The sequence below is a fragment of the Cebidichthys violaceus genome, unplaced genomic scaffold, assembly GCF_023349555.1.
Source record: "Cebidichthys violaceus isolate CVI_PGR_0920_01 unplaced genomic scaffold, fCebVio1.0.p SCAF_232, whole genome shotgun sequence".
Taxonomy (NCBI): domain Eukaryota; kingdom Metazoa; phylum Chordata; class Actinopteri; order Perciformes; family Stichaeidae; genus Cebidichthys; species Cebidichthys violaceus.
The window spans coordinates 11,915-82,998 of NW_027176409.1; the positions used below are offsets into that span (position 1 = coordinate 11,915).

Sequence of the window (71,084 nt, forward strand, 5' to 3'; positions counted from 1 at the left end):
GGTTGCACGATAGTAAGTACGAAAGACAGAAGAGGAATTAGCTGGGGACTAATCGGCTACAGCCCAAAAAGCTGGATCAGGTATTAGAAAATACACGAGTCTCTGCACCTTATATCATTCATCAGCTCAAAAGATGGTATCGGTACATATGCTTAGTTGCAAAGGCTGGAGATGATACAGATGCCTCCACTGCATTATACCATCAGACCCCTCGAGGCATTAGTGAAACACACCTGGCAAAGTGCTTTGCCGAGGCAGGTCTCCCGTAGCTGGCTGCTTACCTCTTGTCTCACATCACAGGGCTCAAAAGGTCCACCAGGCTCCCCGGGGCAGCGCTTGTAGTCCGTGTAGAAGGCAGCTTCCTCTTCATCCGCAGACACTCGCTCCTGGCTGGTAAACAGAGAGCCACACAGGAGCCAGAGAAGATGAACAACAAACTGACAGCAGAAATGTGCATGGGTACTTTTTTTTCCTTCATGCAATTTGGGGCAACTTCACTGGAGTTGGAGGTTTGGTTCTTTGTAATAATTTACACAATGGTGATGTCTGAGGAAAACTAGATTTTTAAATATCCCACAACCCTTTTATAGATGCAGCTAAAGAGTTCTGATATGCAATTTTCCTGCAAAATATTACTTTGGAAAGCGAGGTTAAAACTTGAGATTGTTGATGGAACAGAGAACATTTCCCCACACTAAACAGGCATGAATGGATAACTAACAGGGTCTTCCAGGTACAAACCCAGGGGCCCAAGGCCTACACCTGCCTCGTCCTGTCGTGGAAGTCTCAGATACCCCCGTGTCTGGGTTCATAGCATTATCCAGAGGCGCTCTGTGGATTTCACCGATCTGTATTCTCTGAATCTAGCCAGTTCACTACAGCTGCATGAACCAAAAATAAAGAATTTTGCTTTGATTTAACCGCAATAAATGGATAAAAAAGAAAGGCAAAATAACCACCAAAATGATGCCGTAAAAAGTCTGAATTCATGTTTTGTTAGTTCTCTCCGCAAGACGACAAGCAAATTACTTTTAAAATGCTTGTTTCCTGAATGGAGTTTGGATCGGTTAGCGCTAGGCTATGCTAACAGTGTAACAGCTCCATCGACACTGAAAATCCAAAATAAGTGTTTAGGGGTTTAGTTGCTCTTTGACCTTTTTAGACTATTTTCATCTAGTTCATATAAACAAACCTGACTCATCTCACAGGTCACGAAGTGAGTAAGCGAAGAAGAAGAACGTCCAAAAAAGTGAGTTTATTTATTTGAATCTAGAATCTAGGAGACTAACTGCAGCGAGCGTTCACTGCTGTCAGCAGAGCCGGCTGCACATATTAGTGTGATTATTAATGAGTCCTGAAGAGCTTTGCCCAGTCAGCACTTTCTACACATCCCCAAAAAAAAAAGAATGCGTGTGCAATTTACTCTGAGCTTTTTATCCACTCATTCATATTTACTCTGATACAAACACCTATATGTAATAACTCTTGTGCTGCTCATACACAGCAGAGCGGTCAGTCAAGTTATTGATGAAGCAGTTAGTTGATGGATTTAACATCGAATAGCTGCAAAAAGAGAAATTCATTGCGATTAAATTAGACTTATAACGGTAATTAATCACGACTTTTCACCACTTATTTACATTTTTTAATCAAAGTTGAGGTGGATCTGCATAACCGGGTTGTGGTTCTTTGTGCTTCAGTTCTTTCATGAGTAGTTTGACTTTCAGATGTTATTTCAATACTCACATCTTTGCAGGGAGTGTTGTGACCTGCAGTTCTGTGATCGGTTGGTTCTAAATAACGGCACTGAATCTGTCTGCCAGCTCTCCACCCACCCACACACACACGCCCACACACACACACACACACACACACACACACACACACACACCTGTAATGAGGTCTCTTGTGACAGTGCAGAGGTCTCTGCTCTGTCAGAAACGACATTTACTTTAAGGCAGAAATCAAAACAGATCAATAGCTGTGACCAAAGAAAGGAGTGAAATTAGCTTTTACCGTTATGAAATGAATTCAGGAGCGTATGAGCTGCTAACACTGTTCATAAAGGTGTCATCTTTACACTGTGGCCGATATTGAGGGTTCCCTTATTGATATACATTAATTGGGTTGGCATGGACACCTGAAATATTTTATTTTTTTCAAGATATTACGCCATATCGCAGAATATGTGCCAATTCGCATACATTTCAGAAGAGAAATCCCAACTTTAAATAAAGTCTGATTACGAATTCTTGTTTTATTTTTTTTTCATATTAGAGTCAAAGGATTTTTACAGAGGGAATTTTAGATTGCTCTTTGTATCACTGTAAATCAACAAATTTCTTCTATCAGGCTATGAGTGGTGTGTGGACAAAGCCCTCTGTAGAAAGCTTCAGCACTCAGAGAGGAATGAAGGTGTGAAGTTTGGTGGATGTCAGAACTACTGAAGTGGAGATTTCTGGATCAGAGTGTGAGAAAAACTCCATTGATAGAAAAGGTCCTTTAAAGAGACGTTTAGTTAAAGTCCAGACATTTAGAAGAGTCTACAGATTATAACTAATGTATATCACCATTTAACTTCCCCAGTTAATTATTGCATTAAGTTTTCAGAAATGTTTTGTTTGAATATGTAAATGAGGCATTATCTAATGGTAGCTTTTAGGAGAAATCAGTAAGAAAAGTAGTAAGAAAGAAAGTAGTAGTAAAGTAGTAAAATAAACAACTAAATATGTATTTTGCATGTTTTCTTTCCACTAGTCTGGAAGAAGACTTGATATGGAAGCAAAAGAATCTCAGAATTATGATAAAAACAATGTTTCTGCCTGTAGTGTCTCGCCTTAAAGTGCTTTTGATGGCTTCCATAATCCTAAACGGACACACCCCTTCATACCCGTCTGATCTCCTTAAACCTTGTATTCCATCTTGATCTCTCTGCTCTCAGACTGCAGGGATTCTGTCAATCCCCAGAGTTGAAATGAAGTCTGCTTCATCTGGAATGAAACTCCAATGCTGACATCAGACACTTTGACTCTGTTGAGGCCTTGGAATCCAAACTTTTCGCCTCTTACTTTCAGTGAGTTGCTTATTCTTTGGTTACTTCCAGCCTTGTAGCTGTTAGCATCATCCTTCCGGCGCGTCAGTCTCAATGAATCATGAAGCCGAGTGCTTTGTCCTGCTGTCAGGACTACTGGAAGCTTTCTAAAAACCACTGCCTCTGTCTAGAACTGTTTCTTTCTGTCCCACAAGATCTCGAGCATCCAATCTGTGTGCACCATCACTCTGTCTTCTCTGTGCTGGACCATTGCCCATCCAAGGATCTCTCTCTCTCTCTCTCTCTCTCTCTCAGATGTTTTTTTGGATCTGGGTCTTCGTCATCCAGGAGACTCGGCCTCTCCTCTCGTCTCCCTCTGTGACTCCTTTAACTTTATAAAATTGAAGTCTCATGTAACATGCTCTGAAATCCCAGAAGTCATCCAATTTGCACTCCTCTATTTAATGATAGTCTCCTTCATTTGGAGCAACAGCATCAAGTGCAGCTATAAAAGGCTCTTTAAAAAAAAAGAGTCCAAGCCTGTTCAACATCATCACTACACCAGTTCTTCTCACAGAGCCTCTGTTCAAACCTCTCAGCTCTGTAATATCAACATAACTTCCAATAAGGACCTGGCTGTTAACAGACACTCTAGTAGCTTCAAGGATTATTTGTTGCAATCTAAGTTTTGCAATGCAATACACTTATTACAAGACGTCTCGAGAAGATGCCAATGAAGATGGGTTTAGTCTTGAGAAGCAGCACTTCAATCCATGCCGATTCCAATCCTTCCACCTGGAAGTCGACGTGCAGATTGAATAATAGATCACTCCTCATAAACAAACGTAACACAACTCCTTTTGTTGCTGGTGAGCTCAATTCCATCCATTCATCTTGAATCGAACTGTCAAGCCTCGTCTCAGACGGATAACTACAAGGTGCTCGATCTCCTCAAGTTCCTCACATGGGCGTGAATGAAGTGAAGTCCTCTCCTGTGCAATAGATCATTGAGAGCTTATTCCCTACTGAAGAAGACGTTGCCGCCTGGATCCAACACGTCTGAGAGACACATTTCCTTCAAGCAAGTACCGCAAGGAGTGACGCTGAGTGAATGCCGGCCTCGCTGCTGGATCAGTAAGACTTTTGGTGTGATGTTTCCACATTAATAACCGTGAACAAAGTCACCACAGAGATCACAAGGAAGTGCTTTAGCGTTAGCCCTTCACCACCTTCTTCACATTTGGGGCAGTGATTACTTGGGTTGACATCAATCCCGTATTTCACCAGCAAGTTGTTTGGGAAGGTACGCTGGTGAATGCCTCCCGAAAAACAGCAGGCAGATAGGTACGACGACGAACTTTCCAGTTGTCTATGAATCTAGTCACCGTGCCAGAGAAGCTGGTCTGAAGAAGCACGGTGGATCAGTACTTCATTGTCCAGAGACTGTTGGACGAAGACACACTCACTTGGACGTTGACCAGGGCTGATTGAATCAAATCTAAATCTGATTAATTCCAAAAAAATATCACATACACTTACAGTGCTGCACCTGCCGCCCTCTCGGAGGCATGAGCTCTGTGTGCTGAGGACACAGCAGGCGCTTCTCCACCCACATTTCCATCTAAGAGCAAGCAATTGAATTATTAACTGTGCCGTGCTACTGTAGATTACCTTGAACCATTTGCATTGGCTAATTCAAAATTCGCAGCGATGCAGATCGCTGTGCGCTTTCTCCGTGAAGCAACTGACTGCGAAACAGAGCTGTGGAATGACAATTTAAGTTTGGGAGTTTAAAGAACGAAGAGAGAGGAAGGTGGAGAACATGGACGAGGATCATTGGAGGCTGTTGGGATGTGGATGGATAGAAACAGGTAAATGTCGCAGGGAGAGAAAAAAGTTGGTGACGGTTAAGGATGAAGAAGGTGACAAGAGGAATAAAATCTTACTGCATTTGATCCTTGTGTATATTTCAACGGCTTTCGCTAGAGAAAACACCCGGGGACTATCAGTAGCATTAGGGGTCGTTCACACATCAGCCAGCTCTGACTGGGGGGATCCCGAGGCGCTCCCAGGCCAGTTTGGAGATATAGTCCCTCCACCTGGTCCTGAGCCTCCCTCGGGGTCTCCTCCCAGCCGGTCGTGCCTAAAACACCTCCCTAGGGAGGCGCCCAGGTGGCATTCTTACCAGATGCCCGAACCACCTCAACTGGCTCCTTTCCACGCAAAGGAGCGGCGGCTCTACTCCGAGTCCCTCACGGATGACCGAACTTCTCACTCATTTGAGTCTATATATGAACCTCATGTTGGTGCAAGAGGAAAGATGAGTAGGATTCTTCCTCTGGGAACTGTAAATGAACTGTAAATGTTTTATGGTAATCCATCAAATAGTTGTTGAGCTATTTGAGTCTGGAGCATTGTTTTTATGAGGGAGGCAGTTGATTTAGCAGATGTTAAGGGAAACAGCAAGAAGAGACAAAACACGTTGAGGGATGCAGGAACAGAAGAGATAGAAAGTGAAGATCCAGACAGAGATTCAGAGCCCGGATGCAGAGTCACATCTTGGCTGGTGTGTTGCGCTCCTCTTAGCCCCTCTTTGTCTCTGGATGCTCCAACAGAACTGGACGAGAGGAGACAGACAGCAGGAGTGTGTGTGTGTGTGTGTGTGTGTGTGTGTGTGTGTGTGTGTGTGTGTGTGTGTGTGTCGGTAACAGCTGAATCAGGGAGAAATGGGGCCAAAAGTGGGAGCCGCCCTCACCTAATGAAGCACCCTAAATACAACTGACAACTTCCCTTTCTCCCTTTCTCCCTCCTTTATCTACGACTCTCTCTTTCTCTGCCAAAGTCTGTAGAAACAACACACACACACACACACACACACACACACACACGCGCACTTACAAAATTCTATATTCAGTAGCTGTCTTTACAGTATCAGCTTTACTGGAGATAATACTATTCCATGGCAACATGCCAGACCGATGCCTCCCTTCACGCTCAAGCACACTGGCAAATACTAATGACTGGAGACCGGCCGCGCTGCATTTGATTAAACTCTTACACAACAATGACACCTGCTGGCCAACAGAGACCTGATAGACACAAGAAGAAGAAGAACCTTTGTGTGCTCAGCAGCAGACAGTTTGGTTTTACACACATGGTGAAGAGACCACACGTGAAGTTAAGACTGCATCAATGTAGAGAAAAAGAACAAATCAAATGTGAGAGCACATTAAGTCTTTACGAGATGTTATACTCGGAGGATGTACTAGATACACTAGTGCTGTGAAAAATAATATATTATATCTTTATTTTTTAACGGGATTATTTTGTGCTCTGCCAACTCTGATTCACCCCGTGGTTTTATCTCATCTTGTTTACTACGGCAGCTCCTGACTAATTAATCCTGAATCTCATTACGTAATTCAAAATCATTTAGAATGCAGGATTTTAAATGGATGCAAATGAAGAAACCGTGTCGCTCCAGTTTTGTTTTTTTTAACTCTTTTAAGACTGAAAGTGAGATAATCTATCAAAACGACGGGCAATCTGGACCACACATAGAGGACTTCATCTGAACCTCAATGGATGGATTACTGAACGGGCCTACCGGGCACAGGCCCGGCCTTAAGCTACAACACATTAACGCAAAGAGGCAGGTAGCAAACAGGAAGAGATGCAAAACAGCTCCAAAGAGACTCACTTTAAAAAGGGGGAAAAAACAACCTCAAAAAGACACAAGCCAACTACAAAGAGACAAAAAACAACTACAAAGAAACTCAAATCAACTACAAAAAGACAAAAGACAACTACAAAGAGACACAAGACAACTACAAAGAAACTCAAATCAACTACAAAAAGACAAAAGACAACTACAAAGAGACACAAAACAACCATAAAGAGACACAAAAACACAGAGCTGCGTAAGAAGTAAAAGAAACAACACAACAACAAAAGGAGGCTACACAACAATAAAGACTGAGTCTCTATGTGTTAGCGAGACGGTGGGGCCTTTTGCACTTCTGTGCCCAGTGTCTCATGTCCGCCTTTATACACAGCAGACATAAACCCAGCCAGAGTTCATAAGGTCAATGGCAATGTCTATGTTGGCTGTCAACCTGTCAGCCCTCAGAGCTCTGAGCAGCATGAAATATTTAAGGTCCAACAAGACATGTCTTTAGGCTTATAAAGACTACAAGGTTGCTGCAAAGTGTCTTATAGAGAAGGATAAGGTATAGAAAAAAAGATCACATGAAGTGTGCTAATGGATTTATTAGATTTCAAGCATCACCAACTGATTGAAAGAAGAAAATCAAAGGTGTAATAGATGTGATCTGATCTGTCATTTAGTATTCTTCCTGTGTTGACCTCTGCAGAGTTTAGTTCAATTAGATCTTCCCTCAGAATGTTTGTGCTCCAGGCAGGAGAAGCTGCTAAAACAGGATTTCGACTATGACGGAGTAAAATCCAAACTAATACAATTCATTCTCAGGTTGCAGCTCTCTGGGTCTGGATGACTGGATTTCACAATGAGTGTAGAGAACGTGAGTGAATAAAGGCCGGTGAAATCCTTCTGTTAGTTCCTGTCCTTGACTGTATGACTGTGACTCCGACGGGCTTTTGTGCTGAGCGGCTCATTTCACCAGCCTTTATCCCTTTCATTGGTCATTCCCCCCAAATCAGCAAGTTTAGCTTTATCGACTGATGCAAAGCATCGGCTTAACATTAAAGGATATATTTCTCAGACGTTGCCTTTATCGCTATTATCCGACATAAAACCCATCTGAAAAGAGTTTTTGTTCCTTCTTTTGAAGAGTGAAGGAGTTCTTTGAATTGTCACTGAAGCCTTCATGCTCGTTGAGTTACCCATCGGGATTCCATCGATTTTCAAGGAAGGAGGCCCATGAAGGTCCATGAAACACTTTATCTGTAAAACCTGTTTCTTTCACTTGGTTTCCAAGGGTAAAATGAGAAACATATACTCAACATAGCAGGTTAGAGGCAGGATTTGCTTACTGTTCGTAAACACACCATTGGAAGTTGGCCCCTCCTAACCCCCGCGACCACAGCCCAGTGCATCACCTGCAACATACAATATATCAGCCAAAGTGAAAGCTTAACTGTCGTTTTGGAACAGGCGTCTTTCCAATCTTGGATGCATACTTCAGCCCAGCAAAATATGAAGAAAATATGAAAGCACAGGTAGTGAGCAGGGTCACTTGTGGGCCAATACATCAATACAGGCTTCTTGATATAATATCCTTAATATATACAATATCATAATGTATTTGTGGGTTTATTTTGTATTATTAAATAGGTAACTAAAAATATCAAATAAATGTAGTGGAGTTTAAAGTACAAAGTTTGCCTCTGAAATGTAACGTAGTACAAAAATACAGTAGCAGAAAATGGAAATAAGTAAATAGAAATATTTCAAAACTGTATTAAGTTCAGTATAGTAGTAGTATAGCATGCTTTTTCCAATATGTCTTGTCTTCCTTTAAAGTGTGTTTCTTCTTCTCATATATTTTTATCCGTGGATTCATCATCTGACCTCATATCTACAACGTATACTTTCTTATCCATGTTTTACAGTTACATGGTGTCCAATGCTCTCTATTTTCTAACTCACTCTCCATCTCGTTGTCTCCCTCCTCCAGCACATGTTTTGAATCAATCCACCATTCCCTCTGCCTATTTTGTTTTGTTTTCTGCCAGCCTTTCTCTCCGTCTGTCTCTCAGTCTGTTTGTTCTCCCTCTCTGTGCAGTAGATCACAGTTGGCTTGCACCACTTCCATTCCTGTTGCTCTCCTCCGGCAGATTGCCGTGTTTGTCGTACGAAACCCTTATTGCGCGCTGTTTCTTGAGAGCCAGAAATCAGTGCATTGGCTGAATTGAACCTCGATAAGATGGAGTCAAGTGAAGTGCGGTGTAAGACACTGAAAAGACAATGGCTGACATCGGAGCTTGGAGGAATCCACTGGAACTGAGAAGTCCAAGACAGGATTTGGGCAGCGGCTAACTTGTAGTTCCCACAGTGAGGCACAGAACACCAGTAATGCATCTTGGACTGTTCCCATGTGTGCTGTGTATGTATGGAACTAGTTATAGCTAACGTTATTTCACAATCCAACTAGCTAGTACTCAAAATAGCAATCCTGTCATGGACGTATCTATTCCATAGACAGCACTTGCATCTAACTATAATGTCTGTGTGTCCTGTGCATGGCTCAAGTTATCGGATTAACTTCACACTTGGTGGGTGTATTACTGGGAATCCACGGGAGTGCAGTAGAAAATTTGGTGCAATTTGGAGACGTTGAATATGAATAAACTTTGAATAAACAAGCGACAGCGGAGGCTGGGGCTACGTTTCACTTTTACTGCTGCATGCTCGATATCCGTTATGTTACAACCAAACGCTTCTTCACTTTCATGGGGTCAACGAGCGATGAGCAAAACCAGTCTTTATTCTTAACATTAAACAGATTCAGAAAGTGATATCGTACTCCATTCATATCGCCACTGGCAGGCAGCAACTGTCTACTATGATGGCAGACAGTTTCCCGGTATGTGAGGAGGTTACCGCCTTAATTAGTGATCTAACTGGTCTAGTGCCTTTATTAGGAAGTGGAAAGTGCCCAGGTAACAAAAATTGGATTTCTGTGCCTGTGCTCTTAAGTACGTTCATCGCAAACAAATCTCAAAAGACTTTACTGAGTCAAATGACCTATGATTTATGTGTAACAGAGAAGTGAACATCATCAACATGAAGCGCGGTTGACAACAGCTAAAGTGTGATGTCCCCGGAGCTACGTGACGATGGCTCAGAGCACACCGATCAATGCCAAGCTGAGAGACTTGGTCAGTGTGAGTGATTGTTTGCACCCCTCGACCGCCACAGGGGACAGAAAACGAATGCGTTCTCCAAAATACCCTGTGTGGAGATAAGAATGCTTAATATGGTTACATAGGTACACTTGTCTAGATGAGGGTTAGGTCTTTAGGTTGACACAATGAAAGAAGAAAGCATAAAAACAGGCAGACTACTCAACACAGTAGAAACACATTCAATAAGAGGTCGAGGCAGTAACAGGAATGGAGAAAATAGGAAACATGTTGATCAATGCAGTCTCTCCAGATTGCTGCAGTCCATTGGGAAGGACCAAAGAAGCCCGACTGAACATGAATATTGGATGAACAAAGACGCCGTGGGACGAGACTTCTTTCTGAATTTTAACAAACAGCAGCAGAGCGGATGCTGTGACAATGTCCCACTTTGATTGTGAGGAGGAATCGGGCTGTACCTGTCTCAAGACTAAGGGTCTAATTCCACATCTTCTTCTTCTTCCTGCCTTCTGCTGCCTGTTGGTTTTCTTTTAGGATATGTAGGTAACAAAATAAGTATGGCACATGTGTCCCCATTGTGGGTTTGATACTGTTGTAATAAAAGAAAGCAAACACTGCTAAGTCAAATATAATGAGACACCAATCAATCACTAACTTTAAATTTGGATATGATCATGATCTTGGTTTGGATTTAGTTTGTTTCCTGTTTTATTTTGAAGTTCCCTGCCTCTTGTGCCCCGTGTTTGTTTGACTTCCTGTCTTTGTGGTCTTCCCTCCTGTTTTTCTTTGATTTTTCAGTTACTACAGTTGTACTCCATAAGCTTCCATTGGTGACGTTCCACCGGTAAAATGTAACTCTACTGACATAAACTTGGGTATCCCTGTCATATGGAATGTGGAAACCTTTGTACTCCACAACCTCATTCAAAAGCATGAGCGTTCAGGCTGGCACTGAACGGTGCAAGTTGCTTTATAACTAATTGGATTCCTTCTTGTACAAAGAGCCACCAGTTGAGCAGGAAACACACTGCCTAGACTAATTAAAGGAGTTGGCCTCCTATCAGAACAAGCTCATGTCAAAATAAAGATAAGCTCTTTTGGTCATGCGCTAAAAGCTATTTAATGGGTTTTATTTCCCATTAACTTGCCACAATTACTGACATTTAACGGTGAGTAAACTAGACACATGGTGTCACTTCTGTTTTCTGTACTTATTCAGTGATGTGGAATGGTGGAGTTCTTCTTAACTGTAGGATCTCTATCTGCCATTCCTCAGTATCTTTATTAATGTACAATTCATTATTTCACTGTCTTTAGAGGATATTAATGTCTTTGTATGGGACAGTATTGTTTAAAAGTGCAACGCAAATGATATGGTGTTAACAAATATACTTGCAGCACTTCTGGTTTAGACGAAAGGAACTTCCTCTTTGTTTTGTGTTCTTATAATAAAGACTTCTTGCTACATGATGATTATGTACGTATGGCTTGAAAAGTAGCACTAACATAAGATCCCTTATAAATAGTGATTTGATTTTGTAACTATGCACCATTTCCTCTAAAATCCCATCTGAAATTAGACAAATTGTCTCATGAATGTGATTTGTAGTTGGGTCGTGAATGAGATTTTGAAGGGCTTTAATTTTGAAATGCTACATCAGAATGTCCTGGTTCTCTCTGAGTGACACCTTGAGGTGGTCTGCTATCAACAAATAGCTGATAACAAAATTCTTATGTATACATTTTTTATAACTTTTTTTAAATACATATAAGTAAAGTTATAACTTATTACACTCCCTAACTTGCCCAACACTCTGACTAAATGAAATTATTGAAAACTATTGAATGAAATAGGAAACATTTAAATGTAACATTTAAGTTTTCAGTAATAAAAACATTGCATGTGATGAAGGATTAACTCTCTTATCTAGAAAACAAACTCACAATGGGTCAGGTACACAACTGAGAAGTGTCTGTCATTGTCAGGCATTGCTTCTGCTTCACTTTACTCCTCCAACTGATCTGAACTCAGCTGCCAGCACATTAATGGGCAACAGAAGAAGAAACACTGGCTTCCTATACATTTTGAGATAGATTTAAAAATGTCATTGCAAACTTTTAAAAGTGGGACTGTCCCCAGAATACATCATAGATCTGTTATTACACCCTACGAGAGGTGTAATAACAGCACGTCTGAGGCATGAACTCAGTTTAAAACACACTATTTACATGAAGACTGTCTGACAGCATAGAAAATGGTTCAAGTGAGCAGCAGTAGTCGATCACTCACCGGCCCACAGCAGAAGAAGGAGAAGTTTTAATATAGCTCTATGAAAATGCTAAATGTGTGTGTTGTTGTAGTAGTAGTAGTAGTAGTAGTAGTAGTAGCAGTAGTAGTAGTCGTAGTAGTAGTAGTAGTTGTAGTAGTTTTAATAGTGTTTGTTTAAAACTTAATTATTTCTGTTAATGTCCCTTTTTATGTGTGTAGTTTGATTAATTTACAGTAAACTATTATTGTGTGTGCGTCTGTGAGCATAGAGAGCTGTGAGAACAGCCCCGCCCACACACACACACACACACACACACACACACACACACACACACACACACACACACACACACACACAGAGTTCTGAGAGTCAGATTGAGGCTCTTTCAGCTTTAATTGATCTCTAACGATGCTGCTGTGATATCATCACTAAAGACTATGTGTTTATGTTTTTTAGATGTCTTTGTTAAACGTGGTCGCTGGCTATAATGTGTTTTCTGTCTTCAGCGCTCAGAGTATTTTCATATGTAACTATGTCCACTGAAGATTAGACACCAGCTTTTTATATCACTTACTTAGTAAAATATTTCCTCGTGCCGTTGGCTTATCGAAACAGAGGAGCTCAGGTGAGGCAACAATCGTCTGTCAATTCACACAGTTTTTATGGTTTGATAGTACGTCATATTTTAATAAACGACTCTTTAGCACACGACTCTTGTCTCTGTCTCATTGTTACTTTACACAAGGATCTTTGTTTTCATTTGAAAATCAGTGATCATCCAACAGAAACTTTAAGTATTCTGTATATTTAGCTTGTATATTACTGGATATTGTTCTTACCTATATCTCCAGGTCATGAGTCAGATATTGATCTGTATTGATATGTTTGATCACCCCAACATTAATAATGTTAAACTTTTTTTATTAATTTATTGTAAGATAAAAAAACAGAACAAGAAGATGACGAGAGCAGTGAGTACAGGCCAGTATAAACATTTAGTCAGCCAATGAGAGAACAGAGTGATGTTCATTTCCTGAAAAATAGCATGAATATAATAATAGGAATAATCATGTATGCTTTTTATTTTATACTATTAATAACATAACATATTTTTGTTTTTGTTGACAATGATCCTAATAAGCTACAGTCATAATAATAATAATTATAAAGTCAGGGGGAGCTCCAGAACAGGTCAGCAGGATCAGTCCAGCAGGGTTCAATTTTGACATTAAACGTTATTTATTCATGTATTCTATTCATTTAGACTCTTGTGTCTCCCTCTCTCTCTCTCTCTCTCTCTCTCTCTCTCTCTCTCTCTCTCTCTCTCTCTCTCTCTCTCTCTCTCTCTCTCTCTCTGTGTGTGTGTGTGTGTGTGTGTGTGTGTGTGTGTGTGTGTGTGTGTGTGTGTGTGTGTGTGTGTGTGTGTGTGTGTGTGTGTTGGTGTGGGCGTGGCTTCTCCATTCACTCTCCTGATTGCTGTGAAGCTGTTTCACCTGCTCTGAGCCGCACACCTGCAGAACATCAACTCATCAGCTCTGCAGCATTTCTAGCCCGGCTCCTCACACATCCAGGACCAGGTCTTAGTCTCAGCTGCCCTGGTAGTGACTCGCTTCAGGCCTCTGTAGTGGTTGTGTTTTCTGAGAACTGATCCTTGTGTTGTTGTGGAGCCTGACATTAAGCGTTCTTGTCCCCTGTGCCTCAGGATCCTAAATGAAACCTTCTCACCTTCTCTTAACCTCTTGACAGTGTCCAGCGTTTGGGTCAGCCTAACTCCACTGTGACATGCTGACGTAAAAGAATCCAGTATTTCACCAGAAAAAAAGTACTCGGTCAACAAAAGACAAACAGATACTGCAACTGAATATGAATCTATGTTTTCTAAAACCAACTACTACTACTACTACTACTACTACTACTGCTTATTAACTAGTGCTAGTTGTACTTTGATACTGCAATGTGTGTGTGAGACAGAGAGAGAGACTTTCCTCTTGGCAAATGTGCTGTAGATATGATCAAACATATCAATACAGATCAATACCTGACTCATGACCTGGAGATATAGGTAAGAACAATATCCAGTAATATACAAGCTAAATATACAGAATACTTAAAGTTTCTGTTGGATGATCACCGATTTTCAAATGAAAACAAAGATCCTTGTGTAAAGTAACAATGAGACAGAGACAAGAGTCGTGTGCTAAAGAGTCGTTTATTAAAATATGACGTACTATCAAACCATAAAAACTGTGTGAATTGACAGACGATTGTTGCCTCACCTGAGCTCCTCTGTTTCGATAAGCCAACGGCACGAGGAAATATTTTACTAAGTAAGTGATATAAAAAGCTGGTGTCTAATCTTCAGTGGACATAGTTACATATGAAAATACTCTGAGCGCTGAAGACAGAAAACACATTATAGCCAGCGACCACGTTTAACAAAGACATCTAAAAAACATAAACACATAGTCTTTAGTGATGATATCACAGCAGCATCGTTAGAGATCAATTAAAGCTGAAAGAGCCTCAATCTGACTCTCAGAACTCTGTGTGTGTGTGTGTATGTGTGTGTGTGTATGTGTGTGTGTGTGTGTGTGTGTGTGTGTGTGTGTGTGTGTGTAAGAGGGGGGGGGGGGCTGTTCTCACAGCTCTCTATGCTCACAGACACACAAATGAATAGTTTACTGTAAATTCAGTAAAACTTAATTTAAATTTCTAATGTAATAAATAATGGTAATTAACAGAAATAATTCAGTATTACACAAACACCACTACTACTACTACTACTAATAATATTAATAATAATAATAATAATAATAATAGTACTTCTACCCACACACACATAAAATAAAATGAATAAAAATAGTTTTTAGTAAGATTTTAATTTGTAGTATGATACAAATGGAAATTAAAAGAAATAATTCAGTTTTAAACAAACACTATTAAAACTATTACGACTACATATTCTTCTACTACTACTACTACTACACACACACACACACACACACACACACACACACACACACACACACACACACACACACACACACACACTGAACATATTCATAGAGCTATATTAAAGGTAAACAGTCACATTTTCCTCTCATTCAACATGTCGACTTAAAGCCAACTTGAACTCGTTTCTTCATTATGAACTTAAAGATATCTGAGTTCTTCTACGTGAATACACAATGAAGTCAGCTTCATGTTGGTCTCATCTTTCTTCTCTTTCTAGATCAGAGTCTTTTTCCTCCATACTCGATAGTGATCACACGTTTGCATAGCGTAGACCTTCGTAGCCAATGGGGTTGTGTTGATAAGCCTTCATGAGGTGATTGGTGGCTGGAAGGCCAACAGCACAGAGTGAACACATTTAAAAGGCTCCAGTGTTACACCAGGAGGGCAGTCATTGAAAGAGATGGGTGGCATGACGCGTCTTCTCCTTCTTCTGCTGTGGGCCGGTGAGTGATCGACTACTGCTGCTCACTTGAACCATTCTCTATGCTGTCAGACAGTCTTCATGGAAATAATGTGTTTTAAACTGAGTTCATGCCTCAGACGTGCTGTTATTACACTGTAATAACAGATCTATGGTGCATTCTGGGGACAGTCCCACTTTTAAAAGTTTATAATAACATTTTTAAATCTATTTCAATAGGAAGCCAGTGTTACATCTTACTCATCAGTCTAAAAGAAACGCTGTGAGTTCAGCATCAAACCTCGTGTTTAACTCTCCAATGTTTACTCTAGTTTAGTTGAGTTTGAAATCACTTCTATTGTTTGCCACCAAACATTTCTTTGTCAAAGCGGATGGTTTGGACGGTGATGAACGTCACTTGTCCAAAGCTCAGTCATGTTTTTTAGTGCTATGCCTTTAATAACCGGGAGGCTGCACCTTCAACGTGACGACTTCTTCTTCTCTCTGCTCTACTTCTTCGTCCTCTCATGTTGGACTGAAGACATGTTTAAAACTCAATTTCTGGCCACATCTTACACATCACACCTTTAAGGACACTGCATATCCAACAGTGTGCCGCTGCTCATAGCAACAGCCTGTGGATGTGGTAGTAGGCCTTCTTCTAGTCCACATGTAGACTAGATGGGTGGACTCCCATCACCTCTCAATGGTGAACAGTTGGTCCACTGTTCCACTCTACCAGGATGGAGTCAGCATCGCTCCTCCTGAATCTGAGGTTCAACAATCGGCCTTCTTTCTAACAAGCTGCTGGAAGCTTTCACAAGGAGGCCGATACCCAGACTGATTTCTAAACAAAATCAATTAAGCGGCACTTTAGTGAGTTACTTGCTGCCTTCATTCAGCTTGACACTGTGTCAGAGAGATTGTGATGAAGCTTTTTCACGAAATACATATGAACCTTGTGACTGCTGGAATATGTTTGTAATGCTTGCTCTGAGCAGATTGCATTAAACTAGATCCCCTCAGCTCAGCCCTCCGTTTCCAAGTGTGTCTGATAACTTCAGTGACGTTCAGGTAGAGAGAGTTATCTTTAAGATTGTGTTGTTCAGCAATACTCGGCTCTTCTTCACAATCAAATTATTGATTTTAAAAACCAATAAATTCAGAACAAAATTAAAATGTATTTTTTAATTGTAACTACATTTTGTTTCTAGAGCAAAGTCACTATATAAAGTCATTAATATTTCACTGGAGACAAATCTAACATGTCTATAAAATAAACACATTTCTGAGTGAAGTTCATGAAGAATGAAGAACACAGACCAGATCAGATCGTATCATCCATTCCTGTTGTCCTCTGTCCTCCTCTGTCCTCCTGTCTCAGCAGAGAAGTTAACCAGGTCATGCTCGTTGAACATGCACACACACTGTGTGTGTGTGTGTGTGTGTGTGTGTGTGTGTGTGTGTGTGTGTGTGAAAACATTCAAAAGTACTGATGGAAAGCAGCAGTAACGTCAGGACTTATCAATACTCTGATCTTTCACATTGTAGCACTGGTTCCTGTTCAATACCAGTTTCAGTAACCACCCCTACCTTCAGATGATGTGAAGTTTGTCCGTTCTGGGCTGCTGTAGAAACAACATGGCTGACTCTGTGAAGAGGACCGGCTCCTAGAGAACGGCTTAATGGCTTTTTTCTAAGCTATCAAAAACATAACGGTTCTTAGTTTCAGCTCGTTATACACTAACGGAAAATAGTTATGCATAATATATTCCATTTTCTGCCAGTAATCCCCCTAAATGTTACACCCTGTTTAATACATAGTTCCTTCATATTTAACTGTTGTTGTCTACTGAGTACCAACAACCACTGTTCTAGCTCACAGTGATGGAGGACTTTGTGTTTCAGGTGTCACAGTGGGCAGGGTGGTGGATCTGCAGAAGAGAATCATCGGAGGTCGAGATTGTACCAATACGGAGCGTGGGTACCATGTGTTTTTAAAAATTAACGGTGAGCCCTTCTGTAGCGGCTCTCTGATCAGTAAGGACTGGATTCTGACTGCAGCTCACTGCTGGGAACCAGAAGAGTGAGAAAATGACAACTTTACTTTAAAACTCGTCACCACATGTTTCTCCTTCATAAAGTCAATCTGAAAGCAGCAGTCAGTAGTGATCTGATTGAAAACTATAGCATTCACTTTGTGGAGAAAGCATTGATCATGTTCATGTTCAGAAACTAATATTACACTACGATGCATCTATAGTAGTTCACTGATGTTTCTCTGTATCTTTTACTTATTTGTAGGAATATAAAAGCAGTTTTTGGTAGAGACCCAAATTCAAAAAATGAAGTGGCGATCAGTGACCATAAGATCTTTGAGGACAAAGATGCTCAGGGCAAGAACAGGTCCCATGACATCATGCTGCTGAAGCTAACTAAACCCGCTACGATTAAACATGTACCACTTCCTGACTGTAAACATCAACCCAAAAAGTGAGTAGTGATCTTTGCTCCTTTAATCTGTCTGACAGTTCAACTCAAAAAGATGAATTGCTCTGATATCTTTACAGAGAGGAGCTAAACCACAGAGTTTTGTTTTCATCTACCCTGGAAATAGAATAAGAAATGCTTCTAGAACGTGAACAAAAGAATCAACATGGGCAGGACTGTGGCAAGAGAGAGTGTTGTTAAAGAAGAACATCTAAATGTAAAGTTGTTTGTTTCTGGAATTAGAAAACTGCTATAAAAAAGTTTTTGTTCTTCTTCTTGTATTTCAGAGATGATGAAGTTCAGATTGCAGGTTATAAGTCATCTGCTCTTCCTGGTCATTATAATGGTGAGATGTATCTTGTTTATTTTACAATTTATGTTGTTAAACAATAATCTATTTTTTTAATTACAGTTAGTGTCGTTATTTAGATTGTGTGTTTGGTAACACTGCTGACTATATTTACATTCAACACATTTATTTTGTCTCAGAAGTGTGTTGCTTTTTTATTATAGTCATATATTTACGTAATAAAACATGAATCTGCATCTTCAGTTAGAGCTCACTTTTTCTATTTCCATCTAGACGACAGCCTTATAGATTTCTCAAAGCCTCTCCAATGTGCAAAGTCCAAGGTTGTCGACTGTGGTGTGTTCTGTCCGCCGAAGAACAGCACATATGTGTATCCACACCTACTCTGTTTCCAAGACGCTACAGTGGATATCTCTTCAGTGAGTTGGCATGACTTCTAACTATCTTTTCTTCTAGTCATTACAATCTTTTACTAATTCATTATAAATGAGTATTTCAGTAATTGATACAAAAATCTGTTACTCTAAATATATATGTTTCTCTCACAGGGTGACTCTGGTGGAGGACTGGTGTACCATGGCATGATTTATGGTGTCAATGTATTATCTGCAAACGCTACCTGTCGTGGATCAGCTAAATCGATGGACGTCTGTGAAAAAAGTTACCTGACTTGGATCAAAACCACTGCTGGTATCCCCTGACCCAGACATGGATGAGTACGCTGTGCTCTACTGTGAAATGTTCTGTCATTTAACAGACATTTCTCAAGCATTAAGAAAACTGTTGAGTTACTCTGAATTTGTAATTGATACATATTTACTATTGATTAAATGTTAGTGAAGCCCTTTAAGACAAACAATAACTGTTATTCTATGACTTTATTCTTCACATGGTAGTGTCTGAGTTATAACTCTTAGTTTACACTTTGTTGGTGTCAAACCCTTATGATAAAAAATAATAATCAAAATATATAAAAACACATCTGTAGATGTTAACATGTGTTATTTTACAGTCATTGTATTGAAAAACAACAAAGTGCCAAATGTGATAGTCTGCTATTCTTTCAACAACACTGATAACTATGATAATCCATATGACTCTTCTTGTACAATGTTGTCACTTATAATAAAATGAAGATGACTCACAATCGTTTGTTGTTCTTTTTGTTTTCAGTGTCTCAGAAAAAATACACAAACAGATTTCTGTGACGTTTAAAGCTCCACTAATCAATATCTCTAAAGCTACAATAAGATGTATTTTGGCCATGTGGGGCCAGTGTGTTCTTATAATAACAGTGATTATAGCTGCTCTACTTACTACCTTATTATTGGTGGGGAAAGGGCAGGAAAAGAAGGGATGCTTTTGTTTTTATTAATCAGTTTTAGATTTTATTTTTGTATTAATTTCTGGTAAATCAGGGGAGGGTCTTTTACTCTTTCTTGCCAGAGTTTTATATTTAACTTGAAGCCCTCCATGTGAAATGTTAGTTGTGAAGAAGCATCAAACTGTTAGATCAAAGTGATCTTTTTATGTGCCATGGATCATAAAGGTTTTGAATTGTGTCATATCCAGAAGACAACAATAACGTCCCTGTTTGACACAGGCCAAGGTTAAACCATCTTGTGGCCGTAAGCTTGTTCAGTTTAAAACAAGCGTAAAGACATTAAAGCACAAGTGAGATCACCTCCACTGTGCTGCTGTTTAAGAACAGTCATTGAAACATTAAAAAGCAGTGTAAGAAATAAAATACAGTAAAATGCAGAAATGCAGGAAATGGATTCATATCCTTGAATGTGGTTCAGTTAAAGGCAGCAGCAAACAGAGACGTCTTCAGTCTGGATGTAGAGGAGCTGAGGGTCTCAGCAGACCTGCAGTCTGAAGGTGTCTGTCTCGCTCTCACTGAACAGGATGTTCCCTTACTAACCCGATAGTTAGGTCAACCTTTCTCCTCTGCTGTCTGTCATTTGATCAGGTCAGAGTGAGTTCAATCAAAGTTCACTTATTCCATTAGCTTTAACATAACAGTCAACATTACAAGCGCGTATGATTATATTTTGATAAATGATAGGATATCACACATTAAAGCAATTTAATAATTGAACCGTCCTGAATGTCCTGGTTTTCTCTGAGTGACACCTTGAGGTGGTCTGCTATCAACCTGAGGTAAAATGATTTTGTAACTATGCACCATTTCCTCTAAAATCTCATCTGAAATTAGACAAATTGTCTCATGAATGAGATTTTGAATAGCTTTAATTTTGAAATGCTACATCAGAATGTCCTGGTTCTCTCTGAGTGACACCTTGGGGTGGTCTGCTATTAAAACTATTAAAATAATCGACAGATTCATATTTTGGGAAAAAATATTTTAAAAAATTGTCTAATCAACCTGCAGTACCTCCGCGGACCCCCTAGGGGCCGTGGACCCCTTGTTGAAGACCTCTGCTTTAGTATGTCTGTAAGTACAGTGTGCCAAAAACTGTCATTAAAAAAGTTAGATTATATTACGGTTTAAAATGTCATAATATAGTATGTCATACCAATGTTTTATATCATAAAAGTCATGGTATTGTATGTCGAACAAAATTGCAGTATATTATGCCAAAAAAGGTCATGAAATAGTCATAGTATAGTATGTTGAAAAAAGTGATAGTATAGCAATGTTGTGAAAAAATAGTCAACGTTTAGTACTTCAAAAAATGTAATTGAAAACGTCATATACATACCGATATAAGTACATGATCACTGTGTCTTAGTTTACCGGCAGTCACTTTGCTCTTGATGGAGCAAATTGTGGAATTACACAATTAAGTAAATTCAGGAAGTACAATAATAAGCACAATTTTAATTAATAAGTAATAGCCTTAATTACTTAATTAATTAAGTAATGATGTCAAGAAAAATCCTTAATTATAAAAAATAAGCAAAATCCTAAATAACTTTCTTATGAAATAAGAAAAGCCTTCATTTTAAACAAATGAAGTAAAATCATGAAGTACAACAATGAGCTAAAAATTCTTCATCATTATTCAATATAAAACTAGAGTTTAATCTGTGATCTGTCTTCACTCTGGTATTAAACTCCAGTCAGTCCGATCGGCCGCAGCGTCCAATCACATAACAGATGAACAGTGAGGGGGCGTGTCGGCCGTTAAAACACTTCCTGGATCGAGGAGCGAGGAAATGACAAATAAGAGACTTGGGACGTACCCATAGTATGTCAAATAATGTCATATGAAGTTGGAAAAATGTAAAGTATAGTATGAAAAATCATAGTATAGTGTGTAATAGAAATTCATAATATATGTTCCAAAATGTAATAAAAATATTGTATAGTCGATAAGAGGTACTTTTCAAAAAAGTCATAAAGTCATTGTATACGTCATAAAATTGTGAGTCCTAAAAAGTCACAAAACGTCATTAAATAGTCACGTATTTCTTAATAGATTAACTCTGGACACCAAAGCTGCTGACTTCTCAGTCGGCGCTTGACAAAACGTGAGCGCGTGACGCTGGCTCGCATCACAATGAATGCATCTTTGCCCTTTTGAGAATCTCCACTAAAGCAATAATAAAGTCCCTTCATATCACGCTCGAGAGGAAACAATGACTCGGCACATTTTGCCAGCGACTCGGCCCATTCAGTCCTTGCTGACTCGGCGATGAGGCCCCTCGCTGACCGTCTGTAAGGCGGTGTTTGTTTATTCCCATAGCTCCCTTTTTGTGTATTCACCTTCACTGCTTTTTCCTCTCCCTTAACAGAAGCACAGGGACGCGGTGCCGGGGGTATATGTTTTTTCTTCTTCTTTTTAATACTTTCATAAACTGTTAAAAAGAGTGCAACCTAGAATTGCCGCCACCTCGCATTCATCGAGTCGTTCATTGGTCCCCGGGGGCTCCGCATCGCAGACCATTTCCATTTTCATTTTCGCCGAACGCCGTCTGCGAAAATGAGCCGAACACCCGAGATTCACAGAGGGAGACTTTGATTGAAACGTTAGCGAAGCAATCAGTTGTTACAGACAACCGCATTAAAGCCAAAGGGTGTTTGAAAACAATTATGACTGGAAGCGTGACTCTTTCTGAACTATTGAACGGGTTTGATTGAAAGCCCTTTTGCGTCGACGGTGCGCCGTCGTTATCGAGAGTCCCGAGGCCGTAAAATTGTTTGTTTGTGTGAGTGAGCGTCGATGTGAAAGCGATTTGAAATCTCACTCCACAGCCTCCTGTTGGTGATTATAGACTCCACTAATAATAATGCTGAAGTATTGAACCCACACATCTCCCGTTGATCAAGTCGATTGAGTTTGAGTTTGTTGCTTCTCAAAGAATCGACTTGCTCGTCATAAATCACGGTTTAGGTCTTAGATACTCGTCACAGCTCCTGACCCAGGAGGAGCCTCGAGGACCTCCGTCCAGCCGGCTCTGGATCACTGGCCGTTCCCAGAAGAGCTCCGGCTTTAGACGACGCTTACTACTTATAAACCCGAGCTAAAGAACTCCCCGTTTCCCTTTGTTTTTCATTTCATTTCTTTTATTGTTGTATTTAGGTGTGCTTTTGTAATCAGTTTTTGCTTGCTGTCATTGTTTTTTTTTAATCATGTTTTCTGTGTAACCAGTAAAGGACTGTGGGTATGAAATGCACATGTGAATAAATATATTTGCCTTGTAAACAAGTCCTGTTGGACTCGATTTGAAAATCATGTTTAACGTCTCAAATATATATATAAAAAAAAAAAGTAGAATCCACGTGTCACTTTTCTATAACATCTTTATTTAAAAGGATTTACAACACAAACTGGCACCACTTTAAATTTAAATGGCATATTATTCTCATCCTTAGTTCCTCTGCACAACGTTGTATTTTTTTGTACATAAAAAAACAAAACATGTCTCTTCAAAAGAAGAAAAAAGGTCCAATAATCTGGCAGTTCAGTGTGTTTGTGATCTTTTTATAAAACGGGAAATTCAGAACAGCATGAACTCATAATGTGAGAGGGGACTTTCAACATTCTTGAAACTGTAAATCCCAAAAACCTTCAAACATTTAGATAAAACCAGAGCAAAAAAAAAATGGTGGCAACTCATTGACTTTTAGTTCAGTTGGATGTGGTCAATGGTGTTTTAGCTTATTAGAGACCATCTAAGATGACTTGCATTGTTAACTTATACACTGCGTGTCCACCACGGCTGCTGTGTTTAGACCACAGAAATAGAATAGACTACTGGGGGCGTAGAGTGTTCAGCTAGCTGGCTAGCTAGCTAGAGATTGTCACTTCAGAGGACAAGCTAACTGGCTGGCTAGCTAGCTAGCTAGCTTGTCCTCTGAAGTGAGGCAGGACCGTTAAGACTCCAGCCCGCTTTTCGGTCTCATCTTCTGTGACCGGTGTAGCATCACAGCGTGGCGAAATGAGCAAGCAAGCTAGCTTACTAGCCAGCTGTACGCTAGCTAGCTTGGCAATTCCACGACGCATTCATGCTACACCGGCTGCAGAACATGAGCGGTACAAAGTTGTCACTCATCTGGCGATAGTGTGCATTCCTACGCTGTGACTGAAGCATTAAGTTGTTAAATTCTACTCATTTATTCTCTTGTAACGTTACTCCACTGCTTGTTTTAGTCGTTACTGCAAAAACCCGACCAAGCCGACCTGCCTTAAGACAGTTTAGTTCATGTAACAGTTAGCGCGCTACAACGGTGCACATAAAAATGGCCGCCGCTCTGACCATCCTGCTGTTGATTTGTGTCCGTTCTGCTCCGCTTCTTTTTCCACGTTTTAGACCCTCAACATCACGCCGTTATCTGTCAAAATGGCTGCTGACGGACTACTGGAGTCGAAACTGAATCATATAAAACATCTGTAAATGATCGATATAGTTCTTCCTGTGTCTGACCCACGTTTAGCGCAGCCCCTTGAAGCCGTACAATACCGCGTTTGCAGCCACAGTCTGATTTATGTCGGAGTAGGAAGAGATAACGAGCACTCGAGTCACAGCTGCATCACTTTATAATGAATTAAATATGTTCTCACTTGGCTTTGTGACATTTAAGGTGTGTTACACCACCGCTGGATGCATTTGTGCATGAGCTTGTCAGCTTCTGGATCGTTAGTGGTCCGACGGGGTCGAGATGTTTCCTGGTACGCTAACTGGGCCATCTCTACACATGAAATTACTGTTGGGCTTCTCTCTCCGCTGCACGAACACGGGCTCCAAAGAGAAGAACTGACCTTTCTACGGCAGCAGGATTAAACGGAGGCCATGTGAGATCAGGTGGATGAAGACAGCGTTTTGCTCTTCATGTTTTCAGAACACTTTAGCCGCCGCAAAACAGAACGGTAGAGCAACCCGGCTTTAAAACTACAAACGAGCGTCTAAACAAACGCGATTTGTTAAACGTTTTCGCTTCATGTTGCGGACATGAATGCGCCTCATGTTGCCATCGGTTACTACCTTTCAATTCAGTCGGGCTTTCTGCCGAACAGAACTTCTTCATGCGAGTAACGCGGCAGTACGTAAAACTCTGAGAAGGACGCACTGATGGAAGTGAGGTGGAGGTGAAGAATGAGGAAAAGAAGACGAGCAGCAGGCTATATGATGTCACAAGTTCAGGCAGGGAACGTGACCGATGCCTCTGCTGGCCGGGGGGGGGGGGATTAATGCTATGAAAGCAGTTCTGATGAACTACAAACAAGATGAACGTTTGTAGTCTAATAGTGAAAAGGTGCTAATTTCAGAACTGCAAGAAACTCAAAAAAACCTACACAAATAAAGATTTAAATTAACTGAACGTTGAAAGTCGAGCACTTTCTGGAAGCAAATCGTTGAATTATCATTTTATATTAAAGAAACGTGAGCATTCAGTCTTTGCACACATTCCCCCCCCCCCCCCCCCCCCCCCCCCCTTTAAAAGAGATGACGTGTTCAGGCGGTTCCTGCCGCTCCAGCAGGCACCGCCGTGGAGATCGTTGCCGCGTTCAGACCTTTCCCTCGATGCCGCTGACCGCCTCGCCGGCGTCCTCCGCCTCCCGACTTGAGCTGAAACACAAAAGACGGGAACCTTTTAAGAAGCAGTACTTTCTAGAACGTGTGTGTGTGTGTGTGTGTGTGTGTGTGTGTGTGTGTGTGTGTGTGTGTGTGTGTGTGTGTGTGTGTCACAAAGGCCTTAAATACCGGATCTACGAGGATCTGACGTCTGATGATCTTTTAAAATGTCGAGAAATCTAAAATAAATTGAGACTTTTATTCACAGCAACATAAAACAGATATTAGTGTTTTTAAACACACTGGTATCCAATCGACACTCACGGTCATGTTAACGTTGTCGGGGAGGAAACATGGAATCGGATCTCTCAGGAGAACCCGAAATGAGTCACAAAAACAACCTCACATCCAAATACTGTACGGCATTTTACTGTTTTCCACCAGAATGAGCCTTTTCCTCTTTAGTGGTTATGATCAGGGCTGATGTTGACTAAAGAGGTTAAATAGATTGAAGTGGAAAATAATAATATACGATTTGACGCCTCTCAGAACATCAGAAGGGATGCACAAGAGTCCTGAAGACGAGGACCCGTCAGGACGGCGTTACCTTGTTCTCTTTGTTGCCGTCTTTACACAGAGCCGCCTCCTCTGCCGCTGTCTGACGCAGCATGACAGGGAAGAGAGGGAAGAGCAGGAGAGACGGTAGAAGAGAAGCGTTAAAGTCACACACACAGAGAGACAGAGACAGAGAGAGAGACAGAGAGAGCAGGAAGGGAAGGATCGAGAGGGGAGGAAACGAGGAAGAGTGACGTTGGGGGAACAACTGTAAAGGGGAGATGACAGCAGGATCTGAACAGACGGATGAAGGTTAAGAACAGGAAGACAGTGAAGGAGAAGTGAACTGACACATGTAAAGAGTCAAATAAAGAGAGAGAGAGAAGACTGAGATAAAGAGAGAGAGAGAGAGAGAGATAGAGAGAGAAAAGACAGAGAGAAAAGAGAGAGACAGAGAGAGAGAGAGAGAAAAGACTGAGATAAAGAGAGAGAGAAAAGACAGAGATAAAGAGAGAGAAAAGACAGAGAGAGAGAAAAGAGAGAGAGACAGAAAGAGAGAGAGAGAAAGAGAGAGAAACGAGGAAGAGTGACGTTGGGGGAACAGTTTTAACTGTAAAGGGAGATGACAGCAGGATCTGAACAGACGGATGAAGGTTAAGAACAGGAAGACAGTGAAGGAGAAGTGAACTGACACATGTAAAGAGTCAGAAGCAGGATGAAGAGGAAACGAGCAGCATTTTAAATGACTTAACGTTCAAACAAAGCTCAGTTTGTGGCGGCGTTACGGAACGGTCTCGATGTTCCTCACTTGTGTTGACCTACAGCGATGCCACACGGCGTGACGCACCATGGAGGTACTCACCGGGAGCTGTGCCGCGCTGCTGGGACTCGGCGGCCGCGCCGTGGATCCGGCCTCCTCGTTGGCTGCCGAGCCCTCTTTGAAGGTCTTCTTGCTGGCCAGCAGCTTGGCCTGCTGGGCCTTAGCTGCCTGCGTGTTCACCGCTTGGAGAAGCTGAAAAACCAAGTAAAGAGTAATGAAAGTAATGAAACACAGCGAGTCCTGATGACAGTGAGCAGCTCCGGTACCTTGGTGATGGTGCCCACGGCTTTGGTGCGTCCTTCCCTGAACACCAGTTTGTGGTCACAGTGCAGGTACTCGGGGGTCTTGATGAAGCGGAAGTGGACCGCGGCCTTGTCCCCCGTCCGCAGGCAGTCTTTGTTCATGGTCAGGATGGTGGCCGTCTGCCTGATGCTGCCACAGTGGACTGGTGTGACGGGGGGGAGAGAGAGAGAGAGAGAGAGAGAGAGAGAGAGAGAGAGAGAGAGAGAGAGAGAGAGAGAGAGAGAGAGAGAGAGAGAGAGAGAGAGAGAGAGAGAGGGTTCAGGGTGATCCGGAGGCACATAGGAGCTATGTAGAGTGGTGTCAGAGAGTGAGGACTAACCCATGGCCTGGTATCTTGGGGATATCGTGGTGGGGTGGTGGAGCACCAAGATCTCGGCCTCAAACTCCCAGGTGGCCTGTGGCATCAGCTTGGGGGAAACCATCACCATGCCTTTCCTTATGGACGAGCGTTTGATCTGAGACACGGAGAGACCAGTGAAGTGTGGGAGAGAGACGCAACACGACCTAAAACCCACTCGCTGGGTTCTGCGTACATTTAAAGCCAAGTGGTTCCCCCACTAACCTTTTTGAGGGCGAAGGACGCCGTCTGTCCCCCGCGGACCTCTTTGACGGGCATCCTCTTGCGGTGGATGGATTTGACTGCGATGGGGATGAAGGTGCCCAGCGGATCCGGGCCCAAGAGCAGCGTGTCGTTCAGTCGTATCATTCCACGTAACGTAGTCCCTGAAACTACTGTGCCCACCCCCTGTAGAGAGAAAACCACCAATCACACACAGAGAGAAAAGACTGAGAGAGAGAGAGAGAGAGAGAGAGAGAGACAGACAGACAGAGACAGACAGAGAGAGACAGAGAGAGAGAGAGAGAGAGAGAGACAGAGAGACAGAGAGAGAGAGAGAGACAGAGAGAGAGAGAGAGAGAGAGAGAGAGAGACAGACAGACAGAGACAGACAGAGAGAGACAGAGAGAGAGAGAGAGAGAGACAGAGAGAGAGAGAGAGACAGAGAGAGAGAGAGAGACAGAGACAGAGACAGAGAGAGAGAGAAACCATATGTGTGTTTCTACTCCGTACCGGCACTGAGTATGTGTCGTCTATTTGGAACTCGGCCGGCTCATCGTTGTTGAAGTTGGTCCTGGAGGAGAGGAGGTTGAGGAACATCTTCAGCAGATCCATGTTCTCCCCCGTCACATTGGAGATTTGAAAAATTGGACACATCCTGTAAGGAGGGAGGAGAGAGAGAGAGAGAGAGAGAGAGAGAGAGAGAGAGAGAGAGAGAGAGAGAGAGAGAGAGAGAGAGAGAGAGAGAGAGTCAGAGGCGAAGAGAAAAGTAACTACGACGACTAAAAAAGTGAATTTCTCTCCATCTTTGGATCTGTCCTCTTCTTCCTCCTCTTCTTACCTCTCAGAGCTGAAGTTGGAGGCTGTGACGATGACGTCATCCGTGTTCTGGACCAGCACGGGGATTTTCCTGCAGCCCGGTGACTTTAGTAACCTCTGCAACAGTTTCAGCGTCTCTGCAGACAAAAATGCACAGAACATTCATCACAAGAGCTGTTCATCGGAAAAAATTAAAATAAACGGCGGACACGACGAAATAATGGCTCTGACTTTGCTGTAACTGAGCTAAAGAAGCTAGAACATGAACCAGGACTTCTTGCCCCGCTTGTATGGACCCAGCAGTAGAGTTGACACGCTGAAGCGTCACACAATGCACCTTGAAAAGAGATCTAGACGGCTTCTCTTTGGGTTCTGACCCCGACAGGTGAGTGAGTGAAACAGCGGTTTTCTGTGTCTCTTTACCTTGCAGGATGTTGGCTGGACACATGTCTATCTTAGTGACCACAACGAACACGGGCACGTTCAGGGCCAGAGCCAGACCCAGGTGCTCTTTGGTCATGCCGACGATGCCGGCGTTACTGCCGACCTGAGACGAGAGGAGGAGGAGGAGGAGGAGGAGCAGGGACACAGAAGAGGGTTGTCTTTAATGATCTATTTTAAGCTCGGTTCCTCCTCGCCGTAGCGAGTACGAACAAGTAGTCCATGAAACAACGAGACGCGTCCCTCTGTCCCCTCTCTCACCATGAGCATGCAGAAGTCCGGCAGGTGTCCCGTCATGCCGAACACGGTGGTCTTGAGGTACTTCTCGTGGCCGGCCAGGTCGATGAAGGTGATGACTTTTGAGGACTTCTCGCAGATCTTGGTCCAGTCGAGGCCGCCGCCGTGGCTGTCCGGCTTGTTCACCACCTTGGAGGAGCAGACGCAGATGAACAGCAGATGATTCACACGAGGCGTGACAGGAAAGACAACCAGAGCAATAAAGATCTGAATATTTATAGATAGATATACATCTTTAACTTCTGATATCAAATCTGACTTTCTGCTGCTGATATTTAATAAATAGAACAGGAAGTCAATTTGGCCGTGAACCTTGATTGTCAAGTCCCTGTTTTCCCTCCAACACCATAAACATTTGCATATTGAGCTACAACACCTACATCTATGCTTCAGTCTCATGCAACTAAAACAAGCGTTGAACACTGAGGAATCAACAAGGCTAGGTCTTTAGTCTGTCTTTGATGTATGGTAATTAATCCAAAAGGTCTTAGGAGAGCAGCTGTCACTGTCTTCATTTAGCACTTGCCATCGCTCATGCTGTAAGTCCCGAGCGTTTGGCAGAAGCTCACCTGTCCCTCCTGGTCAAAACCCAGGATATCATTGCCCACACTGCTGGTCCTGCCACTCTCCATTTCATGTTTGTGTCTAAAGAGCTTCTGGCGAGCAAAGCCTCTGCCATTGTCCAGCTCACCGTGGGTCAAAACCCCCAGCAGCGTGCTCTTCCCCGCGTCCACGTTCCCTACCACCGCCACTCTGGAGACAACAGGGAGGAGAGTGTGAGGAGCGAGGCCTGAAGTGCATCACAGAACAGACACGTTGTTAGATCACACATCCTCTCTCTCTCTCTCTCTCTCTCTCTCTCTCTCTCTCTCTCTCTCTCTCTCTCTCTCTCTCTCTCTCTCTCTCTCTCTGCCTCGTTTTCAAGTGTCGGAGAACTACGGTGGCCTTCAGGTAAAGTAAAGAAACATGAAAGTCTCTCTGTAGATGGTTTGTCCGCTCTGGGCTACCGTAGAAATACGACGGTGTAAACACGGCGGACTCCGTGAAGAGAACCTGCTCCCTATGTAGACACAAAGGGCTCATTCACAGTTAAACAAAGCACAACGACTCTCAGCTCCAGGTGATTTATACACTAATAACAACAGTTATGAATATTATAATACACTTCTGCTAAGAGAGCCCGTGAAATGCTGCACACTGGAGCTTGTTTAAGGTCCGTCTCTGTGTGACTCACTGACGTTAGAAAAGACTCCATTACAGCCTCTGACTTTTTACCTGACTTCCAGGAAATCCTCCTCGCCCACACGCCGGCGGATGAGGTAGTCCCGAATCTTGCCGCCGGTGTCCGTCCTCTCTCTGAGGAAGATCAGGTCGGCCTCGATCTGTTCGCACAGCGAGCGCACCGTGGCGACCGACGCCTCCATGTCCTTCTCGTCCAGACCGTAGTCGCCCCCGTCTGAACAGAGAGGGAGGAGAGGCGAGGGCGAGGAGGGCAAAAGAGGAAGAGGAGAGAATGATTACGGAGTCAGGGCCGACGGAAAGCCCCACCCTGGGGATGTTTGTAACCTGCTAAATGGAAGGCCGCTGACCCGGGAGGACAAGATACCGTCGGAGGAAGAGTAAACAAACGGCTGGTTTGTGACAGAATGACTGGATCCGAACGCAGTCCAAGAAGAGCAGACGGTCAGCGGTTACCTCGCAGGAGGTTCTTAAAGTCAAACAGTGAAGGAACCCACGTCAGGCCCCAACTCGTTACACCAGCCGCCGCTGCTGAAGCAGCTCACTGCGGCGTCTCTCGACGTCAACAGCATTCCACTAACTGGACACGTAAACGGGCCGCGTCGGGCTGAACAAACAGAAACAACAGTCGGGTCAGTAGGCCAGACGGACGTGAACTAGTGAACTACTGAACTAGTGAACTACTGACAGTCCCCACGCTGACGGGGAGGAGGAGGGGGGGGGGCTGTGTTACTCCACACGGGTGACTTCTTATTAAACACACTGACAAACCCCTCCACCACTTTCATTCACAAAACACTGCTGCCCATCTTAGAACATCTGTTTTAGACATGGAATGCGATCATCTGTGATGTCAACAACAGCTGACGTTTAATCAGTACAGGTCTGATCGGGTTCTAGGATCGGGTTCTAGGATAACTTCACGTTCTCCGGTGAATCTACCACCGGGAGCTTTCAGCTTAGAACACAACGGATAAGCACAATAACTACAACTGCATGCGGTAAATGTAAACAATAAACTAAAGACGAGGATTGAATTACGTGCCGTTCGATGGAACCAGGTGTACGCTCACATGTAGTCCCCCCCCCCCTTACCTGAACCCATCCCGACCACATAGATGGTCTCTCCACAGCCCTCGTCTATCTGCTCCCTCAGGTGCCGGAGTAACGAATCGTACTGCTGCCCCGATGGACTCACTAGAACCAGCTGAAGAGAGAAGAGACAACAGAGAAAGACTTAGCAAGAGACAAGTCTCGTGTCTCCAACTAGTAAAGCACATAAAACACAGGCTGGCTTTTGATTCAAGGCCATGTGCAAAGTTTGCAGTACAGGAGATAAACGGCCGTATTTTACAGACTGGCTTTTATGTGGCGTCCTCGCTTTTCTGTTTTAAAAGGTGCTGTATATAAATAAAGTTATTAATGTTATTATTACTTTCTGACATTTTAGCACAAGCCAGTCCAAACTGTGCAGGAATGTCGTAATATTTATATATTAATATTATTTATATAAATGATGTAAATATTATATAAATATATTAATATACCATATTTAATTATATGTAATTGATAATATATAAATATATTTATATATTATTATTATGTATATATATTATGTAAATATTATATAAATGTATATAATATAATATATGTAATTAATCATATATAAATTATTATTATATTACCGCACAGCATTTCTCTATATTATATATTTGTTTTTAATAGAAACTAATTCACAGTGAGGCCCACCTTGTTGCTTAAGTCTAAATGATCCCCGGACTCGCAGTCTGCACCCTCGCCGTCTTCGGAGCCCTCCGCGCCGGATGGATCGTCGGCACATCCCCGGTCCGGTGCAAACATGCAAGCGGGCACTATGGACTCCGCCGCCGGTATTGCACCCGGGCATGATGCCGCTGGTTCTGTCGCCGTTAACGACGCCATTTCTATAGCGGGAGAAAACAAAAACAAAACAATAAATAAACACACGTATCTCATTCGTTAGGCTACGCTAGCTAGCCTTTAGCCATTAGCAAAGACACATAGACTTAAAGGGTTGTTTACCACAGCTAGCTAGCTAGCTTATGCTAACCAAACACAACCAAACACTCTTTGAATGAGGGGCACATTAAACACAATCAACCGCCATACGCCATACTACGTTTTCAAACGTTTCATCATGCGAATGCCGAGCTACATATTTAAATCCCGTATGAAAGGAAGACGTACCAGAAGTTGCTAACTAGCTGACAAAGCTAACTTTAGTTTTCTATTCTGGTTAGCTTCGGGTTTCTGGCCACTGACTGTACGACACGCCCACCATAGAGTAGAGACACGTGATTGGCTGACTACTCAAAGATAACGCCCACCGCGATGACGTGACCTACACGTCAGCGTGTTTGCTCCGTGAAATCCTGACCTACTTTCAGACACTGAAACCCGCACGACATATTCATAGTAAATAACTTGAAAATGAGGATTTCTGAATAAATGTAGGTTTGACTCACAAATGAAAATGAACAATGAATTAATTGATTGATCGCATCAAGTCAACCTGTACTGAAAAGGCAAGTTCATTTATTGCACATTTCAACAACAAGGCGATTCAAAGTGCTTCACATAAAACCATTAAAAGCATCAAAACATAAGGCAAAAGAAAAGAAATTTAAAAACAGGTAAGAACATTCATTGAAACACTAAAAAGCAGTGTAAGAAAATAAAATACAGTAGTAGTAAAATACAGGAAATGGACTAATATCCTTGAATGTGGTTCAATTAAAGGCAGCAGCAAACAGAAACGTCTTCAGTCTGGATTTAAAGGAGCTGAGGGTCTCAGCAGACCTTCGTTCCAGATATGTGGAGCAGAAGAACCGAACGCTGCTTCTCCATGTTTAGTTCTGACTCTGGGAACAGAACGTAGACCGGTCCCAGACCACCTGAGGGGTCGGGATGGTTCATAATCATAAGGTATCAGCAGATCAGAGATGTATTTTGGGCCTAAACCATTCAGTGCTTTATAAACCAACAGCAGGACTTTAAAGTCAGTTCCTTGTTGGACAGGAAGCCAGTGAAGACCTCAGAACTGGAAGTACCCGTCGAACAGAAGAGGAAATGCTTATTATACCTTAATAGTTTGATAAGTGCCATTTACATGTACATGTACAGCAAGTGAAAAAGAGAATTCTTCTGTGAATACATGTCGGCCATGCAATAAAAAACAAAGACTTGGTTGGGTGTTTCCCCCTTTCATCTTTCCTTTTCCCGGTTCCAGTTTGTTTGCATATATTTAAATGTGAAACGCGTGATGATCACTATGTATGTGCATGTATGTACGTATACATGTTCCATATCAACACGTTTTGCAATTTGGACAGTACAAATATTCAAGCCAAGTATTTTTTTTTAAATGCCTATACACCGTTAATGTGTATACTGCATAGGTGCCTCCCAAAGGCTTGTTAATAAATATGATGTTCTATTTAGGCATCAAATGAACTCATTACATTATCATAAACAGGCAGCGCAAGTAACCAGCTGACGGACGTCTCGTGAGTCATAAGTGACTGTGGTTCATTCTGAGGACAGAGTGAACTGAAAATATGACTTCATTGTCATTAATTAATTGTCATTGTAAACAATCCTTTTTGAGTGACGATCCAAAACCGACGTGTGTCGTGAAGCCGAACAATAACTGGGTCCCTGTAGGGTCAAATATGGACCTGCTTTCTGTACAACCCTTTCCTCGTCGGTTGGTTCCTCCCAGCGCCGGCGCTCTTATATAAACAGCTCACCTGCTCGCAGAGCTTTAGTCATTGGAGGCACAACCCACTGAAGACAGCCAAGATGGTAAGCTTCCTCCACGGGACGGTTCTTCACTCTCCACATGGACAAATACCTGCATTCATTGACCTTGTTTCTCCTTATCTCAGTTATTTCTTTATACTCAGCTTAAGTTAGATGCTGTACGTCTTACTTTAAGGTAGAAGTGGTCAAATTTAAAGAGGTTTGTGTTTTTTGCAGAGTTCTTAACTTATTCACTATATTTTGTAAAAGTGCTGTAGCTTGAATTCAAGTGTTTGGTTGAGCCCGTCTACTTTTTCAGGTTCCGTTATTCTTTTCTATTTTTCATAGATCTCGTATCTCGTCAATGATTAACATTCATTTCAGAGTGACACGTGACACTTTCTCACTTCTACAGGGTGTCAACGACGTGTAGATCAAAACCAAAGCTTCCCTGCAAAATCTAAAATGTCAAAATCCAAATACTTGGTCCTGAGCCTCTTTAATCCCTGTGAGAGTAATATGTATTGTAAGGTATAATATGTCTGGGATGTTACACACTGCTCCTAAATAGTTAGTGTGATTCAAACCCCTGCAGAGATTAATACACTGCTACTGAACTTAATTATTGTCCAACATCCGGCCTGTGTAGTCAATGATAAACCAGTATTGAGCTGAGATAAGGGGTGACTGAATACATTGTGAGCGGTGCAGAGGTCTCTATAGGTGTGGTGCAGGTTTATGGGGGTCAGGATATTGAAGTTCATGTGTAACTCGTATCAGGCGGTGCCCAGCAGACAGACAGGAGGAACAGTAATGAATGGAATTTATTGCTTTATTGATTAGGCGAACAATTGAACTGACTTTGGAGAACATTCCTGGTACGCCATGCTGTACACCATGGTGTTCTCTTTCCTCTGATGTTCAAACTGTTAAAATCAAAGATTTTTTTAATCAGGTTTGCTAAGCCACGCCCACATCTTTCACAGAGGTGTGGTGAATGTATGTATCTGTCTAGTGTCTGCAGGTCTACTGTGGCAGAAGGTTGATGCGTGGCCGTCTTTTTATGGTTTTATTGTCCATATATATATATATATACGACGACCACATGTCGAGGGACAAATACGGCGCCTTCCTGTTTCTGTACTTTTACAGCCGAGGGCACTGATCCACCCGGGTTGATCATCAACAACTAAGAGAAGAGCACCACCGGTTCTCCCCCACACAGTCGTCTCTGTTTGTCTCTAAAGCATGTAAATTATATGGCAAAGACCAACTCGTTCTGAAGTTAAATAGGCTTCTGATTGAAATGTCGGCCATCCATCCATCCATCCATCCATCCATCCAGTTCCCATTCTCCTCTTTGTCTTCTCTCTTTGCAGAAAGTTACGAACATGACATTCAAGGAGGGGCAAGAGTTCAAGATCCGCATCAAGCCCAAGGACGACTGTAGTTCGTGAGTTCCCCTTAAAAGCGATCAAGCAGTCAATGGTTCTGGATTCGGTTACGTGGATTCGGTAACTTCCTACGTCAAGAGGAAGTTGCCACGGCGTCAAGGTTTCCCTTTTTTCATTGTACCCTTTTCACCTCCGTGTTCCTTCCTCCTTTTTGCAGCTTTTCCATCAACATCGGCCACGACTCTGACAACATCGCGCTGCACTTCAACCCCCGCTTCGACAGCAACGGTGACACCAACGTCATCGTCTTCAACTGCTTGTCCGGGGGATGCTGGGGCGACGAGCAGCGCGAGGGACACTTCCCCTTCGCGCGTGGGGAGGAATGCAAGGTGTGTTGTGGGAGAGAGTGTGAGGGAGTCAATACTAGTGTGTAATCTCAAATAATTCAGTTAAAGCCCGATACCAACAACCATTGTTGCCATTGAAGGTTTCTGAACCAAAGACACCTTTCATAGATGGGTTTCATATCAGCCTTGTATCACAGAAATGCACTATGACACGTGGATAATGTTGGGAAACGATTGGTTAGGTTCAGGCCACGGATGTATACTGAGAACTAGATACCGGACCTCAAGATGCCGATTCAGTCCAATGAGAATTGCTCGCTTGGCGAATACTTCCAATAAGTTCTCTAACTTCCTGGTTTACTCTCGGGGTATGCCGCCCGCGAGTTCCCGCTCGGCCCACAGACTTTACGTTTTGATGACGTCACACATTTTTTGAACCGCTCGTCTCCCCCCAGGGAAGGTTTTTCGACGTAAAACCTTCTCATACTATACGACCAAGAACGGTTGTATCGGCAAACCCTCTCAACCGAGGCAGGGTGCGTTTCATTGCTTGTTGTTTCACAGAAGAAGAACAAGTTATTTCTGCTTTCAGAGGTTAGACGGTTGTACTTTAAGCCACTTCTGTTTAATTCAAGAGTAAAAGAAAGTTCATATCTCCAAAAGAAAAGGTAGGTAGATGTGGTCCTGCCTTTAAATTCTGTTCCAGAAAGCGTTTCATCACTTTAATCTTTAAACATTGAATTCTGCACTGACCAAAATGACAAATATCTAATTCCAAATACAAAGTCAGGCACAGAACTACGTTGCGTTCTTCTGGATTTATCATTGTTGAGACAACAAAGGCTAAAGTTCACACACAGACCCGCTGTATTTTAAAGCTCATTTCTTTGAAGACCATTGGCAAATTACCTTTGCTCGTTTAATTGTAGTCGTTTGGCTCAAGTTCAAACTCCGTGATGTCTATTGGCCATAAGGAGGCTATTAATTCTGGGCTTGGTGTCTGTGCTGCAACACTGTTAAGTCAACAGCTGTCCAATCGTGTGCTGCTTCATGGGCTCATAAAACCTAAGAGCCGCTGAGAAAGAGAGATTATCTATCTCAGTCTTTCTTTTTACATCCTCTTATCTTTTTCTCCGTGTGAAATCAACTGAAACGTGACGCGCTCCCTCTCTCCTCCTCCTCTACAGTTTTACATCAACTTCAACAACGAGCAGTTTTACATCAAGCTTCCCGACGGCGCCATGATGAACTTCCCCAACCGACTGGGAGACGTCAAGTACAAGCACTTTGACGTCAGCGGCGACGCGAGGATCGTCGGCATCAAGATCAAGTAGAAGTTCTTGACTCTTGACCTGTCCACCTTGTGTGTGTGTGTGTGTGTGTGTGTGTGTGTGTGTGTGTGTGTGTGTGTGTGTGTTGCTTTAACAGTCTGCTGGACACTACTGAACCCAGGCCTTGTAATTAATTTTTTCTCCAGCTGAGGCGTGTGGTAAAAATAACACCAGAGTGCTGATGCTGTAATGAGACAAGACGACCTGAAGAGGGAGCCGCAGCGCATCTTACCTCACTGTGCCCACTCAACGTCTCAGGGTTTGTTAATAAACGCTGAGAAGAAAAGAAAAGTGTCTCTGTCTACATCTGTCACTCTCCAACACACACTAATGCATCTCCAACAATGAGTGTCAATCTACAAATGTCTGCTCTCTTAACTCTACATGCAACAGTCATGAAACAGTAATGACACATTATATAAAATAAAAGTACTCGTTCATATTTTGACTATTTGACCACAGCAGTGATGTTAAAATGCATGTAGGTATTTTAGTCAGACATGGTTATTTCATACACCTGTCAGTTATTGAGATTTTGGTCTATTTTGCTTCCATAACTGACCAAAAAACATCTAAAATACACATTTAGGTGTTTAATGTACTACTTCCTGTATTAGTGTCTGTACTTCATAGTTACCATTAGATGCATATTTAAGGCTAACATTTCAGAAAACTTTTAATAAAAAAAAAATTGTCTTAGTGTAAGTTATAAACTGGGGAATTTTCATGTTGATGTATATTAGTTACATGTTTATCCTATTCTCCCTTTAATGGAATGAAAACTCTTAAAATCAGATAAGAGCCGCTGAATCTGCATGATGACCATATATATGAGATGACTTACTACATGTGAACTCTTTAATAACTTGTATTATTGTATTGTTCTGCATACATCTATTCATCTGTGAATACATGTTTAAATTGGTATTAGACGTGGGCTCCATGGAAACATTGGAACTGAGCTGTAAATTGATCCTGAATGTGAATAACATGCTGTAGCGACTGTCAGTAAAGAGCAGATTGTAGAGGATGAAGGAGGGATGGATGAAGGAGGGATGGATGAAGGAGGGATGGAGGGAGGGACCGTATACGACACAGAGAGAGAGATGAAGTACATTCTCGCGGAGACAATTTGCAGGAGGACTCCAAGAAGCCGTGGCTCGAGGCTGAGGAATGTGACACGGTGCGACCACATTCCCAGAGAGTAGATGGAATCATCCTTTACATGTGTGTGTTTATGTGTGTGTGTTTATGTGTGTGTGTGTGTGTGTGTGTGTGTGTGTGTGTGTGTGTGTGTGTGTGTGTGTGTGTGTCACCTGGATGGCAAATAGACGAGTGAAGGGAGAAAAAAATGAGGCAGTTCTTAACATTTAATTTGTTAAAATTATCGCAATGTTCAGAGCAATTGTGAAGTATATAAGTGCCATGATGAATTCTGGCCACCAGTGTAATATTGTCCATATTGTAACTTTTTCAAAGCTAAGTGAAACCTTTTCAACTCACATTTGAACCCAAATATCAGAAGTTTTATAGAGTCTTTGAAATACATGTCATGATATGGGGATTGTTAGACAGGCATTTGTACTGTACATGCGGGGATAAGTATTAGATTATAATACAGAACAACCAGAAGACTTTCATGTCAGCAAGCATCCACCTGCTGCGTTGAGTGTCTCCGGTTCAACAGAGCAGGAAATGTGTCGCATCGCACCGAACGTGTCTGCAGCATCGAGAAAGTTTGTAGAAAATGTCACGTCAGATAACAAGCGTCTCACAAATATGTTCCACTTTTGTACACAATTACTACTACAGTAAAAAACGTCCTCTCTCAGGCTGACGAGCAGTACAAGCTTTCGTCATTTATTCGTCCACTAGAGCTCCTGCAGCGGCGTCGTCACAGCTGACACGGGGTCCGCCCTGCTTGAACCCACCGACTGACCTTTCTGGGCCAAGTAGTCTTTATAGTTCCGGGTCAGAAGAGTGTAAAGAAACGGATTGATGCAGCTGTTCCCGTAGGTCAGACACGTGACGAAGAAATTCACGTAGTTATGAGCGGCTGGAGAGAAAGACTTCAGGGACTCTGGAGAGAACAGTTTGGCTAGCTGCCACCCCCAGAAAGGCAAGAAACAAGCCCAGTAGGCCACAACGATGCAAAAGATCATTGACACCACTTTTTGTTTGAGTCCTCTCCTCCGGGCGGACCGGCTGCTGCCTCCTAAACTAGCCTGCACGGCCCAGTAGCGACTGGCCAGCCCCACGTACAGCCCGACGATTACCAATCCAGGAACTAGAACACTTGTTAGAAACAGGACGGTGAGATAAGCCTTGAAGGCCTCAGGGGTCCAGGTAGGGAAGCAGATCCTCTTCACCAAACCAGCCGCGGTTGGTTTGCCCTCGCTGAGTCGGATCATCACCATCATGGGAAGCGTCAGCACGAAAGACAACCCCCAGATGATCCCTGCCGCCAGCCTTCGCTTACGGGACGAGGACCTGTGCGCGCTGAAGGGCCTCGCCACGGCGCGGTAGCGCTCCAGGCTCATGGCCACCAGAATGAAGACGCTGGCGTGCATGGTGAGGAGGTCGAGGCTCAGCAGGATGCGACAGCCGGCCTCGCCAAACAGCCAGTCGTGGGCGACGTAGGTGCAGACCACGAAGGGGATGGTGGAGAGGTAGAGCAGGTCTGCCAGAGCCAAGTTGATGATGTAGACGTACATGGAACCTGTCCGGCGCAAAGCGGCCGAGCGGGTAATGATGAGCGTGTACGTGTTGCCCGCCACGCCCATGACGCACATGATCATCAGCGTGGCACCGAGCAGGAACGTCACCCAGAGGCCCCCGCCGCCTCCGCCGCCGCTCTCCTGGGACCCTCCATCTCCGGCCCCTGGGCTCGGGACTAGGTCCAGCTGTGGCGTGATGGTGGCATTAGGAGTGCAGTTCATCGCAGGGTCACAGGTCAAAAGGTCAGAGGAGCTGTTTCACGGTTGGCTCCCGCATTCAATTGGCAAAGGTTTTAAAGTCTGTACGAACATTTCAGGCAGTGATGCAAAAACGCCGATTGAGGATGATTACGATCGTTTTTTAAAAGTACGTCCAGCACAATCCAGGGGAGAAGCATTGCTTTTACAATTTTGTTAAATTCTATAAATTGTTGGAGATAAATCCAAAAAGAACAGCACTAATGGGCAACAGAAAGTACAGCACTGACATGGCCAGCAGCTTCAGCGACTACGCAGCGTCTCCAAAAATAAGGTCCTCATCCCAGCCATGATCCCCGTCTGTCTCCAAACGTGTCGAGATGGGACGCTGCCTTTCAACTGCGTTAAAGCTCCTGCAGCGCAGAGCTGTGCTTGATCAGGACTTCCAGGGAGAGTCTCATCGTGTCCCTTTCAGCACATGCAGAATAAACCTGACCGGTTTTGGTTGTTTTGTCTTCTCGATTGCACCGAGTGCGGGTTGAATCATCAGCTGTACTACATCCAGTCAGAAGTCTTCTCTGTTCCAGATTTCTACTTGCATAAAGACGGTTTAGTGGTAGAGATCCTTCGCTTCATCCAGATGATCCACGTTAACGCTGACTGGCGCTCCTCCACACCTCCGTTTCCGTTCGGTCCATTTGACTCCCTCCCGTTTGGTGGAAGACTTTTGTGTCTCAGTGTGTTTGGGGTTCTCCTGGTCACTCTCCCTCCTCTCCTTCTTCTCTCCTCCGTCCTAACTCTTTCTCACCAGGGTGAAAAACTTGCAATAGCCTATAGATTTATGAGGTATTCCTCTCGGGCCTCACGGGTCTGCTGCTTCTGTAGTTTCAGACACTCAGAAATCCCTTTTTTTTTTCTTGAGAGATCTTTAAGAAAATCTGGCAACCGTTCATGAGTCTGATGAAAGTTAACTGTCAGCTGAGCAGCTGTCTATGTGCTGCTCTGTCAAAAACATTTCATTTATTATGAAGATAATAAAAAAGAAATAAGAAATCACCGATTGTCCACAACCACACACAGATCCAGGTCCAACAGGTAAACACACCCTACAGTTGCATACATAACAGAAGGAGTATGTATTAATTTCATCTCTTATTACAGGTATAAGCTCATCATCTGCTTTCTTTGTTTGTTGCTGGAATCCTTATTCTTAGTTCATTTAGAATTAAAGAATATAACTTTCTGCCAATTTAACTTAAATATATATTGAAGGTCATAGTGCAGGAATTCAGATCTCTATATTTATAGAATAAAACCCACACAGAATAGTGTGTAAGTTTATTTCTAGAGATGCACTGGATGGGTTCAGGGTGGTCTGTTTGAGGAGAGTGACAATGTGCAAAAAGCGAATATTTTTAATATGATTTAATAATATATTTGTGCACAAATTTGTACAGAGATTCCTTGACAGCTTCCGGAGGAAATATTTTTATTAAAGACCATCAATATTTTCATGTGGTACGTCAGTCAGTCAGCTCAAGTATAGAAATGCCTTTAAAAAAAGAAAGGAGACACCACTTCTTCAAACAAAAAAAAGAAAAGGAAAACAGTAAAATACCACAAAAATGTGTCAATTATATCTTTATATCCAAGTTACTTTTTACTGGAAGTATTTTAACAAAGACTTAGTGTACCGTCTGCCACAAGGAGGCGCTGTTACACCATGCAATGGCTTGCAGTGCTTCCAATTCCTCCGTCCCAATGCATGAGCAAACCTCCTTTAGTGTCTTTGACGGACGTACTCGCATGTCTCAAAAACTACTTACAAAATCACCATTTGTCCTCAGAGACAATATAAAGGTAGCGGTAGTGTTAGGACTGAAACAACACACTGAGAGCTGGAGCTCACACACTGGACTGCAATACTTCTGCTGAATACAAATGTTCTAGAGAGCAGTTACAAAAGTTTACATAAAACAACCGATGAATACAATTGCTATCATGAAAGTAAAAATATAATTAGAAAAAGATCAGAAGGATTGTTTGAGATACAACTGTTTTCTGTCTTGTTGATGGTCGGTACCCGTCTGACCCATTTCCCTCCCCGTACCTTATGAGTGTTACTCAATCATCCCAAAACACTGAGGCTTGATCTCACATCCATCATCTAACAAACCAAGGAAATTCCAACCGCATTATTTTACCATAATATAAAAATCAATCCTCTGGCACACAGGACGATTTGTACACTACAGTAAAACATCAAAGCTGTCACCATAACAAAACCAAATACAAATAGTATGATTATCACTGCACATTTATGTGTTTCTAGTTATTTTGGCTGGACAATGTTTTTCCATTTACCCCCAAAAAATGGCCTTGGTCCTCTCGTTTGCATATCTAACCAAATTCCCAAAGAGCACCGTTGGGACTTGGGACAAGCTCCGGTCTGAGCACATTAGTGATGAAGGTCAGATTCTGGTGCAGTGGGTTGCTCAGTGGCAGAACTGATGTGGGTCCGGTGTCAGATTGGTGATTGGCTGAGAGGAGAGGAGGTGGTCCCGCAGGCCTCTGGTCCATCAATGCCTGTGCTTGAACAAGGCTTCCACTTTAACACAAATCAAAGTCCAAAGTTAGAGAGAAATGCTCTTTTATCCAAATAGACAAATCATTGTGTATGACTAATGCAATAGAGCCTCAGGGTTTAAAGAATTGTTCTTCTCACATTCATTCTTGTGATTATTATAAGGACATAAGTGTAGTCTTGTATTGCTCTACAAAAGAAATGTACTGGAGAACACTGCTCTCTAACGTAAGATGCAAAACTAAAACGATCCACCGTTGGATTCATATTTTATAGCACAGAGTTTAGGTAATTCAACACGTCGTCATTCCTGAACGACAGAATATGTTGTTTGCCAATGAGTCCCACGACGACATTATGACCCTCCTGTTTCACGTTGCCAAGCTGAACTACTTGAGTTAGAAAAAGATCAAGGGTTGAGTTCAAACAGGTACGCTTGTTACATAGTATACGTAACGAGGTAACGTACAACATATTTACGTTAATTACCAACTAACGTAAATATGTTGTACGTTACATACTAACATAGTTACATACATTACGTACTAAAGTTGTTACATACGTTACGTACTAACATAGTTACATACATTACGTACTAAAGTTGTTACATACGTTACGTACTAACATAGTTACATATATTACGTACTAAAGTTGTTACATACGTTACGTACTAACATAGTTACATACATTACGTACTAAAGTTGTTACATACGTTACGTACTAACATAGTTACATACATTACGTACTAAAGTTGTTACATACGTTACGTACTAACATAGTTACATACATTACGTACTAAAGTTGTTACATACGTTACATACTAACATAGTTACATACATTACGTACTAAAGTTGTTACATACGTTACGTACTAAAGTTGTTACATACGTTACATACTAACATAGTTACATACTAACACAGTGACACGTTACATACTAAGATGTTACATACGTTATGTACTACTGACGTTACGTACATTACATACTAACATAGTTACACACGTTACGCACGGTATGTACTAACATTGTTAGGTGCGTTTTGTACTAACATAGTTATGTACGTTTCACAATAAGTTACATACTTTATGTACTAACACATTTACGATTGTTACTAACGTTACATACTAACATAGTTACATACTAACAGTGACACACGTTACATACTAAGATGTTACATACCTTGTTACATATGTTACATACTAACCTGAGTTACGTATGTAACTTAAAATAACTCAATGTGTTTCACACGGGACATGAACAGCAGTCTCCTGGGTGAATATCTATTGGATGATGAATTAACATTTTGATTGGACATTTATTTCACCACATCCACGAAGGATCTAGAAGCGTAATAGCCTCAAAGTGCCACCACCTCAGTATAGTGCACTATATTTACCATTATCATTTTATCTGACTGTTTGAATTATTATTGTGTTGAGTGTTCATAATTTTTGTGGTTTGATATTTATTCCGTGGTGAACCTGTGGAGCAGAGTATCTATTTGATGTGAAGCTATAAAAACACAGCAACAGCCGCTTACCAAAGAAGTAACCAGCAGCTGATTGTAAAGGCTAATAGCTCGTCAATATCTAATGACTGTTCAAAAGTTCTGAATTCTTACTTGTGTACTCCTGAGGGGACATCACAGCATTCATGACATCATTGAAGTGTTTCAGCCAATCCTGCTGCTCGCTCTCTGACTCGCAAGTAAACAGGAAGCTGCGCTCGGGTGTTTTTATGGTGATGCCGTGTTGCCAGGCGCCGTTGCAGTGGGTGCCGGCGGGCAAGCCGGGGGAGGCGCTGTAACCGTGGTCCTTGTTCCCCAAGAACGCCTCACCTTTGGCAAAGGCGTCCTTCAAAGGGAGGGAGAATGAGAGAAACGCAGGTTAAATGAATACTTCTGAATGGAAGGTGCTTCTCTCAGCTCCCAAACTGTTGTTTTTAGCCAGAACTAGCCTAGCCTAGCTGCACGGCTCTGTTGGCCTATTGGTCCGTCTTCCTCTTTGGTCCAGACTGAGATATTTCAACAACTACCGGATGGATTGTCATCCAATTGTCATACACACACTGATGGAAACAATAGGATGAATCCTATCGACTGTGGTGATCCCCTGACTTTTTGTGGTGACGTTTTTTGGCCCCCATTTACTTCAGTTCATCAGTGTTTTTATATTCTTTATTCACCGTGGAGGCATGCCAGAAAGGTGACACCACTAATCACCTCAAATAGATCTCTCTGTGTTCAGCAGAAGTGTGAACAAACTGCACTTGAATACACAGTGAACCATTGAATACACAACATCAAACATGTATCATTTCCAAGCAATCAAATTACACTTGCTTTGAGCTTCCTCCACATATTCCCAGTCCACACTCAACTTCACTAGACTTCCTCTTGCTTTCATCTGCCAGTATTTCTCGTGAAACACTCTCGGGGTAAGTCGGGCATTTCGGTCACCTATAACCGTTGCACCTCTCCATTGAACTATTTCATCAGCCACAATGCTAAGCTAATCTGTCTTAGCTATCTGATGGGTATTTAGCCAAGTCTTGGGCAATCTGAGCCGCCCCCCTCTCAAAGCACGTCTCTGTGATAAAAGCCCCACTCCAAATCTTTCAGCGACTCAGAATCTTTATCAACGTCTCTACGATATCACACGAATGAAGTTGTTACAGGACAAAGCTACGTACGTACTGTAAGGTCATGGCAACTAAAGCCACATGTATAATAAAGTCATGTATAAATGTAAGGACCTTATATCACCCCGAACATCATCTCCTTAATCTAACTCTCCATGGTGTTCATTCATATCAGCGAGACGTTGTTGTTGGTCGTTAGAAAATGAACTAAAGACTTGAAAGAGAAAAACTGATGTCTAGTCGGAAGTCTTCCTGATGTGCGTAGGCGTGTGTAAAAAGATGCCATACCAGCGGGTCTTTGAAGTACATGAGTCGCCTCTGGTCCAGAGTGAACCAGCGTTTCTTGAAGCCTTCCGTTTGCTGGAAAAGACAAAGAAGTTGACAGAGACAGTCAGACATGAGGCGAGAGAGAGACACACAGAGCAGCTTTGTACCGAAGCTGGTGTCTGTCTGGTTTTTACATTTAAAAAGTGAATCATAAGCTGCTCTTCAATGGACTGTTCACGCATCAGAGTTCAGCTGATACTTCATCTAAGACCGTCGATTATTAACGACTTAACGCTCTGAAGCTGTTGAAATGTTTGGATCACAATCCTGGAAACTAATTCTACAAATAGTACAACAGGAATAATATTAGTGAAGCCTTGGTCTTTATCTGCACAAAGACTGGCTTTAAACACAATGAATAGACACGCACAGCATTTGAACGTTGATTTAAAATTCAAACGTTCACGTTATGAAGCTTCTAACTATTCGGTACAGCTCTACCAACAACACTGAAATATTGAATATGGATGGAGAACAGGGCTGAGTGTGTGCTGCTGGTGTTTTATTTATGACTGCAGCCTCATTCCACCACTTTGTCAAGAATACTGAACCAGTAGTGTAAGATTTCTCCTGTACCTGTCCTTTGAAATAACTAGACTAAGTGTCGGTGTACTTTCCGTTGGTGCTTAGTACCGAAGCTGCCGCTCCTCTTGGCAGCCCCGTCTGAATGTTTATAGCATCAATTTCATGAAACTCGTTAACAGAAATTTGAGAAGACGAAGAGAGAGTGATCTACGGTGGAAGATTCAGCACCTCCTGAGAGTTTACTGAAGCAGCTTCACTGCTGCCAAACTGTCCTCGTAAAAGTGTTTGATTCTCTCCTCGTGGCACAAGCCTGAGCCACCGACGTTCCCTTCTCAATTTCGCCGGTGACTCCTTCCACAAATATGTCTCACTCGTGCGTGAGGGAAATTAATTCATGACATCCATTTAGCATATGGGCCCAAAGCAGCACGCTAGCGGGTCCTTTCATCTCTCGGCCCGACAGACGGAGATTAAACAGAGTCTGAGTCTGTCTGGAAACAGAACCGGTTTATTCGCTGCCGACGATCAGGTTTCTGGATCCTGTGTGCACGTATTCTAATATTACACTGTGCACGACTGCATGGCTAAGTACAAACGCCTCTTTGTGCATTTGCTTGTTCCCGACATATGTTTGTATTTCTGTGTGGATTCGAGGGTTTGACACTTCACGATTCACGAGTTAACCTCTGAGCCCAGCTCCCGTTCACTTAAAGCAGGCGGCGACCTCCGGTTCTGCTGAGTGAAGCCAACGCAAGTGTGTTAAAGCTGCATTCTCTCTAGTGTCCAGCAGGGGGCGACTCCTCTGGTTGTATAGAAGTCTAGTCTAAAATGACTCTACTTCTCTCTTGATTTATTCCCTCAGTAAACATTGTAAACATGAGTTTATGGTCTCAATCTCTAGTTTACAGTCTTCTTCAATACAGCATGATGTTCATTTAGTACATTATGCTCCATTTAGAGTCAAATCCATCCATTGGTGACTCTAATACACAAGGATCCACATGTACTGATATCAAAAAACATCAATCTGTGTACTTGATGCTGATGTTGTAAGAGCCTCAGAGTAACATGTAAGTAAATGAACATATAGCAAAGAAGAAAAAGAACATATTTACACTTAAAGCTTGACAGTGCCTATGTATCTGTGTGTGTGTGTGTATCTGTGTGTGTGTGTGTGTGTCACTTGCCCTGGGACCTGTCTTCTCCATGTACCCTTCCTTCAGAAAGTTCCGGGTAAGTTTGGGCACCAGCTGAAAACAAACAAGCAAAGTGAACGAAAAACACCACGAGGATGCAAAAAGTATAAATACAGTGTGTGTGTGTGTGTGTGTGTGTGTGTGTGTGTGTGTGTGTGTGTGTGTGTGTGTGTGTGTGTGTGTGCTCACCTCAGCATCGGTAGCCCCAGGAAAGGCCACCTTTAAATAGTGAAGCTGAACTGCACGAATCGCATTAAACCAGTCCACGATCTCCTGATGGAGACAGAGAGACAGAGAGTCTTCCATGAGCTGTTCCTGTGAGTATTGATGTTCCTCTCTACCGCTCAGAGACAACGGAGGTGTGTGTGAACCGTTCACAACGAGATATATATATATACAGTATGTTATATATATATATATATATATATATATATATATATATATATATATATATATATATATATATATATATATATATATATATATATATATATATATATATATATATATATATATATAACATACAGTATGTTTTATATATATATATACATATATATATATATATATATATATACACACACACACAGTATGTTATATATATATATATATATATATATATATAACATACAGTATGTTATATATATATATATATATATATATATATATATCGATATATATACCTATATATATTATATATATATTCGCCACTTATTTAAAGCCATTTTTTTCTCTTTTTTTTCAAAGTGTGATTATATTATTTAAAGTCCGTCATAGTGAAAACAAATATGAATCTTTATACATTTTCTAAATCAGAACTGATGACGCTGCGTTTGTTGCAGCGGATTCTCGGATGTCGGACCACCAAAGATAACTTTGCAGCGGATGCTTTAAGTTAAGTGGAAATAAAACAATAAGGTTTATTTCTCTTTATGTTCGTCATACGCACTGATTACCACACACACACACACACACACACACACACACACACACACACACACACACACACACACACACACAGACACACCTTGCCGTTGTCATGGTAGACAAAGATGTTGCGGGTGCTGTAGTCTTTGAGGTAGGTGATCTGCAGGCCGTTGGGGTTCCCTATCTTCTCATGCTGGAAGGTGGCGTTGATGGTGTCCACCTTGATTACTGCTTTGGGCTCCTTAGCCTGCAGCAGAGAGGGAGGAGTCTTAAATCTACATGTGAGTGAATATTTAGCAGCTAAATCAATCAGTTTACAGCATATATTTAACCTTTGTTTCTTTATAACACATTTAATACTTGACTTGTTTCTTTACAGGGTTTGTATAAAGGTGATACAGTAGTTTATGAATATGAGATATGAGTTTATAGATAATTACAATCCCTCCTCTCTATATATAAATAAATAATCAAAACATGAATTATGACAATTATACAATGAATTAACCTCATCTTGCTTTCCTTGTTTTGATCGTTCGTGTTAATTAACTTCTTTACTTTTTGCTGCCGCTGCTTCACCATAAAGAGAGTATAGTTATGAGTCAAAGTGTGTGCAGGGTGTCGAGGCATGGAGCCACATTCTGTGCTCCTTCTAACCATGAAAATAATATCTGGAGCTATTATCCACACGTCAGTCCGCGTCACTGATACCCATCATGTCTGAGAGAGACACTAATCCCGGCTAAGCCTGCGTGGAGGCCGCCGCTCCGTCCCCACCTGAATTTAAATCACAATCCGTGAACGTTCAAGAGGCGCGACGGATCATAAGACCCACGGGTCGGATCAGCACGAAGTATAAAAACGGAGCAAATACAACTTTTAGATCATTGAGCCGCCAATACTGAATATCGATCGTTGATGATCCATATTAACAGATTCAGATTCCTTTGTTGTTTGATTACAGCAGCTGGTATACACGGATCCATCGTCCCAAAAATCATTTCAACGTTCTGAAGTCAGTGAACCCTCAAAAACACTAAATGTCATCCTTTGTTTTAGTCATTTATAGAGTTTTATTTTTTATTAGTTTTGGTGCATTGTCATCTTTTGCTCAGTGAGTACTGAATGTACCTGAGTATTTAACACAGCTCAACAATGTTCTGAAACCCAAACCAGCTCACCGGCTTTAAAGAAAAGCCCCCAAGCACCTGAGCGACACTTTGACTTTTATCACTGCTGTGACTGTGAGAGAGTAACCTGGAGAACCCAATATACCACAAAGAAGAACACAGGCCTTTAGAACCCAACATACCACACAGGAAGAACACAGGCCTGGAGAACCCAACATACCACAAAGAAGAACACAGGCCTGGAGAACCCAACATACCACACAGGAAGAACACAGGCCTGGAGAACCCAACATACCACAAAGAAGAACACAGGCCTGGAGAACCCAACATACCACACAGGAAGAACACAGGCCTGGAGAACCCAACATACCACAAAGAAGAACACAGGCCTGGAGAACACAACATACCACACAGGAAGAACACAGGCCTGGAGAACCCAACATACCACACAGGAAGAACACAGGCCTGGAGAACCCAACATACTACACAGGAAGAACACAGGCCTGGAGAACCCAACATACCACACAGGAAGAACACAGGCCTGGAGAACCCAACATACCACACAAGAAGAACACAGGCCTGGAGAACCCAACATACTACACAGGAATAACACAGGCCTGGAGAACCCAACATACCACACAGGAAGAACACAGGCCTGGAGAACCCAACATACTACACAGGAAGAACACAGGCCTGGAGAACCCAACATACCACACAGGAAGAACACAGGCCTGGAGAACCCAACAGACTACACAGGAAGAACACAGGCCTGGAGAACCCAACATACCACACAGGAATAACACAGGCCTGGAGAACCCAACATACCACACAGGAAGAACACAGGCCTGGAGAACCCAACGTACCACAAAGAAGAACACAGGCCTGGAGAACCCAACATACCACACAGGAAGAACACAGGCCTGGAGAACCCAACAGACTACACAGGAAGAACACAGGCCTGGAGAACCCAACATACCACACAGGAATAACACAGGCCTGGAGAACCCAACATACCACACAGGAAGAACACAGGCCTGGAGAACCCAACATACCACACAGGAAGAACACAGGCCTGGAGAACCCAACAGACTACACAGGAAGAACACAGTTCTGGAGAACCCAACATACCACACAGGAATAACACAGGCCTGGAGAACCCAACATACCACACAGGAAGAACACAGGCCTGGAGAACCCAACATACCACAAAGAAGAACACAGGCCTGGAGAACCCAACATACCACACAGGAAAAACACAGGCCTGGAGAACCCAACAGACTACACAGGAAGAACACAGGCCTGGAGAACCCAACAGACTACACAGGAAGAACACAGGCCTGGAGAACCCAACATACCACAAAGAAGAACACAGGCCTGGAGAACCCAACAGACTACACAGGAAGAACACAGGCCTGGAGAACAGGAGGAAAATCCCACAATAAAAAAAGACATTTGTCTGCCGAGTGGAAATCTATATCCAAAAATGAGAGTGAAAAACTGCTGCTTACGTCATATTTGATGAAATACTTCAGAGTCCCCTCCCGCTCCGAGAGGACGAATCGCCTGCTGAGGAACTGCCCGTTGTCCCGCCCCCTCTTCATCAACATGCCATCTCTAGTTCCTGCAGAAAAAAATCAGCAAAGCTCATTCGTTATCAGCGTGTGTGTGTGTGTGTGTGTTTAGGTGTGTGTGTGTGTGTGTGTGTGTGTGTGTGTGGGCGCACACTCACCTTCCTCATACGTGAAGTTCTTCCCAGGCTCGGAGAACTCCTTCCTCTCGTACTTCGCTCTAATCCACTGCTCCCTCAACGTCCTGAACACACAGAAGACAGACGACATGTCAACAGAGCGAGCTTGTAGAAAGACGAGCAGCTGTGAGCAGACTGAGAGACATCTTGTGTTACTTTGAGGAGGACGAGGAAGAGGATGTGTGTTTAGTGATAATAATGATGTTTGTCTGTTTCACTTAGCTTGAAATCTGAATAATGTTGCAAAATTGACAGTTTTGAAATGTCAATGAAGTTGTCTTGTCCTCAAAACAATGATTACAAACATTAGAGTTAGCATTATCTATTTGTTATATATTTAAAAAGTCTTGATACTTTAGAAAAATTACAAAAAATAATATGTTCATATTCAAACTATATACATATCTCAACATTTCTAATGTCTGTATAATTTATGTCAACTACGTTACTAACTGCAAACCCCCTGCAACCAAAACATGTAAATACTATTTATGTAAAATATACTCTCAGGTCTCACTTCATGTCCTGGTTAACCTGTTAGAAGTATAAATGAGAACATATTAAAAACTAGATTAATTGAAAGTCAACAAACAGCAAACTTGACGAAGGAACAAAACCCTGTGTGAAGAAATCCTTTTCTTTGTCTTCAATTCACTCGTTTATCTCCGTCTGTGTGTGTGTGTGTGTGTGTGTGTGTGTGTGTGTGTGTGTGTGTTTGATCCTAATTTGATTCTCACAGCAGACAAACTTTAATTTTCACAAAAAATCCAACGAGTCCAAGCTGAGTCAGCTCTTTTTATACACTGAACCAAGAAGGAATACGATGTGAGAGGCCAAGTGTTTTCTTCTCAGCCACATTCCTCTGCACCGGGCCCACTAATGATCAAAGAAGGTGCTTCAAGTGTGTGTGTGTGTGTGTGTGTGTGTGTGTGTGTGTGTGTGTGTGTGTGTGTGTGTGTGTGTGTGTAAGAAGGGCGTGGAGGTCTGAGTTGCCCTCAGGCAAATTCAACACTCGCACTCGTGTTTTCCTCAGTCAAGCAAAGACTTTGTCAACCGATGGGTTATACATGAGACGTTTTTTTTTGCTCTTATCCAATAAAAATCATTCCCTGCTTCATTTTAACACAATTCCTAACATTCCTTTCTGGGAGCTGCAGCGGTGCAGCCACAGTAACACACACACACACACACACACACACACACTAGACAGAGACAGAGAGTCTTCAGGTGATCTGGAGGCAAAGAGACAATCAACAACAGAAAACTCTCCACAATATGGCAGACAATCACTGTATTTAAGGACTTATTACACAACTTGCACATCAGTGGTCTTTTCTCTCGTCACAGTGCTTTCTATGATCAAATAAAGTTGTTGTAAAATGTAGAAGTAGTTTCCCCTAAAGTTGACCTGAAGCGCCTGACGGTTTGTGACACACAGACTGTGGACGTAGTCAACTTGATGTCACTCATTGGTTTGTGGACGGTTTGTTTTTTGAAGGCTGGAGTCCATCTTGGAATAAGGCCGTCACCATGTTTGTTTGTTACTCTACTACTAGTCTACTGTTTGTGGATGAATTGTCAGCTACTCTAATAGCAGCTGTTAGTGAGGACGTGGCACACATAAAATCATGTCTCAAAGAATCTCACAAGTCGCAAACACGGACACCGGTTCCTCCAACGCCAAGAGGCTGACACTCAGGACTCAGTGGTTCAGAAGTAATGCTCCAAAACCAGATCGCATGGTGTTAAAGAGGAGTCTGCAGTAACAAACACTTCCTGTTCTCCTCTCTGGTCTTGCTGCTAATCACTTTATTTGTCATAATTCGGTGCAGTGTAATAATAAAATAAATAACTGATGCAAATTAAATGCATCACACACTACCGTCCCTCGTCGTTAGTAATATGAGGTGAATGTTTTCACTCTCTGCCATCCTTCAATCACAAACAAGACATTCAAAGGTCTCGCCTTTGTGATCTTAAAACTTTTATATGACGTTTAATAGATTCAATTATTAAACCACAACAAAGGCAGTTAGGTTGAATGATTAATAGGGAAACCTCGGACCACCTCTTCCTTCCAACCACCTCTTGATCCCAATTATCCGTTTTGCTCTTGTGATGCCGTGTCTTGACTGGCAAGATTCAAAGCCCGGACTTGAACTATAACTTGCCCAAAGCTTGAGCAAATCCACCTGCTAGAAAATCCCAAATAGAACTATGGTTCAGCACGCATGTGAACCTCAGATTAATGAGACAGCTTAACGTTAACCATCACAGAGTAAATAAAGTTTTAACGTTAACCATCACAGAGTAAATAAAGTTTAACGTTAACCATCACAGTGTAAATAAAGTTTAACGTTAACCATCACAGAGTAAATAAAGTTTTAACGTTAACCATCACAGAGTAAATAAAGTTTTAACGTTAACCATCACAGTGTAAATAAAGTTTTAACATTAACCATCACAGTGTAAATAAAGTTTTAACGTTAACCATCACAGTGTAAATAAAGTTTAACGTTAACCATCACAGTGTAAATAAAGTTTAACGTTAACCATCACAGTGTAAATAAAGTTTTAACGTTAACCATCACAGTGTAAATAAAGTTGTAACGTTAACATCAGAGTGTAAATAAAGTTTAACATTAACCATCACAGTGTAAATAAAGTTCTCCTGACGATGGTTCTCCTCCAGTATTCAGTAGAACGTGTGGTTCTAGTCTCTGATCTCTGATCATGTTTCATTGTTAACAACTAATCAAGAGGAGAGCTAGTAACGTTAGCAGCACCGCTCACGGCTAATCAACGGAGGTTCACTTCAATTACACTATGATGCCTTCAGGCTCTGCTCAGTGAACATGAGTACTGGCTGAAGGTACATTATAACGTTATCACGATGTGTTCACGTGTAATCTGTAAAATGTAGTTTTAGTGAGAAACTTGAATAAATCCAGTAGTTTTCACATTACTGTACAAAATACAATAACAATGTTTAAAACATAAAATGTATGAATTGTACATTTTATGGCATACTTTGTTGATGTGTGTGTGTGTGTGTGTGTGTGTGTGTGTGTGTGTGTGTGTGTGTGTGTCTATGGCTACTCACTGGCAGTCTTTGTGGGTCGGTTTGTAGTAGTAGACGGGAACAGCAGCCTCATATTTACTCCTCATCAGCTCGTTGCCATTCGTAGCCATGAACTAACGAACACACATGATGACGAGACAATTCAAGGATGAATGACACCTCGGCACATCACCGGACCGTTTTACATTTACAGACGTCAAATCTTCCTCACAAGTTAAGGGAAGAAACCTGAGAGCTGAGATGATGAATGCTACAAATATCTCCAGATGACGATGTGTACCAACGCCATTTATTATCTGGTTTCCATGAATCTGCTTCACGGTGGAATGTACTGGGCAAGACCGTGCTGCCCTGATGATTTATTTCCTCATAAAGAATAGAATGTTCTCACATGATTCTTCTTCATTTTAAGTGGTAGCTTTCGTAGTATTTTGTCTGTAGCGTATTTTTCCATTATTCCTCATAAGATCGATTTAGATCAGATTGTTTTTATGAGGGAGGACAAATGGTACACTACGGTGAAACAAGTTGGTTTTACTAGCGACCCAAACAGCGGTCTCCTGGGTGAACGTCCTGTGTTTGTTAGACCCGTCCATCAACCCTGACCTCCTCCCCACGCGGACTTTGTTGCCCCTTAATTAAACAACGTTACACGACTTCCTTCTTTGCTCCCGTCATAATTGTCACGGCCTCTAGGCGTCGCCGTCGTATCAATATTGTTCACTAAGAAGCAAAACTTTAGAAGAGTCAGAAGTGTTCTTCAGAAACAAGCAAGTCCACGTACTACTTTAGTGGGTGTGGCGGACTCACCTGCACCTCGTGGTCCTCCCAGTGGGACAGGCTCAGGGACTTGACCTTGCTGATGTTGGGGATGTTGCGGTGGATCCCGGAGCAGTCCAGGCAGATGAAGACGCCCAGGGAGCAGGAGCCCCACACGGGGTCTACAGGAGGACATGTGAGTATGTGGATGAGAGGAGAGACGCTGCGGTCGGAAGCTCCCATCAATTTCACTACATTTTATTTGTTTGTTCATCATAATGACGTATGACAGAATACACTCATCAACATGTGAAGAGGAAGCGTGAGCATTAAGAGCAGCAGACTTTGAGTCGATCACCAACCAGCTCCAGAGAGGAGAGACCAGATGGATGCTAAGCTAACCCAGCTAGGACCTGAAGGCTACTCCACTACCCAGCATGCTCCTGGTGGTCGGTCGCAGAACAATAAGACAGATGAAAGCAGCGGGAGGTCGGTGACTGTGACCAGAGGAGGAGGACTCTGTGTTTACGTCACGAGGACTCTGGTGTACCAGAGGAAGAGGACTCTGTGTTTATTTTTGTTTTGAGGTAATAAATCAAGAGAGAAGTAGAGTCATTTTCTCATAGACTTCTATACAACCAGAGGAGTCGCCCTCTGGTGGACACTAGAGAGAATGCAGCTTTGACTTCACTCGGTAGAACCGGAGGTTACCGTCTGGTCAGGACGGCGTTATCAGCTGTAACCTGCATACGAGCGCAGTGTGAGCTAACCAGTGGGGCGCGCTCACGTGCACTAAAAAGGTACGAGGCTGGCCGGCTATGTCAACAAAAGCAAAGAGAAGCTCTGATAACAACACACACACACACACACACACACACACACACACACACACACACACACACACACACACACACACAGTACATCTGTACAGAGACAAGAGTGGTTTGCTGCTACATTAAGGCTGTTAAATACAGCTCCTTTAAAGAATAACCAAAGACAGTATCTGCATTTATTAATATTAATAATAACTTTATTAATATAGCACCTTTAAAAACTGAGTTTAAAAAGTGCTGTGACGGACAAAGCAGCAAAATCAAAGCAAAAATACGTGGGCTCCAGGTGAGCCCGTCACAGGACCTCTGAGAGGACCTCCACAGTGAGGCGAGGAGCGCCTCACTCTGCGTGTCCACGCTCGTTGAACTCTCCCCGCCTCCACACAGAAGGCCACTGTGAGGCTCCTTCACTGCTGAGGAGCTCCACAGAGTCCTCTCACCTTCTCACCTCAGGTCAGAACAAACTAGATGTTCAGCAGGAAGCGTGTGACACCCTCACATTCACTGTGTTTAATGTTGAAGAAGCAAGTAGCGTGAAGCACTGTTTCATGTGGACACAGGTAAATCCCTCCGCACCTCCTGCACGTCACCCACTTATCCAAGATGTATTATTCTATATTATACATTCATATTTTAGAGCCAGTTAAAGATAGAGTTATTCTTACCAGGTGCGCCGCAGTCTGCGCAAGCGTCATTTCCAGGGTTTTGCAGGATCTCCCGCAGTGCTCGCGTGGCTCTGTCATTTGCCGACATTTTTCAGTTTTCAGATTCCTCCGCTTACAGAGAGAGAGAGAGAGAGAGAGAGAGAGAGAGAGAGAGAGAGAGAGAGAGAGAGGGAGAGAGGGAGAGAGGGAGAGAGGGGGGGGGCACCGTGTAGAGCAGGTAAGGTGTGTCTCCTCCTCGACTCCCCCCTTCCTGAGTCCTTCACGGGTGGGAGGGGGGGCAAGTCCGTACAGGTATGCGTCCTCAGCACGCGGGCACAAGTTGTTCCTCCGTCTGTTTTGAAGACGAACTCAAATCAAAGTCTCTTCACAAAAGTGTCTTCAAGGAAACGTCCCTGCGCTCTTGTCTTCCCCCTGCGGCCCCGGTAGAGAGCGCGTCCTGCAGCCCGGAGGTCTGGAGCCCAACGAGCCCGACCTGTCCGGAGGTGTGTGTGTGCGCGCGCGCGCGGGGAATGATAAGAGCCCTCACGAGGAAGTGAAATGTTCCGACTTGCTTTTCCGCATAATTTCGAGGTTAGATCGCTATGCGGGTCATCTCTCCTGGCGCCAAGTGTTGCAGCTTTAACACACAAAAAAGGGCGCAGCGATAAAGTAGATCCGTCACCTCGTCAAACTCATAATCACTTTACCTCGAAGTTAATACAATACGTTTATTGTTGGGTTTGATTTGTGATGAGACGCGTTATTCTGTTTAGGATGTAACATGAGAAGGAAGTCAATGGTACAGGATGTATAGGTGTGCACACAATGCAGCCACGTGTCAGTGTAATTAATGTGGGTCACATGTAGTGTCCTGACCTGAAGACAGGTCCAATAAAGAGAAGTCCTAATAGAAAACAATACAGTTTAAAGGGACAGGCCTTTAGGTCAATGTTTGATTTTGAAGTAATTCAACAGTATTTAGATTATTTCATGTATCCAATCAATAATTCATTTTCACATTACTAATTGCTAAACTTTCCACGTCATTTGTATTCAACAACGGACTGAAGTCTGACTCTGTTACATCTTTTTTGTTCATGTACAGATGGAGCAAAAAGTGCAAATCTTTCCTCTTGACATATTAAGTAGAATTCAATGTACAGTAGAGTAGATTTACTGCACCCTGACAGTCCGCCGCGTCGTTGTAGCTCTATGTTTTGGCCAGTAGGTGGCAACAGTTCACCACTTTTCTTCCTGTCTGTGGTTGTGTGTGTGTGTGTGTGTGTGTGTGTGTGTGTGTGTGTGTGTGTGTGTGTGTGTGTGTGTGTGGTTGTGTGCACAGGTGAGGCTGTCAAGCCTTTGCAGTCTAAATGTATCCATGTTTTAACCCAAATGTCCCTCCTCCCTCCTCTCAGATGGCAGTCAGGCTGATCCGACAGTCTGCGACCAAACCGGGGATTTGATATAATTTCTTGCGGTACCGGAATCCCCCCCCCATGACAGCTAAAAGGCTAATGCCCCGTTACCGAGCTCATTTGTCGACACCAGTCCAGCAGACAGCAGCTTGTTTGTGGTTATTCTGTCCTACCCCTGGTCCCTAAATCTCCCTCCTCTCTCTCTCTGACAGTCTCGGAGTCGGATACTAACAACATCGAAGCCGTGGGTCGGTCACATTTAATTGATCAGGGTTCAAGTCTGTGTGTGTGTGTGTGTGTGTGTGTGTGTGTGTGTGTGTGTGTGTGTGTGTGTGTTTCAGAGCACCTCATCCCTTTTACTCAGTCTGGAATGTGTTGCAAAATAACACCAGTCAAGTGATTTCTCTACAGATATAAATGACTACAGGACAAACTCCTGGACTTGTCTCCCTCTCTCTGTTTATCGTTTCTCATCTTCCTGTCAATAATTGATTTACTTAGTTCAATAAATCACTCTTTTGCACAGTTACAGTCAAACCACCGAACTTTTTTGACCGCACAATATAGTTGTATTTTCCACCTTATTTGCGGCAACAATTTGAAGCTAAACAAATAAATAAAAAGAAGCACAGTGTGTCTGTCTCTGTGATGATTTATATGCACGCAGTTGGTGGCATTTTGAGGCTCGCCGGGTGTGACAGGGACTAAATGGCAGCAGGTCCAGGCCATTAGTACGTGTCTTGCTGGGTGCTTCTGACATATCATGGCCTGTCTGCGGCTCTGCCTTTTTGAGTCTGGACTCTCAGTCCGTCCTGTGATATATAGCCAAACGTTAGGTCAAAGGAGTCGCCCCACAAAGTTTAAATCAATCCTTCCGAACTTGGTGCCGAATGTTTGAAGACTTTTAAATTTGAATGGATTAGTGCCGACGTCCAGCCGGGGGCTCGACAGTTAACAGTCGCCAGGCTGCCATAAGCCGCCATTTGCAACCATTTTCAGCGGCAGACACTTTTTAACATGTTCAAAAATAGCAACAGCAAACAGCAAAACCTGCACCCCAAAATAAATACAATTTCTGCTTTATGGTGTGTTTGACTCTAAATGGAGCATAATGTACTAAATGAACATCATGCTGTATTGAAGAAGACTGTAAACTAGAGATTGAGACCATAAACTCATGTTTACAATGTTTACTGAGGGAATAAATCAAGAGAGAAGTAGAGTCATTTTAGACTAGACTTCTATACAACCAGAGGAGTCGCCCCCTGGTGGACACTAGAGAGAATGCAGGTTTAAGACTCTTCCGCATTGACTTCACTTTTCAGAACTGGAGGTTGGGATTCAGCTATCTAAGAATTGGAGAGATGATGTTGGTGTCACTGGAGAGACCCACAATCCAAGGCTTCAATGCTGAACATTGACAACAGCTGCACTGCTGCTATTTTGTATTCCAGGAACTAAGCGTAAACTGCTAAGTATCAGATAAAACAGAAACTACAACTTTGTCTGCATACTGCAATAAACTTTTATTCTTTTACGTTACATTTCACTATTAAGCTGCCGTATAAATGCACATCTTGATTACTCAAAAACATAAGGTCACCAAACATTGTCAACCATATTTTTTGTTTCTGCAACCAAAAGCCACCAGCCTGGTAGCCTCTTTTAAAAGTTATTGTTGAGTCCTGTCAAGAGAAGGCTAAAAACAGACATGGGAGGGTCAGGAAGTCCGACTGACTCAGAGCAATAAAGAGCAGAAACGGTATCAACAGACGAGGGCAAAGACACATGAAAGCACATCAAACAGGCTTTGAACACCTGTGGTTACACCGACCTGGCCTTCATTAAAGCACATGTCTACTAGCTGGATATCCAAGCAGAGCATTCTGCATTACAATATGGTGCAATCCAGGACGACACAAACCGAATGCAGCTGTTTAGTGCTGGGATGTGTGATCCCACACAAAAAAAAGCTTCCGGTCAATTGTGAGGTTTCCATCTCTATGTAGCGCAAATTTGAACCAAAGAGAAGGCAAATTAATGAGCGCCTCCTATATGTGCGAATGTTAGGAGTCGGATGCATGAAATGACCAACAGGTGGCACTAATTCAGGTGCCATATAACCATAGAAGAGGAAGAAGAGGCCAGAAGAAGATGGTGACGTTAAAGGAGCTCTCAACAAACCTCAAATGATGGAAAACGATGTACAAAAAATAGGTTTGTGTCATGTATTACTGTCTCCATAGAACCATAGTCTCCTCATTGGTATCGGCTGCTATTTTGTGTGAGAAAGCACAATGCTACGTTTTTGGTTAGTTTTATGTAACAAAACCACTTGGTTAAGGTTGGAAAAAAAGATCAGTGTAACAACACAATGTAATGTAACAAGGTAACATATGTAGCGCAACAACGCAGCGCAACAGGCTTTTTCAGGAGTTTCAGCGTTAGCTTACACCAACCAGTAACAGCTAATGAAATCATTTCAGTTGACAAACTCTCTCTTTTCATTCTTCCAATTGTTTGCTTATTGGGGGCAAACGGTCAGTTATCAAGCAAATCATGTAATTTGGTTTTCTAGAGAAATTTGGATTACTGTGAACCGTGTCAACACAAAAACTGAACTATAACCTTAATTTGGTTGAGGTTACAGTAGATTGACAGACACAAAAAAAAGGTCAGAGGGGAGAAAGTAAAGACAAAAAGAGAGTCACTCCAGGAGAGAGGCAGAGTTTAGGTAAACTGAGAGGAAAGAAAAGACGGCATAAGAAAGGATGAGAGAAAAAGAGGAGCGAGAGGACCAGAGGGACACGGAGAACAGGAAACGGGGAGACAAGAGACCCAGAGAGCAGAGAGAGAAAGCGGAAGGGAGCGTATTACTGGTGGCAGACTCTGTCACGGAGTTAATGGGGTTTTGCCACTTCCTATCATCCCGCTGCCGTTTGAACCGTGGCCTTTGCATACAGAAAGATCATTAACTCTCAGCTCTGCCTCCTCCGGGGGCCTTCGTCTCCTCCTCGTCTGCGGGACGACTCGTGAGCCCGTTGCCTCCCTGCCTCCATTTAAATCTTTTGCACGACACACTTCATGTAACAACGCACCTTCATTAGCGGCCTAAACCCCAAATTGGGGCTGTAACACAGAAGACAGCGTCGTCATTTTCCTCTAATTGAGATGTAGTAGATCCCCTCCACTTACATAGAGTCATTGCAATTCAGCTGTTGGATGTGCACGCACTGCTGGGTAATATCTGACACACAAAATGTTTAAATGCAAAGAGCAAGGATAGAAATATTCACAACATGTGCGTTCAAGGAGTTTCCTGACTCTACAAGAGCCGATTTCTGACCGAAAGTCCGGTCGCTCCCTCGTTTACTGCCTTCATTGTCCTTTAGTGACAAGCATCGTGCTTTCTGGAGCATGCCACTGATCACATCATTAAAACAGGGAAGAACGTTGTAAGTGCCGCTCCGGGGGAAAGTGAGTAAGGTCTCGGCCATGTTTAAAACCCCAGCCTCGCCTCGTATCTCAAGCAGCTAACGTTGCAGTGAGTTTTGGGTCAAGGACCGAACCCCAAAGCTGCTCACGCTGAGCGGAGCGGGGCTCGGGATCGGGGGCGAACAGGTGCGATGCCTGCTGGGTAATCAGGTGGATAAACCCTCGCTCAGGTGGTGTAGCGGTGAATGAGACGCATCGGGAGGTCGCTGTCATACATCAACCCACTCCTCCTTCACCTCTTCCTCCTCTATTTTCACTTCACCCTGCGGTGCTCGGAGCCTCAACACGACTCCCAAAGACGATTGATTCAGGTTGTGTTTGTGTGTGATTGAACAGCGATATGAGGGGGAAAAACACCTCGCCTGTATCCGAGTTCGTAATTGATTCAAAAGACAGCCTCTCACAATGAAACGCCTCGCTTCAAGTTACACAGGAGGAGAACGAGAGGCACAGCAAACGAGCCAGACGGCAAGTCTCAGGTTGTGTTGCCCTCGTATCTTGTTCATCTCGTTTTCAGGAGAAACTTTGTCCGTGATGAAGACAAAACGTACACATTCTGCACGAAACGAAGCTGCGCACCTACAAGCAGAGTGAGGGCAGAAGAGCGTGTTTGCGTGTCGTGTCCATATCTTTCTTTTGTTGTTGACTAAAACAATAAATGATGCCCTCACTATACCTTAGAATCTGTTATGAGAGATGGAGAATACAAAGATGCAAACTCTCCATCCCTCACTTGATAAACGACACAGATCCATATTTCTCTCCTCCGCGACAGAAGAGTCAGATAAGAGCATCCTTTGAACACCAGGAAACGGATCTCCCGCCTTTAGTTTACACGTTCTTTCCGATCGCGTTGTCGTGATGGAGAGCATGCAGAAGGGCACGACACACGGATTACATGCTTAAGCCGTGCTTCTGGTTGAATTAATGCGTGGCTTCTGTCCCTGGAGGCGTTGGCAAACACAGTTGTGTACCTGCAAGGTGATCGGGACGGTGGAGATGGAACTATTAATCCAGCCTTGTTTGCAGACGTATCTATGAGCTTCATAGGAATGTCCTGACGTCGTTAGAAATGATTAACGACCCAAATAAATGACCAACGGTGCGCGCTAGAGCCCCCCCCCCCTTGCAGTGCACGTAAAAGTCAAGGTTACGGCTTCACAGATGAAGACTCAGGAAGGGAATGGGGGGGGGGACCGCATGTCAGTGTCAGCCCCACGCCGGCGTGGGGGGGCTCCGTCTCGTGTCATCACCTGGGAGGGCGGGCGTGTCGGGTGGGACGGCAGGAGTCACGGGGGCCACGAGCTCCTCCTGTAATTACAAAGAGAAGTTCACAAAAATCGGCTCTGCCGGGAGAGGCTGGACGTGAAACACAAGTGTGGGTTTTTCTTTTCATGCGTTTCCCACGACTGCTTCACAACCCGTGTTTTTTGTCATTGCTTGTTTTTGGATAGAGGTGAGAGATGGTCCCCCACACTCACCCTGTACTGCATGGTAATATATATGCTGTTTATATTATGTTGTTCTAAGGTGGTAGAGGACGGCAAAGGTCTTTGAGTGTGTCACTAGTGGGCCCAACAGCTGATCTGCCAGAACTCACAAGAGAATCACAGGAGACGCAACACAGGCCATGATATCCTGAATTTTAGTCCCTACTATGGAAATAAACCAATTATCAACATGTGATGAATTAAAAAAAAGTACATATTTTCCATTGTTAGCCGTCACTTTCTCCATAAAAGCGTCTGATTCAGGGTGAGGTTCCCCATCGTCACGGTCTAGAAGCGCCTCACTAAATACTTCCATGCATAGAAAGGTCTTCCTACCTGAGGGATGATCCTCTACAGCACTAATCATCCATACGACCCTCCTAACACTTTCCTCTCTGCTCCACTGCGTCTCATTTGGCTATTATTGCTGTTTTCTCCACTTTATATATCACTGGATATTCACTGGATGTTAATTAGAAGTTAGTGTGTGTTAGTGCGTCCTTATTGTTCTATTTGTTAAGAGACCGATCTGAGACCTCATCGAGACATTTGTTACCCAGTTGGACCGTATTATAAAGGGCAGTTAAAGGGTTAATTGTTGGGTTTTAGGGTTGGTGTTAGGCATTCATTTGTGATGGTCAGGGTCCTCACAAGTGTGGAACAAGCATGCAAGTACAAAAAACACTGTTTCTGCAGCGGGAGAGACACCAAACGAGAGGGAGGAGAGACCTGATGGATGCTAAGCTAACCCGGCTAGGACCTGAAGGCTACTCCACTACCCAGCATGCTCCTGGCTACCTGATGGTCCGTCACAGAACAATAAGACGGATCCACACAGACCACAACACCGGATCACTTTGACGCCGAAGAAAACTTAAAAAACGTTGATTTTTAGGGAAAATTCTGTAGTTTTTGATTTTGAAACAGATTTATGTAGTTTTATTCTCAATGGACCTCATTAATAATAATAACCCTCAGAATATGTGAGAGTGTCAAACTGATTCTGATGTGTTTTATGCAAATTGCTCTAAGGGTTTTAAAGAGCTGCTCCAGTAAAAAAAAAAAAAGCCAAATCAGTGAACCAAACCTCCCGTTTTAACACCACCTCTCCCGCTCACCTCCCCTCGGTGTCTTCTCAACTCTGCCACGCCCCCTTTGGAGAGCCGTGCCTCGCAGGTTGTAAACCTCTGGTCTAATTTATTGATAGTACTACAGGATTACATGTTTGTATTCATGTAACAGGAGCCCTGTGGGGAGGGACAGCGTAGGTACAGAAGAGATACGAGGAGGGATTTAAAAAAAAGATTCAATATTCAGATTCCATATTGGATTCAGAGATGCTGTCCAGATCCAGATCCAGATCCATCACGTTCACTAATCTGACCTGATCCCCTCTCAGCCGATCACGGCCCTCAAGATGCACCTTATGTTCTGGAATAATCAAAATAATCCCATCGGCATTTTTGTGGAAGGAACCAGTGACGCTCCCCGTACGGAAACCCGTCATCCCTGCAGTTCTCTGCATGCCGGTTCACCGAAATACCTCAAAGAGAGACTGAACGGACCGGAGCCACCGTCAGTGTCACCTGGTGTCACCTGGTGTCTGGATACCCGTCAGGTAACATCTCCACAAGTAAAAGACAACACTCACTGTCCTCCACAAACACTGTTCTCATGCAGCAGAAAACCTCTCCGTCAACGTTCATGAACTCTCTTTCAGGTTTTTGGTGCGCGAGAGTCTCTCCAATCAGCCTGAAGACGGAGCGAACAAAGATGAGTGTCGACGCTCCTCCTCCCCCCTTGTTCCTCGTACCTCTCCCCCTCTTCCTCCCTCATTATGTAGATAACAAGATTACAGTGACGCTGCGGGCGTTCGCTGCTTTACATCAGTTAAATAATTGCTTTGCCCCTGTCAGGTACGTTTATCATCGCCGAGACCCCACCTCACCCTCACCCTCACCCTCCCTCCCCCCCGCCGACAGGGCTTTCATTGCAGCTTCTCACTATTGAAGACGGAGAGCATTCACCACCACAGCAAGCAGGTTCATCAGGCTTCAGTCTGTTTTTACTGGAGCATGCATGTGTGAGTGAGACTGTTATAGAATTAAGCTTTTTACTGGGATCAATGTGTGTGTGTGTGTGTGTGTGTGTGTGTGTGTGTGTGTGTGTGTGTGTGTGTGTGTGTGTGTGTGTGTGTTAACAAAGTGAGGGAAATAACAATCTTACTTTATCCAATTTATCCGTGTTTCCTCTCTTGGCTGTGGGGGTGCACGCCGTGTGTGGGCGTCGGGTTGGAGCGTGTGTGCGTTGCTTTTGTGTAATTGCACTCATCTATACATTCCTGCAGCATTGTTTTAATGTGATGTTAACGGCAAGAGACAACCACGTCAAATCTGTAGATGAAGAGAGAAATAAAGCACAAAGAAAACTAGAATTACCGCCTCGCGGACAGCGTGAAAAACACAACGCCGTCGTCCACGGATGTCTTCGGCACGGAGAAATGTAAATGTCTGGAGTTCATTATAACACGAGGAAAGAAAAACAGAAAGGGAAACAAAACACTCAATTTCATCGTAATTAGGTTTGACTTCAGCGACTCGAGACAGCCTTCTCTTTCGTCGACATTAACTGTCACCAACACGCAACCAAACACGGCTGAACCCCCTTTGAAGTCAGTTAGGATGGCAGCTACCGCCGTGTTTCGAGTCCAACCTTGAGCGGTGTTAACCTGCAGCACTCTGAGGCACTCTGGGTGAGAGCGTCCCCACCGCTGGTAGGATCAACCATTATTGAAAAATTAAACTGACTAACGCCGAGGAATCCGCTGGGAATGGCAATTTCCACACCGAGAGGCATAGCACTTCTTAAGAGGTTTATCCCAGTTATGTAACGTGGACGGAAAAAAATGAACTGCCCGTGAACGTGACAGGAGGAGATAGTGAGCAGCTCTGGTCTGTGGCAATCTGTGCGTTTTTTAAATGAGATGCGGAGCAGAATGTGAAGTGTGGGCTGAAGGCTTAACCCCGCATGATATGTTGCAAATTGCATATGGCAATATAAGAGGGGGGGGGGGGGGTGGGGGGGGGGGGGAGACTGGTGCACGAGTGTGATACACGCTACACACATGTGTGGGTGTGTTTGTGTGTCTTTTTCATTTTCATGAGGGTTTTATTGTACGAATACAGGCGAGAGGAAAAATCCCAAGAGGACAGTTTTCCACCATCACTTCTTTAAATAACGACCAGCGTGAACTCTTTGCTGGTCGTTACACATCGACATGCAGATTTGAGGGATTTTTAACATTTAGAAAGGGTTGGTTGACCCAAATTACAAACCGCTATTTCCTCAACATCGTTGCATTCAACCATCTCTCTCTCTCTCTCTAATTTGTGGTGCTCAAAGCATTAAGAAATTACTTAATTATGAATTAATTATTTAAAGGTCAAGTAATCATTTAAATATTAAATTGTACCTTGATGTCCTCTGACTGTGAGACAAACGAGGTGAACACTGTTGCAACATGTCCTCTGGTATTGCCATCAGCCCTATAGTTTACCTTCTTCTGAGGTCCAATCACCTTTCTCCCCCAGCTGCATCTCATCAGCAATCAGCCACAGCACACACAGCATGTACTTCACTGTATATAGAGGCCAGCGGGGCCATATGGAGACTTATAGGATCCGAGTGAGTCCTGCAACCTGCCTGACAAACACAGCTCTATGAAGCAACTAATCGCTTTGAGGCAACGCCTAAAGCATCCCCTGCTTTATGGTCTGTGTGACTCTAAATGGAGCATAATGTACTAAATGAACATCATGCTGTGTTGAAGAAGACTGTAAACTAGAGATTGAGACCATAAACTCATGTTTACTGAGAGAATAAAATCAAGCGTCCTGCTGCAACACTTTACAGCATAGCAACTGACAACGAATGCCCATTCTCTTTTGTACTACGGAACACAGCGCAATGTCCGTTCTGCTCCTGTTCTGTGTCTGTGGTTGAACCCAAACCTCAGCCATCGGAAGCCTCCTCTAAGCATGTAGGTCACGTGACGTGTCGGGTAGAAATCCTGGAACCTCAGATCACCGAGGTTCCAGGGATCGCTCAAATCCTGTCCATGTGTGACATGAGCGTCGGCGTATGCGTTGTTAATGCTGCGCGGTGCAGCGGCTGCCGGCTCCCAAAGTGTCTGGCAGCTTAGGCTTTCTGACTACAGCTGTGGGAGATGTATGGATATCGTTTCACACAAACTGTTGTATGGTTTGCACATGAAAACATCTGCTCCTCACCCTGTAGCTTTGTCCTGTTTGTTCAAGTCTTTGTGTTCAGTTGAGGCCCCAAGTGAGCCAACTGTGCAAAGAAAGATGGCTGCACCAGCGTTGGACACAAACAGCTACATCCCTCTGTATCAATGAAATTAAATGTTGAAATTCTGAAATTCTGAAATTTTGAAAGTTTGAAATTTTGAAATGATTGAAATTAATTAAATGAATGAAATCAAATTTGAAATTGATGACATTTTGAAATTGTATTTATTGTCATTTTTACACATGTACGAAATGTAGCCTCTGCTTTTAACCCATCACCAAGTTATTGGGAAGCGCCTGGGGAGCAATTAGGGGTTCAGTGTCTTGCTCAGGGACGCTTCGACACAGGACACGTCCCAGGGAAGGATCGAGCCGTCAACCTTGCAGTTACCAGACGACCCTCTTAACCCAGTATTGATCTACGATCTTAAAAGGAACTCAACTCACAAAATAGGAAAGTCTGATGCGTTTTTAAGCCGGCCTCTCCGTGAGGTGCCGGCTCTGATATTTCTCTTCACGATGTCACATGGTTTTTAAATAACGTGCAAATAGATAGTAAAGGCCAGAGCATTGACAGGAAATGAATACATCCTAGTACTGCGTATATTGCTACCTGGCGAGGTCACATCATTGATGTCTTTCAACTGACAATAGGAGAGAGCTAGGAATCTTTGAAGGACTGTAATGCTGCCATCCGCCTCTACTCGCCAAGCAGGACTATGGAATGTTAAAGGTCGGTGAAAATGTGATCGGCTGCTGACAGAAACAGTTTGACAGGTTGACAATCGTATTCCCCCGTCTGAACGTCGTCTGAATCCGTCAAACACACGAGGACCACCATCTGACGGTTCTTTATTATCCTGACACTGAAGAAGGAGGTCACAGTTGTGCTGCTGTCCTTCTACCTTTTCAGTGGAGGACATATGTGTGGAAAAAGTACAAAAAATATGAAGCTGTAGGAACAAACAACTACAAGCAAAATGTCAGAGAAAGCAAAAGCCATTTCAACATCACACAGTGGACATCTGGTAATAACATATACTGGACTGAAGCGACCTGTTGTCTGTGAGTCAATCAGCTGATACCTCACAGATGTAGGGGGGGGGGGGGGGGGGGGGGGGGGGGGGGGGGGGGGGGGGGGGCAGTGAAGTCATGGTTCACTGATCTGATTGGTTCAGACAGAGGCTGTGCACCGGTCTGAGCACAAATTGCAGCTGATTGAGCCTCGGACCTCCTTTTCTATTTCCGTGCTTTCTCCATGTTAATGCCCTCCTCGGTATTCACCCCCCACCCCCCACCCCCCCTCGGCGAAAATCAGCGCTGGCCGTGTACTGAATCTGTTCGATCATATTTAGGCTGATTTATTCAAACGACATTACACAGTGAAACAGAAAATGCAGAAGCAGAGAAAATGAAATGTTTGTTAGAAGAGGACACAGTCGTCGGGACATCACTGGTTTGTGGACTGCGGTTTCTGAAGCCTCGCTTTCGGTGTTTGGCACGAACACCGTGTTGTGTTGAAGAAGACTGTAAACTAGAGATTGAGACCATAAACTCATGTTTACAATGTTTACTGAGGGAATAAATCAAGAGAGAAGTAGAGTCATTTTAGACTAGACTTCTATACAACCAGAGGAGTCGCCCCCTGGTGGACACTAGAGAGAATGCAGCTTTAACACGTGAAGATTCTCATCTTTTATGTGGAAAAACATTACATTAATGTAACACAGCTTTATCTCCAGTCTAAAAAAAATCCACATGTTATTATCTGTACATCTCTACTGTCCCCTCCACTCATTAGTCTTTGGGTTCTGCAGCGTTCAGTCTGTTGAGGGTTACAAAGCTCTGGGTTAATTTCCTCTCTCTCTCTCTCTCTCTCCTCTCTCTCTCTCTCTCTCTCTCTCTCTCTCTCTCCTCTCTCTCTCTCTCTCTCTCTCTCTCCTCTCTCTCCTCTCTCTCTCTCTCTCTCTCTCTCCTCCTCTCTCTCTCTCTCTCTCTCTCTCTCTCCACCGTGGCCGGCAGATGTTTGCCGTTAATTAACAGGCTGACGCTGCAGATGCAGAGGTCGAGAGCTCGACGCCGTTCACATCTGGCCCCCTCGCTGGGTGCCAGATTATTAAAAAAAAGGTAAGAGGGTTCTGTGCGCCGGTCCTGAGGGATAGTGCATGGTGGGAAATGCAGCCGGTGGGGTCCTGGAGAGGTCGGAGCAAAGCGCTGTGGCCAATTAGCGGCTCAACAAGAGATGAACCTATCTGTTCTCTGAATTCAATCTGTGACATGTCACTCAATCTGCACCAGAGCAACATGAAGGAGTGCGGACGGGGAAGAGAAGCAAGTGACAGGGAACAACCACTCACGCGGTCCGTCCCCTGTGATGACCAGTCTGGTCTCAAGTCCCGACGCGTGGTCAGTGCCTGACTGCGTCTCGATACCGACGCACAACTCACCTGCTGACTCCAGTTCAAACCCATCAACGTCACATAGTTAGATGCCCAGAGATGAAGACATGAAGAGGGAAGGGTCAAACAAACACAGGACTTCTACTCAGGGGACCGACGTTCGTGTCCCGTGTGAAACTACACTTTGAGTGCGTTAGACGCTGTGACATTGAGTCACATGATCTAGCGTCTGTCGTCTACGTAGCGGAACAAGCGCACTTGCTTTAAGCCAAACCATAATGTTGTTTTTGTTGTTGCCTAAAGCCAACCGCCAACGTTTGACAACGTTCACCACGCGTTAGAATCAGAATCGGTTTTATTGCCCAGTATGTTTGCACACACAAGGAATTTGGCTTGGTGATCGGTGCATAACAATGAACACAGAGTAAATCTCTGCTTTAGTTCCTCCAGATTTGTACCCAAGGACAGGACAGATGTGTCTTACAGCAGACCTTGTCCACCAGTAATTTGCTTCCCATTCAGCCTTAAATAGAGCCCAAGCACTCGCCATTGAGTCCTCTACCTTTGTGGCTCAGGTCAAAGGTCATCTTGGAATTACCTGTCACTGATTTAGGACTTCATTCAAGATTGCATGACCCATTGAAAAAAACGTGAATAATCAGATTGTATTGTTCTTTGACAATGTTATGATTAAATGTGTGAGTAGACTAATGTGTCACAGACAGACTGTCAACAGCAGAGAGAAAGAGAAATGTGGCAATTCAGCTTCAACAATTGCTGTTCAATAGACTTTAACTGAAGAACGGCTGGTGAGAGGTTTTAGGTTGAGAAGGACTCACTTTGCTTGTCTCTCCTGATTGAAGCGGCGCTACACGTTCATGGAGCTCTACTCACATTGATGCGATTCATGTAAGAAGCGGACGTAGTCATCGTGATGTCACTCGAGCCTCGAGTTCGACGATTGGGCGGCGATGGAAACGCTGGCCAATCAGAGGTCCCTGAACCAGGGCTTTTCAGACAGAGGGTAAACACAGGCACGTTCAGGCAGACACAGCATGAAAAACATAGAAACCAAATCTATGCATGAACCTGAAGATGAGCGTGAAATGTGACCTTTAACTAAACTGCTGTGATAACCTGGGTGACAGGAAGTGTTTGTGTACGTGTGTCCAATGAATGAGTTCAACACTGTGGCGAGATGGAAGCGTTGCAACGGTCTACAAAACACACACACACACACACACACACACACACACACACACACACACACACACACACACACACACACACACACACACACACACACACACACACACACACACACTGCCAGTTATTTCCCTTTAGTTATGCTGCAGTATGCCGAGTCCTTTCTGCATATTTCCATCTGTTTATCATTTATATGTCATTATGCCGCCCAGCCTATGAAAATGGAGCGCTGTGTAAAGA

The 71,084-nt window shown here is 43.2% G+C and overlaps 5 protein-coding genes across 8 annotated transcripts; 2 read left to right on the forward strand and 3 right to left on the reverse strand.

Moving 5' to 3' along the window:
• Nucleotides 1-15,379: 15,379 nt before the first annotated feature.
• Nucleotides 15,380-19,509, forward strand: LOC137878799 (trypsin I-P1-like). Of its 2 annotated transcripts, XM_068719225.1 has the most exons (6): nt 15,380-15,605; nt 17,471-17,648; nt 17,867-18,055; nt 18,340-18,398; nt 18,636-18,781; nt 18,911-19,509. In XM_068719225.1, the coding sequence occupies exons 1-6, from the start codon at nt 15,563-15,565 to the stop codon at nt 19,061-19,063; spliced, it is 768 nt and encodes a 255-aa protein (XP_068575326.1). In that variant the 5' UTR covers nt 15,380-15,562; the 3' UTR covers nt 19,064-19,509. The 2 variants fall into 2 exon arrangements, with proteins under 2 accessions (XP_068575326.1, XP_068575327.1); XM_068719226.1 differs by lacking the exon at nt 17,867-18,055.
• Nucleotides 19,510-25,247: 5,738 nt separating this feature from the next.
• On the reverse strand, nt 25,248-32,685 carry LOC137878797 (GTP-binding protein 1-like). Of its 3 annotated transcripts, none has more exons than XM_068719220.1 (15): nt 32,603-32,685; nt 32,126-32,319; nt 31,472-31,583; nt 30,413-30,593; nt 29,707-29,890; nt 29,102-29,266; nt 28,823-28,946; nt 28,422-28,536; nt 28,094-28,238; nt 27,587-27,769; nt 27,344-27,479; nt 26,988-27,166; nt 26,764-26,913; nt 25,954-26,004; nt 25,248-25,400 (listed from the first exon to the last, which is right to left on the reverse strand). In XM_068719220.1, the coding sequence occupies exons 2-15, from the start codon at nt 32,315-32,317 to the stop codon at nt 25,287-25,289; spliced, it is 2,031 nt and encodes a 676-aa protein (XP_068575321.1). In that variant the 5' UTR covers nt 32,318-32,319; nt 32,603-32,685; the 3' UTR covers nt 25,248-25,286. The 3 variants fall into 3 exon arrangements, with proteins under 3 accessions (XP_068575321.1, XP_068575322.1, XP_068575324.1); XM_068719223.1 differs by having other exon boundaries at nt 25,268-25,400; nt 25,954-26,000; XM_068719221.1 differs by lacking the exon at nt 25,954-26,004.
• Nucleotides 32,686-34,114: 1,429 nt separating this feature from the next.
• On the forward strand, nt 34,115-37,519 carry lgals2b (lectin, galactoside-binding, soluble, 2b). Its single transcript, XM_068719224.1, has 4 exons — nt 34,115-34,219; nt 35,536-35,609; nt 35,768-35,939; nt 37,085-37,519. Exons 1-4 carry the CDS (start codon nt 34,217-34,219, stop codon nt 37,229-37,231), a joined length of 396 nt encoding a protein of 131 aa, XP_068575325.1. The 5' UTR covers nt 34,115-34,216; the 3' UTR covers nt 37,232-37,519.
• A 1,580-nt stretch (nt 37,520-39,099) lies between these two features.
• uts2r4 (urotensin-2 receptor 4) lies at nt 39,100-40,167 on the reverse strand. The gene has a single exon (XM_068719229.1). The coding sequence runs from the start codon at nt 40,165-40,167 to the stop codon at nt 39,100-39,102; it is 1,068 nt and encodes a 355-aa protein (XP_068575330.1).
• A 1,440-nt stretch (nt 40,168-41,607) lies between these two features.
• Nucleotides 41,608-57,050, reverse strand: zgc:92360 (uncharacterized protein LOC436988 homolog). Its single transcript, XM_068719228.1, has 11 exons — nt 56,554-57,050; nt 55,107-55,237; nt 54,318-54,409; nt 51,197-51,279; nt 50,976-51,088; nt 48,438-48,584; nt 47,603-47,686; nt 47,405-47,467; nt 45,654-45,725; nt 44,347-44,578; nt 41,608-42,751 (listed from the first exon to the last, which is right to left on the reverse strand). The coding sequence occupies exons 1-11, from the start codon at nt 56,639-56,641 to the stop codon at nt 42,723-42,725; spliced, it is 1,134 nt and encodes a 377-aa protein (XP_068575329.1). The 5' UTR covers nt 56,642-57,050; the 3' UTR covers nt 41,608-42,722.
• Nucleotides 57,051-71,084: the final 14,034 nt, after the last annotated feature.

Coding starts and splice junctions, on each gene's coding strand:
- zgc:92360 (XM_068719228.1), bottom strand. CDS start 56,641: ATGTCGGCAAATGACAGAGCCACGCGAGCACTGCGGGAGATCCTGCAA. Junction 51,280..54,317: donor CCGACCCACAAAGACTGCCA/GTGAGTAGCCAT, acceptor CTGTGTGTTCAG/GACGTTGAGGGAGCAGTGGA. Junction 48,585..50,975: donor AGTATTTCATCAAATATGAC/GTAAGCAGCAGT, acceptor TCTCTGCTGCAG/GCTAAGGAGCCCAAAGCAGT.
- LOC137878799 (XM_068719225.1), top strand. CDS start 15,563: ATGGGTGGCATGACGCGTCTTCTCCTTCTTCTGCTGTGGGCCG. Junction 17,649..17,866: donor CACTGCTGGGAACCAGAAGA/GTGAGAAAATGA, acceptor ACTTATTTGTAG/GAATATAAAAGCAGTTTTTG. Junction 18,399..18,635: donor TCTTCCTGGTCATTATAATG/GTGAGATGTATC, acceptor ATTTCCATCTAG/ACGACAGCCTTATAGATTTC.
- uts2r4 (XM_068719229.1), bottom strand. CDS start 40,167: ATGAACTGCACTCCTAATGCCACCATCACGCCACAGCTGGACCTAGTC.
- lgals2b (XM_068719224.1), top strand. Junction 35,610..35,767: donor CCCAAGGACGACTGTAGTTC/GTGAGTTCCCCT, acceptor TCCTTTTTGCAG/CTTTTCCATCAACATCGGCC. Junction 35,940..37,084: donor CGCGTGGGGAGGAATGCAAG/GTGTGTTGTGGG, acceptor CCTCCTCTACAG/TTTTACATCAACTTCAACAA.
- LOC137878797 (XM_068719220.1), bottom strand. CDS start 32,317: ATGGCGTCGTTAACGGCGACAGAACCAGCGGCATCATGCCCGGGTGCA. Junction 29,267..29,706: donor GTTTTGACCAGGAGGGACAG/GTGAGCTTCTGC, acceptor TGCTCCTCCAAG/GTGGTGAACAAGCCGGACAG. Junction 25,401..25,953: donor ACGGCAACAAAGAGAACAAG/GTAACGCCGTCC, acceptor TTTGTGTTTCAG/CTCAAGTCGGGAGGCGGAGG.